The sequence below is a fragment of the Somniosus microcephalus genome, chromosome 16 (assembly GCF_052327205.1).
Source record: "Somniosus microcephalus isolate GS21.2 chromosome 16, FLI_Smic_1.0, whole genome shotgun sequence".
NCBI lineage: Eukaryota > Metazoa > Chordata > Chondrichthyes > Squaliformes > Somniosidae > Somniosus > Somniosus microcephalus.
In genome coordinates, this window is record NC_141002.1 from 36,560,268 (window position 1) to 36,632,356 (window position 72,089).

A 72,089-nucleotide genomic window follows, 5' to 3' on the forward strand; every position below is an offset into this window, starting at 1 on the left:
CTCATCCTTCTGAATCTGTCTGCAGCCTTTGACATGGTTGACCACAAAATTCTGCTCCAACGCCTCTCCACCGTCGTCAAACTGAATGGGACTGCACCCGCCTGGTTTAAGCCCTATCTTTCCAACCGTAACCATAGAATCACCTGCAATGGCTTCTCTTCCCGATCCCGCACTGTCCCATCTGATTTCCCCCAAGGATCTATCCTTGGCCCCCTATTTCTCATCTATATGCCTGTGTTTTCACATGTACGTTGATGATATCCAGCTCTATCCTCCAACTCTCTTGAACCCTCCACCATCTCTATACTATCAGACTGCTTATCCAACATCCAGCACTGGATGAGTAGAAATTTCCTCCAGTTAAATATCGGGAAGACTGAAGCCATTGTCTTGGCAACTGTCTAAGGCTGACCAAGTCTGTTCGCATCCTTGGTGTCATATTTGATCACGAATTGAGCTTTCTACCTCTCATTTGTTCTATCCCTAAGACTGCCCATTTCCATCTTTGTAATATTGCCCGTCTCAACTGAAACCCTCATCCATGCCTTTATCACCTCTAGACTTAACTATTCCAATGTACTCCTGGCCGGCCTCCCTAGTTCTACCCTCCATAAACTTGAGATCATCCAAAACTCTGCTGCCCATGTGCTAACTCACACTAATTCCCACTCACCCATCTCCCCTGTGCTTGCTGACCTACATTGACCTCCAGTTAAGCAGCGCCTCGATTTTAAAAATCATCCTTGTTTTCAAATCCCTCCATGGCCTCGCCCCACCTTATCTCTGTAATCTCCTCCAGCCCTATAATCCCCCTAGACCTCTGCGCTCCACCTATTCTGGCCTTCTGAACATCCCCGATTTTAACAGCTCCACCATTGGCGGTCGTGCCTTCAGCTGCCTAGGTCCTAAGCTCTGGAATTCCCTCCCTAAATCTCTCCGCCTCTACTTCTCTTTCCTCTAAGACTCTCCTTAAAACCTACCTCTTCGACCAAGCTTTTGGTCATCTGCCCTAACATCATCTTATATGGCTCGGTGTCAAATTTTGGTTTTTTTTTGATAACACTTCTGTGAAGCGCCTTGGGATATTTTATTAGGTTAAAGACACTGTATAAATATAAGTTGTTGTTGAGCCGTGTAGATGATGTACATGCTTTGAGGGGCCACTTGTTGCAGAATACCCAGATTCTGCCCTGCTCTTGTAGCCATGATGTTGATATGGTTGGTCCAGTTCAGCTTCTGTTCAATGGTGATGACCAAGACGTTGGTGGGGCACTAATTGATAGTGGTGTCATTGAAGGTCAGGAGAGATGGCTGAACTTCCTGTTGTTCAAGATGGCCATTTACCTGCCACTAATGTGCTGGCAAATGTTGCGTGCCACTAGTCAGCCCAAAGCTTTATGCTATCCAGATCCTGTTATGGGCTGTTTTGTTATCTGAAGATTTGTGAATGGAGCTGAACACCGGGCAGCCCCACTCCTGCCCTTTTAACAGAGGGAAGGTTATTAATGAAGCAGCTAAAGATGTTTTGACTGACGACTCGTGCAATGATGTCCTGGAGCTGTGATGAATGCCCTCTGACCAACACAACCATCTTTTGTGTTGGTTATGACTCCAGCCATTGGAGGGTATTGCCTTTGACTCCCATTGACCTCAATTTTGTTCGGACTCTTCAGATCAATAAAGTTAGTAATTATTCACATGACATTGGCAGACTGCTGAGGGCTTTGTTTATGTTGGCAGTCGGAATACTCCACTGGAATACATGGGAAATGTCAAGTCCCTGATACTCACTGGAAGGCAGTAATCTTCTATTCCACAGAGACCCAGTGACTATCCTCTCGATACATTTATCCAGTTGCTTCCTGCCCTTTCTTGGAGCGTGCATGTTATTACTTCAGTTAAAGTGCTTTTTGGACATCTGTTTTGCCCTATGACACCTCAAATCACAAAAGGAGCTATTGCAGCTTTTTACCTGGCAGAGCTGTTGTCAACAAGGTTAATTGGGCTCTGAAAGGCATTTTAAGGGTTATGATGATGCCACAGACAGTTATTTTAACCTTTAAGTCATGGGTAAGTCAACAGTATTGACAATTTCTTACCTTCAAAAGTACATTAGTGTATTGGAAAAGACCCAAATAAAATCAATGAGAATAATTCTGTAAGTCAAAAAATTTATTACAGTTAGACTGAAAGTTGAAGTTAGAATTTTAATATTATCCTTAAGCTAGGTTACAAAAGAATTTCATGGAAATTATGATCTCCAAATGTGTGTGTATATTGGAGATTTTGTCACGCAAGTGGCCACTCCAATGACTCAAAGCACCAATTAGGCAGCTTGGAATTTGCATTAGACAATCTGTGGCTTTGTTTCATTGTTTGCTTCTCTAATTGTGCATTTAAAAGTTGTATTTCCAGAGCTGTTGCAAAAAATGATACTGTATTGTTTAAAAATTGGAAAAGCTCTATGTGGGGTGGGGGGGGGGGGGGGGGCAGGGGGAGAATCAAATATGATGTGAACTAGCACCATAAGTTCTGTTGTGTCATTAGGAAGTCCAAAGGGAAGAAAAAAAAATTAGGATTATCAAAATCTTTGCTATGGAACAAAATTGTCATGTAACATGATTTAGTAAATATAGAGGAAATGTGATGAAACCGCGACAATCTGTTTATAGAACTGGCTGTAAGGCCAGGCTTTTTACACAGTGAAAAGAAGAAGAATGTAAAGACTGAAAACATCACTACGGAGCAGCTCAATGGTAATGTTTTTGTCATTTTTAGTTAAATTTTTGTGCATATCAAAGTGAGGGAGGTCAATGCTGGAGAATGGAACAATTTTCTATGGTTTATGCACATACCGAATAGTAATTGCACACAGGGTAAAGCTCACTTAGCACTGCCCCTCCCTGGGATATGCCCACCCTCTACTATGATTGTGGTCTTTTTATTTACCACACTACCCATTAATCTGGCTAATTTGTGCTGCATCAGAAGCAGGTTTGTGTCATGCTCTTATGTCCAGCAGGAGCTGGGTTAAGACAGTCCAAATATATAGAATGATGACAATATAGCTTGTGTCTGGTGTGCTTAAAAACAAATTTAACTACAATACAAATGGACTACTTTTCATTCAGGGTTTTCAACAGCGTGCAGCCAAATATAATTTAGACCAGTTTATCACAGGAAAAGATTAGAATTATGATCATGATCTGTGTTATTGCAGGTATCACCACACCCAGTCAAACCACCTTCCCTGATCAATAAGTGTCCCAGAGCAAATACAGTGCATATCCGCACAGCTAATTTTTTGAAAGGAATAGATATATCCAAATTCTTATGTATTCATAAATAAACCCAAGATGGCTAAATTCATGATATTAGGAATAACAACAGAAAATGCTGGAAAAACTCAGCAGGCCAGGCAACATCTGTGGAGAGAAAATAGAGTCAACGCTTCGGGCCTAACCCTTTTTCAAAACCCAGTTTTGAAAAAAGGTTTGACCCGAAACGTTGACACTATTTTCTCTCCACGGATGTTGCCTGGCCTGCTGAGTTTTTCCAGCATTTTCTGTTGTTATTTTGGATTTCCAGCATCTGCAGTATTTTGCTATTATATTAGGAATTCAATTCATTAATCTGTTTGCATCCAAACACGTGCATTTGCATGAATCTGTTTTAAATCTTTCCCTCCACTGAGGCGTTTCATTCACTCAAATCATTGAGCTAGGACTATTACAAAGCCATTCAGTCAATGTAGTTTGCCCTGGCATTTAGGTCTATTTACAATACTGCTTTTTCGTTCCTCTGTCATTTTGTAGCTATCACCATTCTCTCTCTGTTACAACAGTTAATTGAGGAGGTGGCCCATACCATAACTACCAAGGCATCATTTCCGTTACTCAGTATTGCAGATCTCCATACGATTTCCAGTTAAAACCACAAAGGGCAAAGAGGAAGTCACGATGAAGTCAGAAAAATATCAGCTTTGCTAATGCGTTTAAATATTTTTTACTATGCAGGGCTTGAATCTACAATTATGACCACTGGCTTCTCAAAATTCTATGCAAGAAGCAAACAAAAGTAAAAGTTAATTATATCCTTGCCGCAAAGTCCAATTTTTCACACAAACAGGTCGCAGTTGCTGATGACCAAGTGTGTTTTTTAAATTTTCTGCTATGTCACTTGCATATATTAAGTGAAGGTGCTGCCTAATTATTTCTCATGGTGCTGAATTCCAGGAAGACAGTTCTCTCATTGAATGAAGGATTTCACAACTCCAAAAATTTACACCATCAAAGGTAAGTTTTAGAGATGCTATTTACTGTGTGCATGCATTTGGCAAAGTCTGTCATACACTATTTTATCATTGTTTTACAACTTTAAGATCCGTCTCAAGTTAGTGCCTGTGCTCATGTATTCATATCTATTTTCCTATGCATTTCCTTTGGTTTGCAAACATTATTTTAAAATGTCTTTATATTAAGTACCCTCTTGTTTGCAGAGTGTAGCTGAGTTTCCTTGTAGAATCTGTTGCAATCTGTACATTGCCAGCATGCTGAAATTAATTTCTCTCTCCAGGTCATTGAGACTGCTGCCATTAAGGTGCACTTTAAAAAAAAATTGTTTAATCATGAATGTTACGTTTTCTGGATGAAAATTGGGGAGGAGGAGCTACAGGATTCAGTATTAGAAAAAGGACTCAAATCCTTTTTAGTATATTTTACTATATTTCAAAGAGCTAACATTTTCCTAGTTTTTTTTTTAGATTTATGTAAATAGTTTTATATTTTCATGGGTAGTGGAAAGGAGAATGGGAGGAGGTGGTGTAACTTTACAAGTAATGTCGGGTGTGCTATATGTTTGTGTTCAGTGGGAAGAGGCACAAAGAGCCAAGCCTGCCATTCACAGAGAGATTTTAGAAACTGCACAGTCGTGAAGTCAGTAAAAACTGAAAATGAAGAATGCACACTTTCATTTGTGTACTTTTCAGCTGCCTTGGATGTGTAATGCTCCCACTTTTTACAGCTAATTATCTTTCTTGGTATTACTGCTCCAGGCTATCCACAGTCATCTCGCAAATATAACCTGTAAAATGCATCAAGTGAAAGTTTATTTTCAAACACTGAATTCTCTCTCCCCACTCCTGATTTTCACCTGTCATGTGCCAACATGACTTTAAGATTGGCCACTATAAGATGCACAAAAGCAGCTTGGAGAATAACTTGGTTTGATTTTCTCCTATCTGTAGGGAAGTCTCCAACTTCCCCTTGCTTCTTCTTTATGGTGGCACAGCTGAGGCTTGTAACACAGCATATGGTGGCTTGCATGTACAATCCAACATGCCACCAGTTTCTGGTGCAGCATGTTGACATTCCGAAACACCACACTTGCAATAACGACAACTTGCACTTACATAGTACTGTACCTTTTAATTTGGAAAAGTGTCCCGAGGCACTTCACAGAGGCATATTTAAACCAAAATGGACGTTGAGCAAAAGATGATGTTAGGAGAGGTGACCAAAAGCTTGGCCGAAAAGATGGTTTTAAAGAGGGCCTTAAAGGAGGAGAAGGAGGTGCAGAGGCAATGAGGTTTAGGGAGTAAATTCCAGTGTTGGGCTGAGACTGCTGAAGGCACAGCCAGCAATGGTGGGGCGAAGGAAGGGATGCATGCACAAGAGGCTAAAGTCAGCGGAGCGGATTTTTTATGGGGGCGGGGCTGGAGGAGGTTGTTGAATTGGAGGACCGGGAGACAAAATAGCTCAGTAAGGACAGGAGTGATGGGTGAGTAGGACTTGCTGCGGGACTGGATACGGGCAACAGAGTTTTGGATGGACTGAATGTGTGTGGAGAATGGGAGGGTGGCTAGGATATCATTGGAATAGTTGAGTCTGGAAGTGACAAAGGCATGGATGAATGTTTCACCAGCAGATGGAAATAGATGGTCATTATTGTATCATTTGCCATCTCTACAAACAAACTATCAATAGGCATGCAGAAATTTGCATTGCAACATTAATTCTTTAATGTGAACATCATCAATCAGTGACATTGAGTGCATGAATTCTGTCATACTGCAATATTTCCTTGTTTAAGTTAACATAACTGACCCTATATACTTGTCTAATACAAAAGCAAAATACTGCAGATACTGGAAATCTGAAATAAAAACAGACCTGAGTATTTCCAACATTTTCTGCGTTTATATACTTGTCCCATCAACTGAGAGATCCTGTGGGGGTGGGGTAAAAATAAATCGGAAAAAAATTTGCAAAATTCTTCCATCATGTTTAACCTTGAAAAAGTTATCACGTTTTGCATGCAATGCTATTATGGAAAATCCCACAAATGTCAACTGAATGCAATAGGTTGCAGGATTTATATTATGATGCCTGATGTCATTATCTACTTTGAACTTGGGCTACACATTTGTATTATCTAGTGACTATCTGAACAAAGTAGAGACTTGATGATGTCTGATGAATTGAACCCTATTCTCCCTTTCAATGCATGCATCTTGGAGAGATATTTTCCAGAGATAAGTACATTTTTGTATCTGCAGGAGAAGGCAGGTGAAATGGATTCCTCTTTTCCTAATCTTGTCGCTGCATATGAAGAGTTTAAACCAGCAACAGAAATTGACATTGCTCCAGGTTTGTACTCTTTTTTTACAATTATTTACAATATTTTTTTATCCAATTTTCCTCTTGGTATCTCTGCACAACACGTCTTTCTGTTGGGTGAGTGGAACATGCCAAGTTACAAAATTCACCAATGCTATTTCATGATTAGCTACCAGGAGAAACAATTCCAGGAGGACAAGTTGATGCCAATCTGTTGTTTCTCCTGAGATGGAATGCCTCATCTCCATGCAGTATTCCACAAGAAATGACTGAACAAATTCAACCAAAGAATGGGCAGGCTTCAGACTGGACCTTGTGTGTTTCGAGTCGGGAATTAACTGTTTCTAATGCTGGAGTTCCAAGCTGCAGCTAACAAACTTGTAAAGAATGTAGAAGTTGCAGTAACTTTCTGTTTCTTTGAGAAACCTAAATGAAGGACCAAGGTCCATTGTGGAAATCACCAACAAAGTTAAAAAGAGTAGGAGAGAAGATGAGGTAGTTCAAGAGTTGGTGTTAGCCAATTTGTTTTTTTTTAAACCTGTGGATTGTAAGAGGAAGGGAAGACTTGGGGGGAGATCCTCCATTTTGAGATTCTGATAGAGATTGACTTGGGTAAGAGGGACAATGTGTGGGATGGCATATTTACAACTTGGGAGGAGCAAGAGAAACACCGATTTATAGTGGTATCGATAAACAGCAATACATAAGCAAGCTTGTGACAAAGAGAAAGGTTGGAGAGTCTATGAACATACAAAGATGATGGGCAGGAAAAGACCAGTAGAAGCGAAAGAGCGATTTAACTATCGGACAGGATCACCTACGTCCTGTCAAGGAGTATGAGAAAGGTATGGAAGAGGCTCCTCAGTTATGGAAGCAGTATTCAAATCTCAGATAGACTTGGAAAGATTTAAGAGTTGTTGAGGGAAGAACTGCTTGGCATAAATAAGGACAAAAGTCAGAAAGCATCATGGTCCAGCGATCTGTCAGCAGAGGTTTGGACAAGAACAATTAAAATTTCAGCAAATGTCCTGAGTGAGTACACCAAGGTTTTACAGTAGTGTGGCAGCTAGTCACTGCAGTACTCTTGTTTCAAGAAAGAGATCTGAAAAAGATATATGCATGCCATGTAATTTTTCACCTATGTGAGATTATAATGACAATTGTGGCAGTGAAATGAGTACCACAAAGATTAGTGGAGATGAGGGCGGCCATCTCGGGCCATCTATCTCCTCTTTCCGTTGAAATGTATGATCACAGCATCTAATTGCCTCTTGAATATTTTCACTGTTTGTCTCCACTAGCCTCCCAGGAAGACTATTCCAGGAACTAGTCACTCTGTGAAGAAGTGCTGTCTGACATCAGTCCTGATTTTGCTTTTTATTCATTTGTATCTATTCGACTTATAGACTTCTATAATGTTCCCTGAACAAAGCATCTGGCTACTCTTGTGTTTTATTAGTAACTGCATACTCAATAACTTATCTACTGATGTTAGAAAATATAACTCAAGGGGCCAATTTTGCAGAAACTTAAAATTGCAGTGTCTCAAATAAAAATTAAAATTATGTCCAATTTTTAAAGTATTTGTTTTAGCTTCCGCACCAATTTCTGCACACACTGGCAGAGAGCCAGTTTGTTCCAAAGCCACTATCTCTATCTCTAAGTGGGCTCCTCGAGTGTCTGCTAGAATGCACCTGGGCATTTCACCCAGTAATTTTTCCATTATCCTGTTGGAAAGCAATTTGCTACTGCCTGGTACTGCTTGTTGACAGCCCAGTCAAGACCGGAAACCATTGTTTGTAAAACTGCAGGCCTAATCCTACACCTGATCATATCATACAAACTGCTGGGAAAGTCAAAACCTTTATAATTGATGTTGCAACTGGTCATTTACACATATTGGTTTATCATTTGCAAGCAATTCCTGATTGCATTGGCTCAGTAGAATATGTTTAGAAAAAAAATTATTTATTGATTTGCTGTTAGTTTGGAAATTTTCCTTTTTGTTTTCACAGGTGAAAGGAGAAAGATTATACAGCCCAATTCACTGAAGAATCCTAAACTCGAAGAATTAATGACAGTAAAAACTTAACCCTTTACCTGTGTCTCTATCTCTCTCCCTTCATCTCCCCCCCCTCTCTCATATATATATCTCTAGATAGATATAAATTTAGATTGCTAGATTTAGATTCATCTAGATCTATATATCGATATATATATATTAAAAGTCACATGTTTCTGTTGTTTTTCTATTGATTTTACTTACCTCTAAGTCCTGAACACTTTGTCACTTAGTAAAGGGTTGCTGTTGCCTACTTATCTTTTGAAACCTCAAAGGTCCATCTTGTCTTGGTGATTGCCTAAATATCGCAGCGATGACCAGCTTCAGGTTGATGCAGCTTTCTGATTAGTTTTACTTAAAACTTTTTTTATAGATTTTATATTTTTTTTAAATGTTAAATTGTTAATTTCCTTCTTGTTCCTGAGGCCCCTTCTCTTCCCCCCCCCCCCCCCCCAACCCCAGCCCTACACACAATTTCAACCCACCCCATGCCTCTGCTCCGATCCCCACAAGTTTCTGTGGCACTGTCAATTTGTGGTCATTCTTGGACTTCCCTTCACTTTTCCTGTTCATTCCTGTGATCTCAACCCTCCCTGCCCCTCCATTTCCCATCCATTCTCAAACCTCAGGTGCAACCTTCTCCCCTCTCTGACCAGCAATCAGGTCTTCGCCTAATGTGTCTCCACCTCTCCCGTTGGTCTGACACTTTGGGGGAGAAATTCGGTTGATAGCGCCACCGATTAACACCTAAAGAGGCCGAGAAGTGGGGCGCTAGCCAATTTCCGGGCGGGCGCAAGGCGCCTAGCGCCTCGCCCCATATTGAGCATGCATTTAGCGCCGGCGCTAAATCTTAACGCCTGCTCATGGGCGCAGGCTGATTATGACATCATTTGAGTGTGCAACGCCTTTTGGGTGCCCCGGACCGGAAATTCAGTGGCGCCCCCCCCTCCGTAGCACCGGGTGCTAATAGTGACAGCTTACCTGGGGCTTACCAAGTCGCTCTCGGGCTGGAGGAGCGTTATTTAAAGGGGACTGGTGTGGTTTAAAAGTGGCAGCCATTTTTGGATCACAACCTCCTCGAGAGCTACAAAGAGTTGCTGAGCTGCACACTGAGAGCCATTTGACCATTGAGCCAGCGCAGGCAGACGATCTTCAGCCTTCTGACCATCACCATGCTGTTGGTGAGCCTTGACAACGGGGAACATTCCTGTGGGCACTTATTATGGGGGCTGCATTGGAGGGGAACATCCTGCTGCTGAATCATCTGGAAAGGGCACTGAGACGCAGGGAAAGGGGGGCGGGCATGGCCAGACGGAGGAGGGCCAACAGACGTCGCCACAGCAGACCTTACGCTGGCAGGGTTATCCGACAGCAGTTTTCCTACATGAACATGCCGGAGGAGCAGTGTGTCAGAAGGCTGTGATTTAGAAAGGAGGTGGTGACTGAGCTGTGCCAGCTGCTTCAGCCAGACCTGCAGCCTCGGATAAGGTGCTGGACATCTCTGTCAGTGGCTGAGAAGATGGCTGCTGGCCTGAACTTCTACGCGAGCGGCTCTTCTCAGGCTGCGCGTCAGAGGCTGATCAGAAGTAGCTTCTAGGCCCCTCTCCCGGAATGCTTGCTGCCATTCCAAGAACAGGAATGGAACCGGTCTGATACCCCCAAGCCTGTGAAGGGCAAGATGCATGTAAATAGCAGACATGGCCATTGTAAATGAAGAAAGTGTTCCATTGCACAAAATGTGGTTCCTTCAAACATGAGAAAGCTATGGCAACAGAAAGCAAAACGAATACACTGACACATAACTGCCTCTCACACCCGGGAGACTGTCCAAAACATAAATCACATTCCGACCATCTTCCTTGGCCTTGATTCCTCTGCGCCAACCAAAGCATCCAATGCCCCATCAGTGAGGCATTCCGCCCTCTGCCTCACCCTTTCCATGTCTTGCTAGGCTGGTGCGCCACAGGTAGGCTCCCACCGCATTGAAGGCCTACAAGGCAGTGAGTGTGTCTGGTGATGCCAATTGACCTGCCCCTTTAAGAGCTGGCCGGCGCCACTGTGTCTCAGGGAAAGTGATTATTGACAGCACCCTCGCTGCGTCCCGCCGCCGCGAAATTGGGTTGCGCCGCCGGGTTAGCGCCTTAAGAGTAGCGTGCAGCGCCTGATTTAGTGCCGCAATCACCTTTAGGGGCGCTGCAACCCAATATCGCGCTAGGTGGCGCTAAATTGCGCCTGGCGCTAGCCTCTGCGCATCGCCAGGACTAGCGCCCCCAAACGTGGCTATACTGAATTTCTAGGCCTTTGTCTTTACCTATTTCCCAGTTCAAAGTATTTTTGTACTTAAAAGCTCTTGTGCTCACACCATCTGGTTGAGATGTAATGGTAAATTGGAGTACCGTGTAGCAGTTTTAGGCTCTCCCCTTTGGAAGGTATTGAGGTGGTAAGAGAGGATACAGTGCAGAATCACTAGGATGCTGTCTGGTATGAGAAAATAGAAATATGAAAATATTTTGAGCATTTTGTAGGGAAATATAGCATGGTGCCACCTAGTGGCCAGAGTCTGTAGTTACACATTCACTGGAGCTAGTTTACATGGGGCTTTATGATTACTGTATAAATGTTGACTTGGCATTTTGTAATGGAAAATGTTGACAACAGGAAGTAGGGTTTGCAGATGGGAACTGCATACAAATGTAAGATTTTTAAATAAGCTATGGATAGATATTGTGCCATTTAATTTAAAAAGCCATTTGGAATTTATTTGTTTATGAACTGTTGGACCAGCTTTTGCTCCTTTTCTCAGTTTCTTATTGACTGGATCAATGCCATATTGAAGCAGGATCATATTGTTGTCCAGTCACTGGAGGAAGACCTGTATGATGGATTAGTGCTGCATCACCTGCTAGGTAAACATGTCAATAGCTGTTGTACTCTGTTTATGAACCTGGTACTGTGTATAGTGTTTTATGTTTATCTTTCTATTGCAAACATTGTCTGGGGCACAGTGGATAACTATTGCAAGATGGACTGGGATAGAGGGAATATATGTCGTCAAAGTGGAGAATGCTTTTTAGAATATATTTTGGACTGTCTTGGGATGTTTACGTTAAAGGTGCTATATAAATGCAAGTTGTTGTTGCTGCTTCCTGGATCAATGTGTTTTTAGTCAAACAAGGAAAGATGCATTTCTTGACTTATTGCTTGGAAATGGTGTAGCAAACAATTGATATGAAAGGAGGGTAACAATTGGGAAATAGTGATCATAACATAGGTGCAACGTGAGGATAATGAAGGGTCAAAGATAAGGGTGCTGGACTCTGTCTAATGACCTCTGCTTAAAAGTGTGGGTAAGTGAAGGGAAACCGAGGACAGAATTGGACAAAATAATCTTGAAAAAAGTCATGGGTTTAATACTGCCTGCTACTGAACTCCACCTGAAACTGATGAATACTTTCCAATCTTCAAACTTATCTGACCTAACAGCAATTAAACTCAGATTCACTTCAACCTCTGTTTACCTAGCATTTAGGTTTGTAGCTGTAAACATTTAAAAAGAGAAAGTCACTCTGATGTATCTGACAACAAGTATTGATTTTAAGAATGCAGAGCAATTACCTCTTGTAGCCTTAGAGTGACACACACTTTAGCAGCAGAATCATACACTGTGTGTTAGATGATTCACTATATCTGTTCTTATAAAATAACATATCCTCTAACTTACAAAACCAAAAGTCATTATTTCAGACACTGAATTTACAGATGTGCAACACCAGCACAAGCTGAAAGCCACTGTGCTAACTCCTCTCCTGGGTCAGAATCGAACACAGGCTGAAATGTCTACGACAGGTGTAATGCTGACCAAGGCGCTCTGACTATATGTATATGCTCAGTGTATGATTTCAGACTCTGGCTACTCTTGACTGTTAATCAAAGCTTTTTTTTTTTCTCTCATTAGTGCATTTAGGAAAAATCAAGCTGGATGTGGAGGAAATTGCATTGTCTGCCAATGCACAGAAACAGAAAGTAAATGCTGTATTGGATACTGTGAACCAGCTTCTACAAATTAGCAAGGATGACAATCTGAACTGGAATACTGAATGTAAGTACCCTGTAGAATGCTGACGAGCATCAATTATAGATTGTAAGTTCTCTACATAATAAAATTGACTTCTATAGGATGCTTAATGTCAGTTGGCAAATACAAGAAAAGCACACTAGGTACCTTAATCCATTAACCGGTTTTTGGCTCAGTACAGGGAAAACATTACAAGGATGACTGGGAGGTTGGGTCAAGTGAGGGGACTGTTGAAGACAGGAGGCCTGATGATGGCTGGCGGGTGGAGGGTCAATGAGGAAGCATGGCCAGTTGGGAGAGTGGGTGATGGGCTGGATATGTAGGAGGTTGCATGATAGTTGGTGCAGGGAGTGGACCAAAGGATCACGGGCAAAGTTGACAGAGGGAGTAGAGGGAAAAATTGAAAATAGATGGCTGATATGGTAGTGGCAATTGGAAATAAGTGTGTGTGTGATGTATCTGTGCATGTCTATCTCTGCATGTCTCTCTCCCTGTGTGACAAAAACATTTTCACTTTTATTTCTTATTACTGGAAACAGCATATGGAGATGTTAGAACAGGTCACACAGGGTTAAGATCAATCGTGGCTAGCTATTTCGTGCAAGAGGGTAGCAATTCACACCATAATCGAGCATGCAATTCGGGTCACTTCAGATGCACTGTTGTTAAGAAGCACTTCATGACATCTTGTTGCTTATGTGGTGGTCGATTCAATTTTCTCAGTTGCACAATTTAAGTGCAGATGGTCAGGCTGCGAGATGTCATCATTCTTTACTGGAAGTGCCAACTGTATTTGGGTGATTAAGCATTGTAACTAATTGATAACCCTTGCATGGCTGTTAATCTAATATAACTGAGCGATACAGTTATTTATTGTTTCTTTTTTCAGTATATCTTCAAAGGGGTTGAGATTATATTTCTGTGGGAAGCTTGTTTACCCAGAGTGTCCGCCTTGAGTTAATTAAACAGTCTTGTGTCAGCCAGAGAAGAGTTCTGTGTTTTACAACTGTACTGACCAGCAGTGAGGCTGTCTGAGGAAAAAAGACTTGCATTTCTACAGCGCCTTTCATGACCACCAGATGTCCCAAAGCACTTTACAGCCAATGAAGTACTTTTTGACATGTAGTCACTGTTGTAATGTAGGAAACGTGACACCCAATTTGTGCACAGCAAACTCCCACAAACAGCAATGTGATAATGACCAGAGGATCTGTATTTGCATAAGAACATAAGAAGTAGGAGCAGGAGTAGGCCATACAGCCCCTCGGGCCTGCTCCGCCATTCAATAGGATCATGGCTGATCCGAACCTAGACTCACGTCCACTTCCCTGCCCGTAACCCCTAATTCCCTTATCTGCTAGGAAACTGCCTATCTCCGTTTTAAATTTATTTAATGTCGCAGCTTCCACAGCTCTCTGAGGTAGCAAATTCCATAGATTTGCTACCCTCTGAGTGAAGAAGTTTCTCCTCATCTCAGTTTTGAAAGGGCAGCCCCTTATTCTAAGATTATGCCCCCTAGTTCTAGTCTCACCCATCAGTGGAAACATCCTCCCCGCATCCACCCGATCAAGCCCCCTCACAATCTTATATGTTTCGATAAGATCGCCTCTCATTCTTCTGAATTCCAATGAGTAGAGGCCCAACCTACTCAACCTTTCCTCATACGTCAACCCCCTCATCTCTGGAATCAACCGAGTGAACCTTCTCTGAACCGCCTCGAGAACAAGTATATCTTTTCTTAAATATGGAAACCAAAACTGTACGCAGTACTCCAGGTGTGGCCTCACCAGTACCTTGTATAACTGAAGCAAGACTTCCCTGCTTTTATACTCCATCCCCCTTGCAATAAAAGCCAAGATTCCATTGGCCTTCCTGATCACCTGCTGTACCTGCATACTAACCTTCTGTGTTTCATGCACCAGGACCCCCAGATCCCTTTGTACTGTAGCACTTTGCAGTTTCTCTCCATTTAGATAATAACTTGCTCTTTGATTTTTTCTGCCAAAGTGCATAACCTCACACTTTCCAACATTATATTCCATCTGCCAAATTTCTGCCCACTCACTTAGCCTGTCTATGTCCTTTTGCAGGTTTTTTATGTCCTCCTCACTCACTGCTTTCCCTCCCATCTTTGTATCGTCGGCAAACTTGGATACGTTGCACTTGGTCCCCTCCTCCAAATCGTTAATATAGATTGTAAAGAGTTGGGGTCCCAGCACTGACCCCTGCGGAACACCACTAGTTACTGATTGCCAACCCGAGAATGAACCATTTATCCCAACTCTCTTTTCTGTTAGATAGCCAATCTTCCACCCATGCCAGTATATTACCCCCAATCCTGTGATTTTTTATCTTGTGCAGTAATCTTTTGTGTGGCACCTTGTCAAATGCCTTTTGGAAGTCCAAATACACCACATCCACTGGTTCCCCTTTATCCACCCTGTTTGTTATATCCTCAAAAAATTTGAGCAAATTTGTCAAACATGACTTCCCCTTCATAAAACCATGCTGACTCTGTCCGATTAAATTATGCTTATCCAAATGTCCTGTCACTGCTTCCTTAATAATGGACTCCAACATTTTACCAACCACAGATGTTAGGCTAACTGGTCTATAGTTTCCAGCCTTTTGTCTACCTCCCTTTTTAAATAAGGGCATTACATTAGCAGTTTTCCAATCTGCTGGGACCTTTCCTGAATCCAGGGAGCTTTGGAAAATTACCACCAATGCATCCGCAATCCCTACCGCCACTTCTCTCAAGACCCTAGGATGTAAGCCACCAGGTCCAGGGGATTTATTCGCCTTAAGTCCCATTATCTTACCGAGTACCATCTCCTTAGTGATTTTAATCGTGTTTAGCTCCTCCCCCCGCCCCCCCCCCCCATAGCCCCCTGTTTGTCCAGTGTTGGGATATTTTTAGTGTCCTCTACTGTAAAGACTGATACAAAATATTTGTTCAGCGTTTCTGCCATCTCCATGTTCCCCACTACTAATTTCCCGGTCTCGTCCTCTAAGGGACCAACATTCACTTTAGCCACCCTTTTTCTTTTTATATAACTGTAGAAACTCTTGCTATCTGTTTTTATATTTTTTGCTAGTTTACTTTCATAATCTATCTTCCCTTTCTTAATTAATCTTTTAGTTATTCTTTGCTGGCTTTTAAATGCTTCCCAATCTTCTATCCTCCCACTAGATTTGGCTACTTTATATGCCCTTGTTTTCAGTCGGATACTGTCCTTTATTACTTTACTTAGCCACGGATGGCTGTCTTTTACGCCCCTTTTTCCTCTGTGGACTATATTTTTCTTGAAAGTTGTGAAATATCTCCTTGAATGTACACCACTGCTCATGTATTGTCTTTCACCTTCATCTATTTTCCCAGTCCACTTTAGTCAACTCTGCTCTCATACCTTCATAGTCTCCTTTATTTAAGCTTAGTACGCTGGTTTGAGATCCAAATCTCTCACCCTCCAACTGAATTTGGAATTCAACCATGTTATGGTCACTCATTCCAAGGGGATCCTTTACTAGGACATTTTTTATTAATCCTATCTCATTACACAGGACCAGATCTAAGATTGCCTGCCCCCTGGTTGGTTCAGTAACATACTGCTCAAGGAACCCGTCCCTAATGCACTCTATGAACTCTTCCTCAAGGCTGTCCTGCCCAATTTGATTTGTCCAGTCAATATGAAAGTTAAAATCTCCCATGATTATAGCTGTTCCCTTATTACAAGCCCCAACTATTTCCTGATTTATACTCCGACCAATAGAGTTGCAACTATTAGGAGGCCTATAGATTACACCCACTAGTGACTTTTTCCCCTTATTATTCCTTATCTCCACCCAAACTGTTTCACTATCCTGATCCTTTGACCCAATATCATTTCTCACTATTGCAGTGATTCCATCCTTTATTAACATAGCCACCCCACCTCCCTTTCCTTCATGTCTGTCCTTCCTAATAGTCAAATACCCCTGGATGTTTAGTTCCCAGTCATGGTCACCTTGCAGCCATGTTTCTGTAATGGCCACCAGATCATACCCATGTGTAGTTATTTGTACCGTCAACTCATCTATTTTGTTATGAATGCTGCGTGCATTCAGATAAAGAACTTTTAAATATGTTTTGTGACAATTTAGTCCTGCTTTTACCCCCTTTACTACTTTACCTTTATCTTTATATATTCTGGTTTTTAATTCCCCCACTGCTACCTTGCTCTATTGCCTTCTCCGCTGACATTTTTATTTTTCGCTCTCTTGAAACCTCCCCCCCACTAATTAGTTTAAAGCCCTCTCTACAGCCCTAGTTATTCGATTCGCCAGGATTCTAGTCCCAGCACTGGCCAAGTGAAGTCCGTCCAAACGGAACAGCGCTCTCCCATCCCAGTACTGGTGCCAGTGTCCCAAGAAGCAAAACCCATTTCTCCCACACCAGTCTTTGAGCCACACATTTAACTCTCTGATTTTATTTACCCTAGCCAAATTCGCTCGTAGCTCAGGTAGTAATCCAGAGATTATTACCCTTGTGGTTCTGCTTTCAAATTTGGCCCCTAGCTGCTCATACTCCCTCAGCAGAACCTCTTCCTTGTCCTATCTATGTCGTTGGTACCAACATGGACCACGACAACTGGATCCTCCCCCTCCCGCTCCAAGTTTCTCTCCAGCCCAGAGGAGATGTCCTTAACCCTGGCACCGGGCAGGCAACACAGCCTTCAGGACTCTCGCTCTCGGCTGCAAAGAACCCTATCTATCCCCCTAATGATACTATCCCCTACCACTACAACATTTCTTTTTACTCCCCCCACTTGAATGGCCCCTCGTTCCATGGTGCTGTGGCCAGGTTGCTCATCCTCCCTGCAGTCCCCGTTCCCGTCCCCACAGGGAGTAAGAGCCTCGAACCTGTTGGACAGAGCAAGGTCTGCGGCTCCTCCAACACTACCTCCTGGATTCCTGTACCTGCCTCGCTCATAGTCACACCCTGCTGTCCCTGACCACGGACTACATCTGAATTAGTTAATCTAATTGGTGTGACTACTTCCTGGAACACAGAGTCCAGGTAACTCTCCCCCTCCCTGATGTGTCGCAGTGTTTGAAGCTCGGACTCCAGCTCATCAACACGGAGCCGGAGTTCCTCGAGCAGCCAGCACTTAACTGCAAATGTGATCACTGTGAACATCAATGGTGTCCACCAGCTCCCACATATTGCAGCAGTTACACATCACCTGCTCTCCCATTCTATGTAATTAATTAAATTTATTATTATTATTTTTAAATACCCTCTGCCCGGATTCTAGATGATGAATATCACACCTCTATTTAATTGAACTTAACAACTTATAAAGGTTTAAAAGGGAAGGAAAAGTACTCACCAACCAGCCAATCACCTACCAGCTTGGCTGTGATATCACTTTTGAATTCTGACCTCCACTTGGAATGTTGCCTGTGGAGCCTGTTTAGGCTGCCTCGCCTCGCTGCTCCGACTCGGCTCAACACCCGCTGCTGCTCCCGGCTGCCTCGACTGGGCCTCGCCTCTCTGCTCCGCCTCTGCGATGTCTGCTAATCCTTAGGCTGGCAGGAAAAACAAGGCCAGAAACAAAACAGAAACAGCACCTAAAATCACACTTACCCTAACTCTCTCAGCACTCTCTGCTACTCGCACTCAGTTTAGTGATGTTGATTGAGGGATAAATATTGGCCAGGACATCAGGGATAACTCCCCTGCTCTTTTTCGAAATAGTACCATGGGATCTTTTACATCCACCTGAGAGGGCAGGCAGGACCTTGGTTTTACATCTCATCTGAGATGTATATATGTGTGTGTATATATAATGTGTCTATTTATGTATATATACAAAATATGTATGCGTCAAAACAAAGGGTAATCCGATGACATTTGACAATCACATTGTGAAAAGGAGCTACTCTTTCTGCCATGCTGTACCCCTCTGTTACTGACTGATGTTTTGTTCAGGACCAAAATCCCAACCAATGTTTTAGTTGATGGCCGCTCTCAAGAAAGTTGCAACGCATCTGGCTCACAGAGTGGTGGGATGGAGCTCTGCAAATGGTGAGCTTCTGATCTTAACCATGCTGTTGTGTGTAGTTGTGAAGTGGAGGACAAGTGCTTCTCTACCGGAAGAGAGGCTAAAAAAAGCTATTGGACCAATAATTACATTTTAATAGTGCCCTTTGACCTGCCAATAGTCTTCCCTTACCTAGATAGCAAAATAAGTGGGAATGACACTAATTCCCAACTCAGTCAACATCCCACAGATGGGCAAGTCATGAGTGGAGGCTGAGGGACACATATTAAGTAGCATGAAAATACCAGCAGGTTGTAATATTTGTACACACTTCGCACAGCCCCAGCTCCTCAGAGATGCAGAATAGTGATTTGGAAATCGTGTCCGCTCATGTGTATGTATAGTATCTCAAGTCAAAACTATTGTTTTCTCCATTGTCAGCCACTGTTTCCTTTGACTTTCAGTAATCCATAAAAAGGACTTGGTCTCCACTTTACATCTCTTGGTTGCCATTGCGAAGCACTTCAAACCTGACATTCCCCTTCCACAAAATGTTTGCGTGGAAACATTGATCATTGAGGTAACTATGGAAACCAAAGAAAGAGAGGTTAACTTGTTCTGATTTGATTTTAAGTTTATTTCAACAGTAGTTCTTTTACATAAGAACATAAGAAATAGGAGCAGGAGTAGGCCAATCGGCCCCTCGAGCCTGCTCCGCCATTCAATAAGATCATGGCTGATCTGATCCTAACCGCCAATCTACTATCACAGAACCATCTCCTGAATCTAACAGAATTAGACACACGAAATAGGAGCAGGATCAGGCTACACGGCCCCTGGGCCCGCTCCGCTACCCACAGGGCCATGTCTGATCCGAACCTAGACTCATGTCCAAATTCCTGCCCGCTCCCCGTAACCCTTAATTCCCTTTACTTCTAGGAAACTGTCTATTTCTGTTTTCAATTTATGTAATGATGTAGCTTCTACAGCTTTTTGGGGCAGCATATTCCATGGACCTACCACCCTCTGAGTGAAGTAGTTCCTCCTCATCTCAGTTTTGAAAGAGCAGCCCCTTATTCTAAGACTATACCCCCTAGTTCTCGTTTCACCCATCATCGGGAACATCCTCCCCGCATCCACCCGATCCAACCCCTTCACAATCATATATGTTTCAATAAGATCGCCTCTCATTCTTCTGAACTCCAATGAGTAGAGTCCCAATCTACTCAACCTCTCCTCATATGTCCATCCCCTCATCCCCGGGATTAACCGAGTGAACCTTCTTTGTACTGACTCGAGAGCAAGTATGTCTTTTCTTAAGTATGGACACCAAAACTGTATGCAGTATTCCAGGTGCGGTCTCACCAATACCTTGTACAACTGAAGCAATGCCTCCCTATTTTTATATTCTATCCCCCTAGCAATGAAAGCCAACATTCCATTGGCCTTCTTAATCACTTGCTGCACCTGCATACTAACCTTTTGAGTTTCATGCACCAGGACCCCCAGATCCCTTTGTACTTCAGTACTTTCCAGTTTCTTGCCATTAAGATAATAACTTGCTCTACGATTTTTCCTGCCAAAGTGCATAACCTCACACTTTCCAGTATTGTATTCCATCTGCCAAATCTCTGCCCACTTACTTAGCCTGTCTATGTCCCTTTGCAGGTTTTTTATGTCCTCCTCACTCACTACTTTCCCTCCCATCTTAGTATCATCTGCAAACTTTGATATGTTACACTCGGTCCCCTCCTCCAAATCGTTAATATAGATTGTAAAGAGTTGGGGACCCAGCACTGACCCCTGCGGAACACCACTAGTTACTGATTGCCAGTCTGAGAATGAACCATTTATCCCAACTCTCTGCCTTCTGTTAGATAGCCAATCCTCTATCCATGCCAGAATATTACCCCCAATCCCGTGATTTTTTATCTTAAGCAATAATCTTTTGTGTGGCACCTTGTCAAATGCCTTTTGGAAGTCTAAATACACTACGTTCACTGGTTCCCCTTTATCCACCCTATATGTTACTTCCTCAAAGAACTCCAGCAAATTTGTCAAACATGACTTCCCCTTCATAAAACCATGCTGACTTTGTCCTATTAAATTATGATTATCCAAATGTCCTGTTACTGTCCTTAATAATGGACTCCAAAATTTTACCTACCACAGATGTTAGGCTAACCGGTCTATAGTTTCCAGCCTTCTGTCTACTGCCCTTTTTAAATAAGGGTGTTACATTAGCAGTTTTCCAGTCTGCCGGGACCTTTGCCGAGTCCAGGGAGTTTTGGAAAATTATTACCAATGCATCCACAATCCCTACCGCCACTTCCCTCAACACCCTAGGATGTAAGCCATCAGATCCAGGTGATTTATCTGCCTTGAGACCCATTATTTTACCGAGTACCACTTCCTTAGTGATTTCGATCGTGTTTAGCTCTTCCCCCCCCCCCCCCCCCCAATAGCCCCCTGTTTGTCCAGTGTTGGGATATTCTTAGTGTCTTCTACTGTAAAGACTGATACAAAATATTCATTCAGTGTTTTTGCCATCTCCATATTTCCCACCATTAATTTCCCGGTCTCATCCTCTAAGGGACCAACATTTACTTTAGCCACCCTTTTTCTTTTTATATAACTATAAAAACTCTTACTATCTGTTTTTATATTTTTTGCTAATTTACTTTCATAATCTATCTTCCCTTAATCAATCTTTTTGTTATTTTTTGCTGTCTTTTAAAGTTTTCCCAATCCTCTATCCTCCCACTAGATTTGGCTACCTTATATGCCCTTGTTTTTAGTCGAATACTATCCTTAATTTTTTTACTTAGCCACGGATGGCTGTCTTTTCCTTTACACCCTTTTCTTCTCGGTGGAATATATTTTTTTTGGAAGTTGTAAAATAATTCCTTAAATGTACACCACTGATCATGTATCGTCTTACCCTTTAATCTATTTTCCCTATCCACTCTACTCAATTCCGCTCTCATACCTTCATAGTCTCCTTTATTCAAGCTTAGCACGCTTGTTTGAGATCCAACCTTCTCACCCTCTAATTGAATATGGAATTCAACCATGCTATGGTCACTCATTCCAAGGGGATCCTTTACTAGGACATTTTTAATTAATCCTGTCTCGTTACACAGGACCAGATCTAAGGTTGCTTGCCCCCTGGTCGGTTCAGTTACATACTGCTCAAGAAACCCATCCCTAATACACTCAATGAACTCATCCTCAAGGCAGCCCTGCCCAATTTGATTTGTCCAATTAATATGATAGTTAAAATCCCCCATAATTATAGATGTTCCCTTATTACAAGCCTCAACTATTTCCTGATTGATACTCCGTCCAACAGAGTTGCAACTGTTCGGAGGCCTATAGACTATGCCCACTAGTGTTTTTTTCCCCTTATTTTCCTTATCTCCACCCAAACTGTTTCATTATCCTGATCTTTTGACCCAATATCATTTCTCTGTATTAGTGATTCCTTCCTTTATTAACATAGCCACCCCACCTCCCCTTCCTTCCTGCCTGTCCTTCCTGATCGTTAAATAACCTGGTATGTTTAATTCCCAGGCATTGTCACCCTGCAGCCATGTTCCTGTAATGGCCACAAGATCATACCCATATGTAGTTATTTGTGCCATTAACTCGTCTATTTTGTTACAAATGCTACGTGCATTCAGATAGAGAACTTTCAAATATGTTTTGTGACACTTAGTTCCTGCTTTTGCCCTTTTTATTACTTTACCTTTTACTCCATACCTTCTGCAGTGTTATTGGTGTGGCCAGGAATCCACTCAGGGTGATTGCAGGTATTGAGAGTAACATCAATGCATGATCACATACAATGAATGATGCGTACTTAACCAACGTCAGTCCTGTCCTGTCTAGTTTCTTGTGTATATTTTTTACATTGTGTGTGAAGGTATCAAATCCTTTCCTTTCTCCTCAGTCCACTGGTTTCTTCATTAAGAAGCTGGCTAGGTAATATACTCCTAATCCTTTTCTAGTGGCACTGTGACCTAGTCATCCGAGAGCGAGAGCATCCATATGTGAAACCTGCGGGAGGAACATTTCTCTCTCATTTTCCTCTAGTCCTTTGTTTTCTTCTCTCTCATGAGGAAGGGAGAGCACAGCGTGCCATTGCTACAGCCCATCCTTTGTTGTTTTGTTTTGAAAATAATCAGTTTAAGGGTTCCTGTGGATTCCTGTGCTGTAACCAGGTAAGTCTGTGGCAATGGAATTCTTTTTCACCTGGTCTGCTCCACACGTTAAAAATGTATTGCATGTTTTCTTGATAAAAGAACATGAGAAACATGGAACAAGAAATGACTGGGCCCTCAAGCGCACTCCTTCCACTAGACCATACACAACTCTCCTCATCGTGTACTCTAGATGAAAGGTTTGCAAACTCCCTCCTTGTCTTCCAAAGGCAAGAAACGAAGCTGCAGAATTCCTTGACCTTCCTTGGCATGATATTTCCCAGCGGTTCAGCAACCATCGAGTTCCACAAAGCATTTAGTCATCAGAGGAAAAGGAGCTTGATAATCGAGCATTCATCAAGAGAAATATAAGATACTTAGAAATAGGGAAAGAAAACCTGGAACAATATTTTCAGATACAGCAAGGCAAGAAAGTATAGGTTCAGGATTAAAAAGGACAAATTTAGGTCAGATGTTAAAAAGCACTTGTTTACAGAGAGTGATTAATAGCTGGAACAGGTTGCCACGAAGGGTGGTTGTAGATTTACTTAATAAACAGCTAGATGCTGTAGTAGGAAGACAGAGAGTTGGCTGAAGGGCCCTCTTCATCAGAACTCATCATGTGAGCTCCATCTGTTCTGTTAACCAAGGCCACTTTAGTGATTTGTGTTTTTCACAGGAAAATGGACAGCATTGCAGAATATGATTCACAACACAGGTGAAATTCCTGTAAATCTGTGTAATAAAAACAAAATTTGATTTATTTAGTCAGCATAAACCACAGGCCTTAATTATAAACATACGGAATCACTGGTAAAATCCGCAAATCCCATGTACTAAATTAGAATTTAATTTACTGAAGCACTATAAACCAGTGGTCCTGCTTATAACTCTCAATCTTTTTTTAAAAATTGCTAACAGACACATTAAATGCTTTAGTTAGGAGTCTCCAGTTTGAAGATCATTTCTAGGCCAAGAACCACCCTCCTTATTGAGTATTTGGTAAAACATGGTTGGGATCTGTCAAAAAAATATTTGACTTGAAAGCAGCCATAGATCCACCTCTGGGGGTTTGAAGCCATCTTGTTACTTCCTACTGCCAGTTATTTCTTGTGAAACAATAGTGTCAATCAAAGTTTGATTACAATGCAAAATAGGCACATAGGAAATTGCAGAACTGAAAAAGACCAGCAATACATCTAGCTGGTTTTAACATTTTCTCTTTAAAAAAAAAAAAAAACAAGCTAGCAACCATAATTATTATGACCATTGCTTACGGATGAAATTTAGCAACGAACTCGCCACAACCTGAGCCCGGAGCCAAGGCGATCTCTTCCCTTTTATCCATTTAAACTTGCCAGTCTGGCGAATTGAACTGATGCTAAAGACTTGCTGCAGGGACATCCCTTTAAGGGACAGATGCTCTCAGGAAACGGTGTTTTGCTTTATCTTGCCCAACAGCAACTTCTGCTTTTTCTGCGGAAGCACATAGTGCACTAAATAAAACACTGCTCTATAGTGTGATCACAAGATTTGGTTCCTTTATAAAAAAAATACTGCACTCCTTAGAGTACTTTGATTTCTGAATAAGAAGAATTGCAGTACATTTTTTTAAAAAAGGTCCCAATAACAAATACTCTAGAATTCAACAGTCCATGAATCCATCTATGTGCATTATTGGAAAAAAAACTTGAATTAAAGCATGTAATTTGTGCTGTTTTAAGTGACGTTTCCTTTAGCAGTGTTTTGTTGTTACAGTTCTGGCTCTGTAGGTAGAATTCAAATAGGATTTTAAAACCTTAAGTTAAAAGACTTGATTTGGAGGGGGAGATATAGTGGGGGTGGCCAAGAATTTCTATGCTGCAAACCAGAAATTCCTGCATGTTAAATTATTAGGGCCCAGTTTAAAAGATAGTTTACACAATAAAAATGAACAATAAACATAAGAAATAGGAGCAGGAGTAGGCCATTCGGTCCCTCGAGCCTGTTCCGCCATTCAATAAGATCTGATCTTTTACCTCCACTCCACCTTCCCGCACTATCCCCATATCTTGATTCCCTTAATATCCAAAAATCTATCGATTTCTATCTTGAATATACTCAACGACTGAGCATCCACAGCCCTCCGGGGTAGAGAATTCCAAAGATTCACAACTCTGAGTGAAGAAATTTCTCCTCAGCTCAGTCCTAAATGGCCAGCCCCTTATTCTGAGACTGTGATCCCTGGTTCTAGACCCCCCAGCTAGGGGAAACATCCTCCCAGCACCTACCCTATGAAAATTTTATTTACCACTTTTTAATCTGGTGTCAGCATCAAGCACTCCGGAATAGATTTAGAAGTTAGGCGCAGCATAAAGCTCCCCCCCCGCCCCAACAATATGCCTTTTCCTCAAAAGAGGGTCCCTTTCTGCACCAACCTGACTTTTCCATTTCCCACTCCAACTTCGTGTCTGACCAAATCAGCCAAGAGAGAAGGAGGAGACTTTCACACTGGGCTGGATTTCAACCCAGGTTCCAGCAGCGAAAGAGTAGTATGCTAATGTTTGTCGGAGACTCTAAGGAGAAACAATAACACTAAAAATTAATTTCCATAAGACTGTTAAATACTGAGCCAAATGCTGTAGTATAGATGTGCTGAAAAGGATCTTCCAGCCCTACATCACGGCAATTCGTCGGCTCCATTCAGTGGAGTCCTACAAACAAAGATCATTGAAAAATGAGTTTTTCAAAGAACTCCATAGCAAACTATTTACCCATAGCTTATCATTCTTTTTTCTGTGGAGGAAAATCTTTTGGGATATTTATAAATATAAACAAGATTTAAAATGGATGAATAATTTTCTTTTGCTAGGTTGACAAAACAGGAATAAAGACAGCAAAACACTTGGAATTCATCACAGAGAAAAGGTAAGGTGTATAATCTTATCACTTAAAATATTATTCACACTCCAATAATATTCAATATGTGGAAATTTCAAATATCAAGTTTGTATAAGAATATGAGTGAGAGTGATCAAAGAGAGGCATGTTAGTGATGAAAGGTCATCGACCAGAAACATTAACACTATTTCTGTCTCCATAGATGCTGCCTGACCTGCTGAGTGTTTCCAGCATTTTCTGTTTTTATGTTGGTGCTTAGGCTTATTTTCCCACTTTTTTCAGTTCAAGATAGATCATTTCTTCCATGAGTGTAAATAAATCATAGTTCATAAGCATCACAGGTGAATGTGAATCTCTGATGGTTTTCACGTATGAGTTTGTTCATTTGTTATATGTTTAAAGTAGACTAGGTGGTTCAGTGGATCATCCCACTATCCTTTCATCAGGGACCTAGTTTTGAATCTGGCTCATGCTGATGGACTGTAATGATACTTAAGACCAACAGACATGAAATGAAACAACAACAGAAAATGCTGGAAATACTCAGCAGGTCAGGCAGCATCCGTGGAGAGAGAAACAGAGTTAACGTTTCAGGTCTGGGACCCTTCGACAGAACTGGAAAAAGTTGGAGATGTAACAGGTTTTAAGCAGGTGCAGAGGCAGGGAAAGGGCGGAGGGGAGGAAGGAACGAAAGGGACAGTCTGTGCTAGGATTGAACGCAGGAGAGATCAAATGTTGCAAATGGGGATGGCAGAATCATGAAATGAGTTTGGCCAGTCTCGGCCCAACTCCTTGTGCAAATGTATACACAGCAAAAAACTGTGCTTAATTTGGTTCTACAAAAATGGCAATCTCACTCAGAGAACTGGTAGGATATCTGGTGTGAGAAATGGGAAAGTGTCACACTGGTTCAGTAGATGATGGACTTCTGAACTTGGGGTTGAGGCTGAGACTAAGCAAGACAGGCTTTGCTCTGCTTTGAACCTCATTGTACCTAAGCTTGATAAATAACAGCTTTTCAAGATGCTGCACCCTCTTTAACAACATAAGTGGTACTTTTAAACGGATCATTTTCAAACACGACCTTCTGTTAGAAGGTTCAGGACTAACCTGTTTTGTTTACTACACCTGGTTCAGGAATGGGGCATTGCTGTACCTCCTCATTGTGCATTCTGAGCATGGTGACTCCACTTGGCCGGCTTGGACTCTGATTGTAAATAAATATCTGTTTTACTCATGAACCAAGTGAATTGGTTTTGCTTTTTTTTTAAAGTTATTTAAATGAATTAATTTTTTTTTGAATAGTGATGATACAGAACAAAACCAAACACCAGGTAAGATATTTCCTGGGATTATAATCCATATCAACACTTCACTGACTGTTGGGTCCAGCCGTATTGTTAACATTTTTACAACTTAACATGGCACATGGACAGGGAGGCTGTAATCTAATTGAGGGCTTTAAACTAGAGAAAAAAGTTCAAATGGTTTTTAAATACCCTGTGAACTCGAGAACAGACAACAGCTCATAATTTAATTCCATAAACCCTATAATAGCTGCTTTTCCTCGGCCTTGGTGTCTGTGGCATTGAGGAGCTGTGACCTTAGGTTCACTGTATCACTGATCTTTACTTTTAACGGAAATCTCTGTGCTGATTTGACAGTTATGTGAAGGAGTCTGTAAAGTCCCTGTTTCAAAGCTAGGTGTTATTTTATAATGTACATACAGAGACCCTTAAAATCAGGCTTTAACAATTTCCACTGACAAATTCTCTGATGTTTCCAAGTTGCTGGGTGTGTTTAAAAAGAAATAATTTCTACTAAATTTTGACCTGCAAAAAAAACAAATTCTCCCAGGCCTCAGTGACATAGACATAGAAACATAGAAAAATAGGAGTAGGCCATTTGGCCCTTCGAGCCTGCTCCACCATTCAATATGATCATGGCTGATCCTCTATCTCAATGCCATATTCCCGCTCTCTCCCCATACACCTTGATGCCTATACCGCATTAGTGATGATGTGTACAATGATGTCACTAATGCAATGCATGTGCTTCCTGGGACTCGACTTTCAGATACTTGAAAGGAGGTAAATTGAGGCAAGTTCTTTACGCTATGCTTATAACAAAAAAGATTCACTTCATACAAAGATACTGATCAAAGCACAAGCTGCAAAATTAAATTTTAGTATCAACTATTTCATATTTGTCAGACTTTAAAAATAACTGCTTTTTAAGATACTATGGTGGTGATGTGCTACTTTAAACATTTTACAGTGTACAGGCCATTGACAAATGCGAGAAATGTATTTTACTGCTGAAATAGTTTAACAGTATTTCATAATCATGGTAAAGTACATTACATTGAGCACATTTATACCCCTTTTATACTGTCTTAAGCTCTCATTTTTCCCCTCTGATTTTCTCCTTTTTGATAAACTGAAAAACACCCAAAGAACCCTGGGCTTTTAAATTAACAATAGAGACTGATTTTAAAGGTCCTTATGTACCCATGGACTGACCATGTCTGTAGTGATCAACAGCATCAAATTTGTCTCCCCTCAGTTAGCACACTCAATGACACATTTAAATGAAATGTTGGTTACTTTCTGAACTATTTTGACCTTTTTACGTGCTGAATTACACAACCATAGGCAGACACAGTATTACATTGGAGCACATTTGAACAGCTAGTTTTGTGCGAATCCTCACTGTTTTATTTATTTTTCAATGTCATTTTATGGTAATGATATTTCAGATTGATTTAAATGACTCTTCTTTCAAGGCTGGGAGTTCTTAGTTTAAAAAATAAGATTGGTGGCTTACTACTGGGTCTACAGCATGTTCAAATGAGTTGTATTAGAAAAGAGTCTCGGTGCTTTCAAATTAAAATCTCAAGTATTTGTTTTATCTCACAGTAAGAACTCCAAGCTGTGCAGTGAAATTATTCTGATATGTATTCGTTCTGTTTTTAGAAGCTGATGGCATTAATGATCTGTTTAAGCTCGGTCCTGACAAAGTGAAAATAGTGCAACAGGTATTGCACTTCCAGTTGAGTTCTATTTCTTCTCATGCTGTTCTCCATTATTTTTATATTTTCCAATTCCCCCTGCAAGGATTTTGATGACTCATTAGGATTTTTAACAATGTTAAAGATACTATATAAATGCAAGCTGCTGTTGTTGGGATACAGTTCCATAGATCCCAGTAGCTCTCCAGTAACTCACTCAAGTTCTCTCCTTTATGGGTGGGCCTAGGTGGTGAATATTGACGGGCTATTTAACCATCACCCTCAGGATCGATCCTGTCCTTATGCGAGTCCACACATGCGCGCACACACTGGACCTCAACAACAGGACCTCAGCTGACTTTTCCCTATCTTGCCTGTCTCGGCTGACGGAGTAGCACTGTCTGTTAGTGTGTGTGGGGAGGTGTAGGCAGGCAGACCCATGTTCTTTCTTCTGCTCCTGGCTATTAAATGAATAATAGGCAAAACAATAACACGTTTTTGAAAATAAAATCTCCATGCATAAATCCCCTTTCTATCTTTTCCATTGACAGCTGTCCCTGTTAAATGATTAACATAAATGAATAAATTGGTTGCATGAATTGAATAGTCTGGATTTATTCATTTAAGTGTTGTACTGCCTCGCTAAAGCCAATGCCCTAAGGCCTTTTTGCCAATCCATGTGTTTTGCTCTTTTTACAAATGTTTTGTCTAGGTGTGAAAATTGCCTAGTAACCAATTCAGTGATGAATCAGAGACTTCTGCACCTCATCTGGTGTTGCCAATCAGTGTGACGAGCGCAATTGTTTAGGTGTGAAAACTTGCTCATCAGGTGCTAATGCTCAAGCTTTGTGAGGCAAGTTTTAGTGATGCACAAATGCTTTGGGCTGAGCAAATGTTTCTTAACTTCATGTTTGTGCAGAGTTAAACTGCATTTCCTTCTTCTTTTAGGCAATGCTTCATTTCGCTAACAAACATCTGGGAGCTTTAGGTGTGGTTGTGAAGGACCTCAACACACAGGTCTGTATATTTTTGAAATACCCTGGGCTAGATTTTTCACCCATTCATAGTCAAATGTGTGGAAAATCTAAGGCATTTGCTATAGATTATAATACATTATGCTGCCATTTTGAAGGGAAAGCACAAACAGCAGCGTATACATTGAATTTCCGCTTTATGGGATGAAAACCCTGTTGATGTATTGAGCGTGTCCAGTAAAGACCTGGGCTGTCTATAGAACTGCCTATTTAGAAACATAGAAACATAGAGATAGGAACAGGAGTAGGCCATTCGGCCCTTCGAGCCTGCTCCGCCATTCAATGAGATCATGGCTGATCTTCGTCTGAGATCATAGCTGATCTTACCAGTTCAGTACCCCGTCCCCGCCTTTTCTCCGTAACCCTTAATCCCCTTAGCCGTCAGAAATATATCCAATTCTCTCTTGAAAATATTTATTGAATTAGCCTTCACAGCCCTCTGTGGCAGGGAATTCCACAGGCTCACCACTCTTTGAGTGAAGAAATTCTTCCTCATCTCTGTTTTAAATGATTTGCCCGCTATTTTTAGACTGTGGCCCCTGGTTCTGTGCTCCCCGGCCATTGGAAACATTCTCTCTGAATTCAGCCTGTCCAGGCCTGCCATAATTTTATATGTTTCGATGAGATCCCCTCTCAATCTTCTAAACTCCAGTGAGTACAAGCCCAAACTATTCAATCTCTCCTCGTAGGTCATTCCCGCCATTCCAGGTATCAGCCTGGTGAATCGCCGCTGCACTCTTTCCATGGCAAGAACATCCTTCCGCAGATGGGGCGACCAAAACTGTACACAATACTCCAGATGCGGTCTCACCAGCACCTTGTACAGCTGTAGTAAGGTATCCCTATTCCTATACTCGAACCCCCTTGATATGAAGGCCAACATACCATTTGCCTTCTTAATCGCCTGTTGCACCTGCATGCTCTCCTTCAGTGACTGGTGCACAAGAACACCCAGGTCCCTCTGCACTTCCCCATCTCCCAATCTATTGCCATTTAGATAATAATCCACCCTCCTGTTTTTACCGCCAAAGTGGATAACCTCGCATTTATCCACATTATAGTGCATCTGCCACGTATCCGCCCATTCCCCCAACCTGTCCAAATCGCACTGTGGCCTCCTGACATCCTCATCAGAGCCCACCCCTCCTCCTAGTTTAGTGTCGTCAGCGAATTTGGAAATATTGCATCCAATTCCCTGATCCAGATCATTTATATATATTGTGAACAGCTGGGGTCCCAGGACAGATCCTTGCGGCACCCCGCTGGTCACTGCCTGCCACTCCGAAAACGAGCCGTTTATTCCAACTCTCTGTTTTCTATCCGCCAGCCAGTTCTCCATCCACGTTAATACTTTGCCCCCAATCCCATGAGCCTTAATTTTGCATGATAATCTTTTGTGTGGAACCTTGTCGAAGGCTTTCTGGAAGTCAAGGTACACCACATCCACTGGCTCTCCCCCATCTATTTTACCAGTTACTTCCTCAAAAAATTCCAGCAGATTAGTGACAGAGAGCAGTGGGCAGGTCAAGTTCAAAACTCATTGAAACAGACTCATAGGCCTCGATTTTGTCAATGGGGAGCTTTTGAAGGCAGGACTCCCACTTTTTGGGTTGTAGTCCCGCCTCCATCGACTTGTGGCCAACCCACGCTATCTTCCCTTGATTGACCTTGTTAAGCCCGCCCAGCGGGCTCAGAAGGCCAATTAAGGGACACCTGGTTACTGGTGACGTCAGCGATTGACATTTCATCTGTCAAGAGCTTTTGACAGATGAAAAATCGGCGTTTGACATACATAGAAACATAGAAACATAGAAGATAGGAGCAGGAGTAGGCCATTCGGCCCCTCGAGCCTGCTCCGCCATTCAATGAGATCATGGCTGATCATCCAAATTCAGTACCCTGTTCCTGCCTTCTCTCCATATCCCTTGATCCCCCTAGCCTTATGAAATATATCCAACTCCTTCTTGAATATATTTAATGAATTGGCCTCTACTGCCTTCTGTGGCAGAGAATTCCACAGGTTCACCACTTTCTGGGTGAAGAAATTCTTCCTCATCTCTGTCCTAAATGGCTTACCCCTTATCCTTAGACTGTGACCCCTGGTTCTGGATTCCCCGACCATCGGGAACATCCTTCCAGCATCTAGTCTGTCCAGTCCTGTTAGAATTTTATAAGTTTCGATGAGATCCCCTCTCATTCTTCTCAACTCCAGCAAGTACAAGCCCAATCGACCCAATCTTTCCTCATACGTCATTCCTGCCATCCCAGGTATCAGCCTGGTGAATCTTCGCTGCACTCCCTCCATGGCAAGAACATCCTTCCTCAGATATGGCGACCAAAACTGCACACAATACTCCAGATGTGGTCTCACCAAGGCCCTGTACAACTGCAGCAAGACATCCTTGTTCCTGTACTCAAACCCTCTCGCTACGAAGGCCAACATACCATTTGCCTTCTTAACCGTCTGCTGCACCTGCATGCTTACTTTCAGCGACTGGTACACCCAGGTCTCGTTGCACTTCCCCTTCTCCCAATCTATTGCCATTCAGATAATAATCTGCCTTCCTGTTTTTGACACCAAAGTGGATAACCTCGCATTTATCTACATTATATTGCATCTGCCATGCTTCTGCCCAATCACCCAACCTGTCCAAATCATACTGGAGTTTCTCGGTATCCTCCTCACTGCACACACGCCCACCCAGCTTTGTGTCGTCTGCAAACTTGGAGATATTACATCTAGTTCCCTCATCCAGATCATTAATATATATTGTGAATAGCTGGGGTCCTAGGACCGATCCCTGTGGTACCCCACTAGTCACTGCCTGCCACTCGGAAAAAGAGCTTTTTATTCCAACTCTTTGCTTTCTGTCTGCCAACCAGTTCTCTATCCAAGTCAATACCTTGCCCCCAATCCCATGTGCCTTAATTTTACACGTTAATCCCTTATGCGGGACCTTATCGAAAGCCTTTGGGAAATCCAAATACACCACATCCACTGGTTCTCCCTTATCTATTTTACCAGTTACATCCTCAAAAAATTCCAGTAGATTATTCAAGCACGATTTACCTTTTGTAAATCTATGTTGACTTTGTCCGATCCGGTCACTGCTTTCCAAATGTTCTGCTGTTACATCCTTTATAATGGACTCTAGCATTTTCCCCACTACTGATGTCAGGCTTACCGGTCTGTAATTCCCCGTTTTCTCTCTACCACCCTTTTTGAACAGTGGGGTAACATTAGCTACCCGCCAATCCATGGGTACTGTTCCAGAGTCTATCGAATTTTGGAAGATGACCCGCAATGCATCTACTATTTCTAGGGCCACTTCCTTAAGTACCCTAGGATGTAGATTATCAGGCCCTGGGGATTTATCAGCCCTCAATCCCATCAATTTCCTAACACCATTTCCCTACAAATACTGATTTCTATCAGGGTCTAATGAAAGGGAGGAACTATGTTCCCCGACATCTTTGGGAGGTTATTTGTGTCCTCCTTTGTGAAGACAACCAAAGTATGTATTTAATTGGTCTGCCATTTCTTTGTTCCCCATTATAAATTCCCCTGATTCTGACTGTAAGGGACCTACGCTTGACTTCACCAATCTTTTTCTCTTCACATATCTATAAAAGCTTTTACAGTCAGTTTTTATGTTCCCTGCAAGCTTACTCATACTCTATTTCCCCCCCTTTTAATTAATCCCTTTGTCCTCCTTTGTTGAATCCTAAACTGCTCCCAATCCTCAGCTCTGTGAAGCTGTCAAACACGGACAATCTGTCTTCTAACTTGAGTCCTTCTACTCAGACTCAGTTAGAGATCTCTCCAGACCAGAAAGCAGAGGCTGCAGCTTTTGACAGTTCAGTGGCCATTCTGCTTTCTGTGCCGGTGAGCTGAGGGACTCCCGAGAACTGAAGGAAGGAAGCCTGCAGGAGAAAGTAAAGGTAACTAAAACTTATTAAAACACTTTACACTTACCTCACACACTTACCTCTGCACACATGCACCCATTACTCACCTGTACACCGGACATCTCGACCCCTCCAACCCCTGCAGACTGATGGCCTTGCTAACTTGGCGTGGTTTGGAGCCAATGGACAGCCCACACTTCAGGGCTAAAAATAGGGATTAGGCAAAAAACTGCCTGTTAACTACCTGTTAACAGGCAGTTAATTGGCACTAATCCCCTTCCCGCCTCGCGGAGGCAGCTCCCAGCACAGGTCGGGTACCTGCCTCCTGGGACATTGGCACGGATGGGTTCCTGCCCCCCGATTCTGCAATTTTCCCGCCTCCAAACCCGCCTCCTCGGGGCTTGGAAAATCGAGCCCATAGTGTAATCTTTGTGAATAAAATAAGAATTGCACTTCTGAAGATGTAACTTTGCATTCTCAAAATAGTTCCATAAAGATGCTTCAACTGATTTTCAAAAGGAACTTGCTGAAATTCATTTTTCAAGTTGAAAAACCATTTCCGATGTTCTCCATTGCAGCTCACCCACATCTCAGTCTATTTAAGGTGTTTCTCTATTCGACAGGCTGAGCACGACCCAGATATGGTTTTGTCACTTGTTAGTTTTGTGGGCAGCCTTAGTCCTGGGGACATTGAGCATAGGTCAGGACTAGTTGGAATGCAATTGAGACCATTAAAAAATATTTTTAACAATTCTTTTTATACTGTCCTGCCAGATCTGTAAGCCACTAGTAAATGTTTTATAGCTTTTGCAAGCAAAAGTTAGGTCTCTTATGTTGCAGCTGAGGTTTCTGGACTGCCCATTGGGCTATAATTAGCTGCAGCCGAGAACAGAAGAGGTTTGCAGACAGTCATTGTGGACAGTATTATTCTGAAGTGGCATCAGAAATGAATTCCAACTGAATGTTTAGGACTATAAAAATGAAAATCACTTTTGTTTTACTTGTAAACAAAGTAAAAAGAAAGACTTTCATTTATAAAGCGCCTTTCATGACCTCAGGACTTCCCAAAGTGTTTTACAGTTATTGAAGCACTTTTGAAGTGCAGTCAGTGTTTTAATGTAGGAAAAGCGGCAGCCAATTTGCACACAGCAAGCTCCCACAAACCGCAAGGAGATAATGACCAAATCATCACCTTTTAAAGATGTCGGTGGCGGCATAAATATTGGCCAGGACACCGGGGAGAACTCCCCTGCTCTTCTTTGAAATAGTGCCGTGGGATCTTTTACGTCCACCTGAGAGAGCAGACAGGGCCTCAGTTTAACATCTCATTCGAAAGGCGGCACCTCTGAGAATGTAGCACTCCCTCAGTACTGCACTGAATTATGTGCTCCAGTCTCAGGAGTGGGACTGGAACCCACAAACTTCTGACTCAAAGACGAGCGTGCTACCGGCTGAGCCATGGCTGACACCGTACAGTAAAAATATATAAGGTACGGACTATGGCTTCCATTGAGACTTTTGAAAAGTATCACTGAGTTATGTGGTAGGCCTCGATTGTGAAAATCATCATACTGCACCACTATCTTCTATTTATGTAAATAGAAGCAGCCTAAACACTGATCCCCTGGTGACTCCGTGGGCAAAAGCTCTACCCAGTGTGGAATTGAGCCATACAGTCCAGGCAGGTGCTGAGTGAACTGATTTTAACTGGTGCTGTGGTAGGAATGCTGCAAAAGGCCTCGATGCCCTGAGTTAGGGTGGAAAAAAGCAAATAGGATTCTACAGTTCAGTGACTTGTGTGTGTATGTTGGGCGAGGACAGGAGCAGGCTTGGCTCTGATGCTCCCTTAGTTTAATAGCCTGCCAAAAATCGCTGTCTAAGCTCTCACACAACAAGCAGCCAAGTGGTTGAATGCCCAAGGGTTGTGACGTTATGAGTACCTTTAGAATCATAACCCAGCTTGAATTAGCACCATCAGGTTTGGGAAAAATACACTGAAGAAGATAGAAATTGTGCCTCTGGAGCGAGGTGCGGACAGTACTGTGTGATCACCCCCATGATCTGTAACCATTAACTGTGTGGTTACTGCATCCTCCCAGTGTGCAGCTAACCTGCCAGGTGTTTCCATAGAATCATAGAAAGTTACAGCACGGAAGGAGGCCATTTCGGCCCATCGTGTCCGCGCCGGCTAACAAAGAGCTATCCAGCCTAATCCCACTTCCCAGGTCTTGGTCCGTAGCCCTGCAGGTTAGAGCATCCCTGTTAGATCCGTGGTTCAGTGGATAAATAATCACACGGATGCTGTACATTACCAAATAACAGGTCTTTACTGGAGGAGGGTAATCTCTAGACTGGGGTACAGAGGCATGTGCAAAGCTTATATACCGGTGTGGTCACTGCCGGTACTACAGTATACAGGAGCTGTAAAAAGTAGTTCTGACTTAAAGGCACATACACTACAATTCCTCCCTTTTTAGATTAATAATACCCCCTTCATATTCAAATAACAATTACATTTTTACATGTACATTCAGTAACAAAAGTCCATTTATAGATTCAGTCTTTGGGGCGGCTTCCTGACCCTTTCGGGATAGCGCCTTTCCAGAGGTTCTTGTTCTTGGTGCAGAGGCGATTCTGACCCCTTTTCATCGGGTAGTTCATCGGGTTCCACTGCTACTGGGTCTGAAGCAGATGCTACCGGTCTTTCGGATTCATCCCCAGGTACTCGAGACATGGGGTTGACGCATTCCTGTGACGCTAAGATCTGATCGACGTGGCGTCTCACAATGTTCTCCCCGACATCCACTGTGTACATTAATGGCCCCTGCCTTGTACATATCGTTCCGGGTTGCCACTTCTCTGTTCGATAGTCACGGGCCAAGACTGGTTGCCCTACATTGAAGCTCCTTGTCGGCTTCTCATTGATGTGCTGGAATTGTTTGTCCTCAACATTTCTTCGCACATTTGGTCTGAGCAAGTCCAGACGAGATCTCAACCTTCGGTTAAAGAACATCATGGCCGGGGTCTGGTTGGTAACTGCATGTGTCGCGTTTCGGTAGGCTAATAAGAAATTGTCCATCTTATGCTGTAGTGGAATTTCCTCGTCGCACATGGCCTTTATCGCTTTCTTAAAGGTTTGTACGAACCTCTCAGCCAATCCATTGGTGGCTGGATGATACGGGGCGGATGTGTAATGCCTTACCCCATTCCTTTTCATGAATTTTTGGAACTCGTCGGACACAAACTGTGGTCCATTATCAGAGCAGATCTGCTCTGGCAAACCGTTTCTGGCAAATATGGTCCGTAGGACTGCAATCGTTTTCTCTGTAGTGGTTGAAGACATCTTTATCACCTCAGGCCACTTTGAATGAGCATCCACTGCTATTAAGAACATTGAGTCCATGAATGGACCAGCGAAATCAATGTGCACCCGTTGCCATGGAGAGGAGGGCCACTCCCATGGGTGTAGAGGGGCATGTGGTGGTGTATTTTGGACCTTCTGGCATCTTAAGCAGCTCTTAGTTAGGTATTCGATTTGTTGATCGATTCCCGGTCACCACACATAAGCCCTAGCAAGGCTTTTCATTTTCACTCCCCCCAGATGACCTTCATGTTGCTCATTTAGCACTCTCTCCCTTAACTTGGGTGGAATCACCACTCTGGATCCACACATCACTGTCCCCTGGCATACTGACAGCTGTTCTCTTCTGGATGAGAATGCTGGCAACAGTGAGTCGCCATGTGTTGGCCATCCCATCACCGTCAATTCATATACCCGTGACAGCGTCGGATCATTGCGGGTCTCCTCTATATCCGAGTTTGTTACTGGCAATCGTTCAATTATCGACGAATAAAATATCTCGATAGGGTCCACTGCTGGTGCTTCCTCCACAGTAGGCACTGGCAGGCGCGATAGCCCATCAGCGTTCCCATATTGTTTCGTGCCTTTATATTCGATTTCATATTGATTCGCCCCTAGAAACAGGGACCACCTTTGTAACCGCTGTGCAGTCATTACTGGCACGCCCTTCTTAGGATTAAAGATGGAGACAAGTGGTTGGTGGTCAGTCAGCAAGGTGAACTTCTGCCCATGCAGATAGTGGTTGAATTTTTTTACTCCCCATACTAGGCTGAGGGCCTCCCTGTCAATCTGGGCGTAGTTGCGCTCGGCTGAGGTTAGTGACCGAGACGTAAAGGCTACTGGCCCCTCCAACCCGTCTGGGAATTTGTGCGACAGCACCGCTCCAATGCCGTAGGGTGATGCATCACATGCCAAACGAATTGGCAGTGCTGGGTTGAAATGGGCCAACACCTCTTTTGATGTGATCAATTCTTTACACTTCTGGAAAGCTCGTCTACGTTCGTCATCCCACTTCCATGGTACCCCTGTTTGCAGAAGGGTGTTCAGCGGGTGTAATACCGTAGACAAATTTGGTAACAACTTGTGGTAATAGTTTACCAGCCCGAGGAACGACCTCAGTTGTGACACATTTTCCGGTGCTGGAGCCTTGACTACTGCCTCAATCTTGTCAGGGGACTTATGTAACCCCTCTTCATCGATGACATGGCCACAATATGAGATCTGTTTCTGGAAAAACTCGCACTTGTGGCGATTAGCTCGTAGCCCATACTCCTTTAATCTGGCGAGCACCTTCTCCAAGTTAGCGAGGTGATCACCGTCATTTTCGCCCGTGATCAAGATGTCGTCCAAATAACACTGGGACCCTGGAATCCCTTGCAGGACCTGATCCATCGCCCTTTGCCAGATAGCCGGAGCCGAGGCTACTCCAAACACCAGCCGGTTGTATTGATAGAGACCTTTATGGGTGTTGATCGTAAGGTAATGTTTCGAAGCTTCTTCTACCTCCATTTGCAAGTACGCCTGCGCTAGATCAATTTTGGTGAAGCGTTTACCACCAGATAGCGAGACGAAAATATCCTCAATTCGTGGAAGCGGATATTGCATCATGTGAAGGACTGGGTTCACTGTCACCTTAAAATCCCCACAGATGCGGACCACCTTTGGTTCCCCAGGCGTATTACTCAACGACCTCTTCATTACAGGAACAATGGGTGTAGCCCACTTGCTCCAGTCCACTTTGGACAGTACTCCTGAACGTTCCAACCCTTCCAGCTCTGCTTCAACCGCTGGTCTGATCGCATAAGGCACTGGTCTGGCCTTCAGAAACTTAGGGCTTGCATTTTCCTCTATTTTAATTGTTGCTGTTATTCCTTTTAGTGTTCCTAGTCCCTCCTGGAACACTTCTTTTGCGTCAGTTAGCATTTTTGACAGTCGTCCAGGTGTGACGTCATCATCCTTTTTGGCTTCAACCTTCAGTGCCTGTATGGAATGCCAATCTAATTGTATCTTCCGGATCCATTCACGTCCTATCAGTGGTGGTCCTCCATTTGGCAATACATATATATCCATTTTAGGTATTTCCTGGCCTTTATATGTCACTTTCACCCTTATTTTTCCTTTGGGGTAGACTTTTTGCCCCGTATACATCTTCAAGACAATCTCTGTAGCTTTCAAGGGTATGTGTGAAAATAGCCGCATGTAGTCTCTTTGATTTATGACTGTTAGAGCTGACCCTGTGTCCAATTCCATTTCCACTTGGACTCCGTCTATCTTGAGTGTAACCCAGATAGTCTGGTGATCCTCCATTTCGGTTACATTATGTAGTTTCGGACAACCCAGCTCCTTGCTTCCGGAGTCTGTCACTTTTCTGTTCGCCTGAACCACTATCCATCACCTGGTGTACCTTTTTGTACTTCTCCTGTGGAGGTTTCTTACTGTTGGTTTTCTTCCCAGACCTGCAGACTCTTGCTATGTGTTCTGCTTTCCCACACTGTCTGTACACTTGGTCCTTGAACCAACAATCTTTCTGGTCATGTGTTGTTCTCCCGCAGCAAGAGCACTTCCCTGTTCCATAGGTCATTTCGTTGGTGCCATATTCTTGCGGTCTCCGTTGTATCTCTGCAGCGCCCCTTGCAGCTGCTTCGTGTGATACTGCCATACTGAAAGCTTTGTCCAGCGTAAGGTCCTTTTGTGATAGAAGCCGTTTCTGGGTTCCTTCACTTTGTAGCCCACACACAAACTTGTCCCTTAACGTGTCTGCTAGTCCCGCTCCAAACTGGCAGTATTTCGATAGCTTGCGCAGTTCCGTTAGGTACTCCGCATTGCTTTCGTCTTTGTGTTGGTTCCTTTTATGGAACTTAAATCGTTCTGCTATCAGCAGCGGTGTGGGGTTTAAGTGGTCCTGTAGGATTTCTACTATGCTTTCAAAATTCTTGTTTACCGGCTTCTCTGGGGTTATTAGATTTCGCAGTAACCCATAAATTTTTGCACCCATGGAATTTAACAGAGCCAGTGCTTTATTAGCATCTGGCACTTCATTCGCCTTGCAGTACACCTCAATACGTTCCACATATGTCGCCCAATCTTCGACTTCATTGTCGAACGTAGAGATACTGCCACTCTTCGGCATCCTTGGTTGTGCGTTAACCATCACCAATGGCGCTTCCCCTTCTTCTCCGCTGGCACAAAATGGCATCTCCCGCGCCTTCCTTCCTTCCTGCGCTCGCCCTTCTTCTCTGCTGCGGCTTCGCAAAATGGCGTCTCCCGTGCTCTTCCTGCTTCTCCGCGGCTCAATGGCGTCTCCCGCGCTCTCCCTGCTTCTCCGCGGCTCAATGGCGTCTCCCGCACTCTCCCTGCTTCTCCGTGGCTCAATGGCGTCTCCCCTTGCTTCGCCCCGCGGACCCTGATCAGCCCGTGATCCCTGGCTGTGCTCTGCGTGTTCTTCTCTCGATATTTGTCGACGCCGCTCAGTCTAGAACCCGGCCGTTTCTTACCCTCTCTCCGGTTTGCAGTATTTTTCCTCGACGCCGCTCGGTGTTCAACCCCCAGCTGCGCCCTGCGCTCTTCACCCTCTTCTTACCCCGTCGACACTGCTCGGCTCTCTCTCTGCCGTTGGTCGGCTCCAGCCGCCGCTGCTCGGGAAGAGTCTGCTCTGGACTTGTCATCGGTCTCTTACTGCTCGTTGTGGCTGGGGAACCAAGCCCGGCTCTCCACAGCCTCCCCAGCGAAGTTTGATCTCTGCCTGACTGCTGGGCGGTTGCTCGTGGTCGACGCCCGTGTTCCTGGACTCGACTTTTTTTTTATATTGCAGGTAGATTCGAATCGACACTCGTCACCACTGTTAGATCTGTGGTTCAGTGGATAAATAATCACACGGATGCTGTACATTACCAAATAACAGGTCTTTACTGGAGGAGGGTAATCTCTAGACTGGGGTACAGAGGCATGCGCAAAGCTTATATACCGGTGTGGTCACTGCCGGTACTACAGTATACAGGAGCTGTAAAAAGTAGTTCTGACTTAAAGCACTTACACTACAATCCCAAGTGCACATCCAAGTACTTTTTAAATGTGGTTAGGGTTCCTGCCTCTACCACCCTTTCAGGCAGAGAGTTCCAGACCCCCACAACCCTCTGGGTGAAGAAATTTCCCCTCAAATCCCCTCTAAACCTTCCACCAATTACTTTAAATCTGTGCCCCCTGGTTTTTGACCCCTCTGCTAAGGGAAATAGGTCATTTCTATCCACTTTATCTATGTCCCTCATAATTTTATACACTTCAATAAGGTCTCCCCTCAGTCTCCTCTGTTCCAAGGAAAACAGACTCAGTCTTTTCTCATAGCTAAGATTCTCTACTCCCAGCAACATCCTTGTAAATCTCCTCTGTACCCTCTCTAGTGCAATTACAGCTATCCTGTAATGTGGTGACCAGAACTGCACGCAGTACTCTAGCTGAGGCCTAACTAGTGTTTTACACAGTTGAAGCATAACCCCCCTGCTCTTGTATTCTATGCCTCGGCTAATAAAGGCAAGCATTCCGTATGCCTTGTTAACCACCTTATCTACCTGGCCTGCTACCTTCAGGGATCTGTGGACATGCACTCCAAGGTCCCTTTGTTCCTCTACACTACTCGGTGTCCTACCATTTAATGTGTATTACCTTTCCTTGTTAGCCCTCCCCAAATGCATTACCTCACACTTCTCTGGATTGAATTCCATTTGCCAATGTTCTGCCCACCTGACCAATTTATTGATACCTTCCTGCAGTCTACAGCTTCCTTCTTCAGTATCAACCACATGATTTTAGTATCATCTGCAAACAAGCTGCTGATGCTTGGAAGTAAAAAAAAAAGTTTTAAAATTACAGAATAATAATGTCTAAGATCATCCAGTTTACGGAGTGACTGGTTTCAGCAGCTAAATATTTTGAATATGGTTTAATTTCTTATTTCACTCTCTTATACATTGTGACCCATATAGTGCTTTAGTCAGCCTAGTGCAGAATTTTGTTGCATCGAAACAATAGTTATATGTTCATTATCTGAAAATAGACCAATTGATCTTCTGTCCTAACTGGATGCTGTCCATTATTATTTTTCACCAGTTTTCCAACGGTGTGATCCTGATTCTATTAATTGGGCAGCTGGAAGGCTATTTCATTAATCTAAGTGAATATTTTTTAAGTCCCTCAGATCAGAAGGAAAGGGTGAGTTTTCTAAAATCCCACTCTCCTACATGTCTCCCTTTTAGTCTTTTTGCTCTCTTGAACCCTCCACCACAATACCATGCGTAGCTCCCCAATTGACAGGGAAGCAAACAACCTCTTGCAGGTTTCTGAACCAGGGTCCTGATGGGAACGCAAGCAGTGTGGGGTCAACTCAATCGGTAAATTGCCCTCCCAATTGGACAGAAGCTCTGCCCTTCTGCTCAGCGCCTCCCATAGACAACCATCTTGTGGTGAATCATGGGTGCAAACCTGCTTCCCATCACACTGCAGCACAGCTTGCTGGTGTGTTGTGATAGGTACTACATGTGTAAACCATGTAAATTAGGCTTTATATAGAACTGTATATTTCCATATCGTAGATCTTTGTTTAACTCAATATGTGACTTACCCAGCTCATCTGTGCAGTTTGAGGTTTAAGTGATGGGAAGGGTCTAAAATGCCTGTTTGAAGTATACCTCTTTCTTGGTGGCCAGATTCACAGCTGATAGCTTCATCTTATTGGCCCAGAAATTAGGTTCGGGGGCTTGCCGCGCGTGCAAGCCCCCGATGTGCACTCACCCTGCGCACCGACATCTGAAGCCTGGGCCTGCTTGGAATTCCTGTCACTGACCCGGTTCAGATGTCGGCGCGATGTGCTTACCTGATCCAGCGGCGTAGTTCGTTCAATGTGCCGGCTGGGATCAGGTGAGCACTGTGCAGCCAATCAGGGGAGGGGAAACTTCATTCATAAGTTTGATAGTAAGAACTGTCAAACTCATGAAAAGTACGGGCGCCCAAAAGACTAGTTTAACTTTAAATAAAATTTTAAAAAACATCCCAATAATTAAATAAACTATAAATAACTTTAAAAACTATTTTAAACAATTAATCACATTTTTGAAAAAAATAATTTTTTTAAAAATCGGGTTTAAAACTACACTTACCTTACTGTAAAGTCCTTAAAAACAATAAAGCTGTGGAAAAAATGTTATAATTTTAAGTAATAGACCATTTACCTCAAAGAATGAAGTCCTTACGTCTCCTTTTTACATTCGTAAAAAGGAAGAGGCCCTTACACACGCGCAAACCTGTGGAAAAAAAGGAATTTCAGCGCGCACGCGCAGACTCCTGTGCGCACACGTTCGTCCTCTGAACCCCTTGGTTCAGAGGACAGGAAATGCCGGTTTTCCGCGCATGCGCTGTGCATGCTGAAAACTGGCACTTCCATCGGGCCCACGCGTGAGTACCCCGTCCGTACTCGCGCGTTGGGCCCGGAATTACTGGGCCAATGAGTTTCTGAATCCCTGATCTTCCGCTTAGTTGGGCTTAATTGAATTCAGGGGGGAAAAAAACTGGCTAATTTCTACAAAAGTCCTGGAACCAAATTTAGGATATAATCTAAATTTTCATCCTCACTTGATTATTTCTCATGGTCTTGAATGAAATCCTGACATCTTCCCCTCCCCTGCACATACAGACACATTATAACATCTGCTCTACTTGATTGCAGCTTCACAATGTCACTTTTGCACTGGAACTTCTTGAAGAGAGAGGACTGTTGAAGTATCCAGTCAATCCTGAAGGTCAGTGAACATTTAAAAAAAAAATAAGGAGGCCCTTTTCTCACTTTGTAAAGCCTGATAGTTCAGTATTATTAATATGGTGCAGTAGAATAGCTGTTGCGATGCTTTCTTTATTGTGTATTTGAGATCCTGGACTGTCGGTGTTGCTGTAACGATGAATTTTAGCCTTGCCAGAAACTGGAATCCATTTGAATTGGGCTTACTTGGTTCGTAACAGAGCAGAATATAGTTTTGCCCACTTGAGGCTTAGTTAACATAGATTGGAAACATTGTTATTGATTGGGGAACTGGAGACGTTTATGTCTGATTCTTCTTGAATTTACCTGAATGAAAATGAATCAACTGAAGGAAAGGCTTTATATAGAAAGTATTTGTCCTCAGTAATCCCATTTCAACCATCTATTTTTTTTAGCACTTATGGACTGCAATGGCAACATCAGGTCTAAATCGCCGATTACAAAGGTTTATTGTAAACTGAAACGTAGAGTGAGGTATCGATCTTGCAAACTCCCAATCCAGAGGGCTGCCGGGTTAGGCAGTTCCAGTGCTTGTTTAATGTTTTAGTAATTTCCCTCTCTTCAGTCTAAAGTCCTGTACTTGGTTGATGCCACAGATCACTGCCGTTCTGAAGAGAAGCATTAACTCATTTAACGGTGATATAATATTAACTAAATGATTCCAGGTGAAGCTCGCAATTAATCCCTTGATTTAAACAATGTATATTTAAAACTGAGCACTGTCCCCAGGAATTAGAAATGACAAGTATATTATTAGAGGAGGAACAGTTGGAACAGATTAGCATTGACACTGGTCATTAACCTGCTACTTACATCTGTGTTCTGTACATAGACTGCAGACCAACTGGAATCGGCTTTATTGTATACAGGATTCCACAGTCTGCAGTGTGCAGATACAAGGCAGTAACTCACCTAGGAGATCAGACACTATTAGATACCTTTGTTTTTAAAAACACTTTATTTAACGATGTTCATAACAGCCAAAATCAAGTTCTGACTTTGCAAACCAGAATAAAGGACAAAACCAGATATATCAACAGTTGAGTAATATACGGAACTATTACTTACTTTTCACTCTGCATCTGTATGCTGCTTTGGTAAGTTACAGCTAAGAGCAGATTTTTGTATTTATTGTACAAATTATTGCATGCTTGTAGAAGACACTAAGGAAGGTACAACTATGGCCTCAGTCCCTTTACCTCAAATGGACTTGCCCTATCTCTTAAATGGGTTGCTCTGGGCTACAGGAATACATGTTCAGCACAGGTGCTGATGTATACTGTCGGGTATGCCGAGCAGTCACAAGACAAGGTTTAAGACAAGAGTTGAACACTATAAAACAGATTAATTGGGGGAAACAATGGAAATGGTATGACACTGAAAATATAAGGTAAATTTAAAGGCAATTTCACAGAAGAAACTGAATTGAAATTATATTGGAAAGTTATTGAGTGAAAAGGGAAGATTACATGAAGGAGAGCAGGATGGAGTACGGTGTCCCAGTTTCCGCCACTGAGACATGGGAAATATTCAGGTCAGGGGGTGGTACAGACAAGAGTCGTAAGTTTGGTTCCTTACTTCTGAGGATATAGTTATGAGGTACGTTGGAAAAAGTGAGGCTCTTTCTCTGTGAATGAAGGCAACTGTATGGAGATCTTATAAAAGCATTGTGGCAAAGCCACCAAAGAGACTCTCACAGTAACTTGTACAATTGTCTTTAATCATTATTGTTACCTTTTAATGTTTGCCCTGTTTAAACAGCACGGGATCGATATAATAGTGATCTGACGCGATGACGTCATCACGTGGGTCACGTGACGTTCCCAACGGCGGGAAACGTGATGACGTCATGACGTCAGGGTTGGAGGGCGTTTCCAGTTAGTCCTCGTGGAGTGAGCTAGTGTATAGACCTGTTTGGAGTTTCTCCTGCATTTTTGTTTTGTAATACTTTCAGTGCATTAAACTAAGTTTGTTAACTACCAGTTTAGTTCACAGTGTTTTTGTTAGGAGTGCACAGACTCCTACATTGGTGACCCCGAATCCTCGCGATCGTTTTTCGTGGTGGACACGAAACGCAGGCCAGTGATGGATGCCAATGCTGTGGCCTTGAAGCTCCCCCAATTCTGGGCACAACAGGCGGCCTCCTGGTTTGTGCAGGCCGAGGCGCAATTTGAACTCCGCAACATCGTGCAGGACCAGACCCGATATTTGTACGTGGTCTCCGCCCTCGATAGCTCGACGGCGTCGAGGATCATCAGCCTTCTGGAGAACCCCCCGAATGCTGACAAGTATGTAGCCATCAAGACTCGGCTGCTGCAGGTATTTGGCCTTACCAAGGCGGAGCGCGCTCGCCGCTTACTCACACTACCAGGGTTAGGTGACTCCAAACCCTCGGAACTAATGAGCCACATGCTAACGCTCCTGGGGTCCGAACCCCCATGTTTCCTGTTCTGCGAGCTGTTCCTTACGCAGCTGCCCGAACACGTCCAGGCAGCCCTCGCCAGATCGGACACCGGTTACTGTTACTACCACACTCGTTTCGGCCCGAAGGCCCGCTGCTGCCGACCACCGTGTGGTTTCGTGCCCAGACCGTCGAACAGACCGCCGCGAGTCAAGTACACCGGGTCCGGTGCGTCCCCCGCGGCCACGATGGCGATCGGCGACTCCGGGAATCTCATGTATTTAACCGACTCCATCTCGGGCCGTCATTTTTTGTGTGACACGGGGGCACAGTGCAGCATACTTCCCGCCTCGGTCCTCGACCTTCGGTCCGGCGGACGAGGTCCCCCCTTCCAAGCTGCCAACGGGGGTACGATCCGCACTTGCGGGAAACGACGGGTGCAAGTCTGTTTTGGTGGTCAGTGCTTTACCTGGGATTTCGTCACCGCTCAAATTTCGCAGGCCCTTTTGGGCGCCGACTTTTTAGGCGCCAACGGCCTGTTGGTGGATGTGAAAAATCAACGCCTCGTTCACGCCGCCACGCTCGACGGTATTTCAGGTGCGCGCAGCACGGCTGCACTGCACTCGGTCTCCTGCACGCAGCCACCTCCCGACGACTTCTCCCGCCTTCTCGGGGACTTCCCCGAGCTGACAAAGCCCACCTTTTCAGCTTCGACCGCCAAGCATCGGGTGGAGCATCATACTTCGACAACCGGCTCTCCCGTCTATGCCAGGGTGCGGCGTTTGGAGCCCAGCAAGCTCGCGAAGGCAGAGTTCGCCGTGATGGAGAAGCTGGGGATTATTCGCCGGTCCAGTAGTCCCTGGTCTTCACCGCTCCACATTGTCCCAAAGCCCGGCGGGGGATGGCGGCCCTGTGGCGACTATTGTCGCCTCAATGAGATAACGACGCCCGACCGTTACCCCTTCCCCCACATACAAGATTTCTCTGCGCATTTGGCGGGGAAGTCAATATTCTCAAAGGTCGACCTCGTCCGTGGGTACCATCAGGTCCCAGTGCACCCTCAGGATGTCCAAAAGACGGCTGTCATCACCCCTTTTGGACTTTTTGAATTCCTCCGCATGCCCTTTGGGCTTAAAAATGTGGCGCAGGCGTTCCAGCGCCTTATGGACTCGGTTCTGCGGGACCTCGATTTTTTGTTCGTCTACTTGGATGACATTCTGATTGCTAGCACCACAAAGGATGAACACCTCAAGCATCTCCGTGTCCTTTTTCGACGGCTTCAGCAGCACGGCCTCATTGTGAACCTGGACAAATGCTGTTTCGGCCTGGCGCAGCTCGATTTTCTCGGCCACCGCATAACTTCCGCAGGGGCAATGCCGCTTCGAGCTAAGGTGGAGGCGATCACGGCGTTCCCGAAGCCGCAATCCGTGAAAGCCTTACAGGAGTTCCTGGGGATGGTTACTTTTTACCACCGGTTCATCCCCAGGGCCGCACAGCTCATGCGGCCGCTCTACGAGGCCCTCCGGGGCAAGACAGGAAAGGAGTCCGTGGTTTGGTCGCAAGAAATGGGTCGCGCCTTCAAGGATACGAAGACCATGCTCGCGAACGTGACGATCTTGGCACATCCCCTGCCAGGAGCTATCATCGCCCTCACGCCGGACGCGTCGGATTACGCTGTGGGGGCCGTCCAGGAGCAATGGGTCGACGGCGCATGGCAGCCTCTGGCATTTTTTAGCCGCCAGCTGCAATGGCACGAACGTCGATACAGTACTTTCGACAGGGAGCTGTTAGCTTTGTTTTTGGCCATCCGCCACTTCCGATTCCTCCTCGAAGGGCGCCGCTTCACTGCGTTTGTTGACCACAAACCATTGACATTTGCGATGGCCAAGACAGCTGAACCGTGGTCGGCTCGGCAACAACGGCAGCTGACTTACATCTCCGAGTTCACCACTGACGTCAGGCACGTGGCCGGCAAGGACAACGTCGTCGCTGATTGCCTCTCCCGCGCCGCCGCCCAGGCCATTCAATTAGGCATTGACTTCGCAAGAATGGCAGCCGACCAGGCTGCCGACCCGGAGACTCGGGCCTTTCGTTCTGTCCCCGCCAGCCTCCAGCTGAGAGATGTACCGTTCCATGCGGCAGGTACCACTCTACTCTGCGACGTTTCGTTGGGTGCACCCAGTCCGATTGTGCCGTCCACCTGGTGCCGAGGTGTTTTCGACGCCATACACGGGCTGTCGCATCCTGGAGTGCGGGCGTCGCAGAAGCTGCTACTCTCCAAATTCGTATGGAGAGGAATACGCAAGGACGTCTGCAACTGGGCGAACACTTGTGTGGTTTGTCAACGGTCCAAGGTGCAACGGCACGTCAGGGCCCCTCTGGCCACCTTCGAGGTACCGGAGCGGCGTTCCGACCACATTCATGTTGACCCAGTGGGCCCACTTCCACCGTCCCATGGTTTTACGCACCTTCTGACAATGGTGGATCGCACCACGAGGTGGCCGGAGGCAGTTCCCCTGACGTCCACCACCTCTGCGGATGTCGCACGAGCCTTCATTTCATCATGGGTAGCCCGGTTTGGTGTTCCTGCGGATATTTCGTCGGATCGCGGGCTGCAATTTTCGTCGGAACTATGGAATGAGGTGGCCTCTGTATTGGGCACTAAACTACACCGCACTACGGCTTATCACCCGCAAGTGAACGCCTTGTGCGAGCGGTTCCACCGTTCATTGAAGGCGTCGCTCAGGGCCAGCCTTCTGGATGCAGCATGGGTCGATAAACTGCCGTGGGCGATGCTGGGGCTGCGCACGGTGCCGAAGGAGGATCTACAGTCGTCGGCCGCGGAAATGGTTTACGGTCAGCCACTTCGAGTTCCGGGCGAGTTCCTGCCGTCCCCTATGCGGCCGTGGCCTGCAGCCAGTCAGCGAGAGGCCCATCGGGATGTGGCTCAGTGTTTCCGCCCAGTTCCGACCTCGCAGCATGGTTTGCCGCCTTCCAACATCCCTGGGGAGCTGTCAAAGGCCAAGTTCGTCTTTGTGCGCCAAGACGGCCATCGTACCCCGCTCGCACCTCCTTATGCAGGTCCGTTCCAGGTTCTACAGACCGGGGACAAGAGTTTTGTGATCGACGTCGGGGGCAAGCCTGATCACATCTCTGTTGATCGCCTCAAACCTGCGCACCTGGACCTCGAACTAGCGCAGCCTCCACGCTGGGGCCAGCCGCCGCTACGCCTAACCGCACCGTGCTACCTGCCAGCTCGCCACCTGCTCAGCGTTTTCCTCTCGGGAATTTAGGAGTCGGTCAAACAGGCTTGTCCGACCTCCTCGGCGATTGACTTTCCACATTAAAGACAATTCTGGGGGGGCGTATGTAGCAATGCCACCAAAGAGACTCTCACAGTAACTTGTACAATTGTCTTTAATCGTTATTGTTACCTTTTAATGTTTGCCCTGCTTAAACAGCGCGGGATCGATAAAATCGCGATCTGACACGATGACGTCATCACGTGACGTTCCCAATGGTGGGAAACGTCATGACGTCAGGGTTGGAGGGCGTTTCCAGTTAGTCCTCTTGGAGTGAGCTAGTGTACAGACCTGTTTGGAGTTTCTCCTGCGTTTTTGTTTTGTAATACTTTCAGTGCATTAAACTAAGTTTGTTAACTACCAGTTTAGTTCAGTGTTTTTGTTAGGAGTGCACAGACTCCTCCAGCATGGTATTTAGCAGGTAACTCTGGAGCATTGGTTCAAGCCACAACATGATAAGGGGGTATAGGTACAAATGGGTGAAAAATAAATTTAGGTCAGATATCAGGAAAAGTTTATTCATGCAATAAATAATCAATACATGGAGTAGACCTTCAGGTAGGGTTGGGAAGTGAAAACCATAAAGACGGCTGGATGGTTTGATTGGGGAACTGCGATGGTGGGAGTTTCTTTTTGATCAGCGAAGCTAAGATGGGCTCAGTGACCACCTTTGTCTGTTTTTATCTTGTGATTAAACATGAAAAAAACTCTCTCTTTCCCCTTCTCCCCACAGATATTGTAAATCTGGATGGCAAAGCCACAATCCGAATCTTGCATTGCTTGTTTGCAAAGTACAAGGACAAGTGAAGGAGAGCAGAGCATTTCCCTGCAGCATGAAGGCAGCCTTCAAACGAGTTGATTGCAGAGAAGCAAACAAGAAAGGGAATAGTTTTATGTTGTAACACACTGTAACCATCATAGTGGTTTAGAGATTCATGCAATGTCTGTTGTATGAAGTGCCTAAATCATTGCCTATTTTATCTTTGCATAATTAGCCAAAATTATCAAGCAGCACATATTTTTAAGAATACTGAGACTTTATAATTTATATGTGGTTTGTAAATATAAAATAACAAATATCGAGTAAACTCACTTTGTAATAAAAAAAATGTCCAATGACAAGGAACCTGGTTAAGGTAAAAAAAAAATTAAGCTGGGGTCATTAAGAATTGAATAACGTTTCACAATAAACTGTAACTAATTCAGTCCTTCTTTAACACTTGCACTCTGTGTTCTAAGCCTGTCAGTAAAATTTAACAAGCCTCTGTTAATTCTCAATGCTCCTGCTGAAATAAACTTAACAGTAATGTGAGTCATTAAAGTATTGTTCTTAAAGGGACAATGTTGTCCAGGTGAGCAATTATACTAACATTGTGTAAAACTGTTTGGCTTCTATAAACCTATACACTGAAATGGGTCATCAATCATTAAAAATAATCGCTCCCACTGAACTGCTCTGTTGCCTCAGCAAGTGAATGTATCACCTGAAGTGAAATTGGGGCACATAGAACAGGAACGTCCCAAAATTGATTTGTGGTCTGTGCTGAATTAGTTCAGCTAGCGCACTAATGGGAGTTATAGAATTAGCTAGGGAGGGAAATATCAGCTGGCGCTTCAGTACCTAATTAATATCTAATGATCAGTACTGAACAGTGTGCTTGTGGAAATCAGGTAAGGACATGATGAGGCTCAGCTATGATGCTCCCATTCTCCACACTCAGAATCGTCTGCCAGCACTAATTGTCTAGGCTCACAGACGAAGAAAGACCACAGGCACCAGCTCTCATGGCGTTGTATCCCAGCATGAGCCACAGAAGAGGAGGGGGAGAAAACCACTGTTGCCAATAGTGATGAACAATCAATGTAGTTATTTACTGTAATCTTCCCTTTTTGTTGTAAGTGATTTTCATTAAGAAACTTCAGTCTGAATATTGGACTATTCAGATTCTTGTTTTTATAAAACTGTTTTTGGCGAAATCTTGTGCTCATTAGAATGAGAATGGTGGAGAATTGTGTAATTTTCTATTTTTCTTTTTCCCCCCCCCATTGTCAAAGCCATGTACTCTCTTGCATCAAGAACAGCATATAATAACCCTCATAAAAGTGCCATACTTTCAATGGAGCGGTTGGGGATTATTCGCCGGTTGAATAGTCCCTGGTCCTCACCACAGGTAAACAAAAGTTTACACTGAGACTATGGCAAAAGCAGTTTTCATCCTGTGATCAATAGGGTAATTTCCATCTTTAATTCATACAGTATTTTCAATATTTTAAAATAGCTAGAGGTAAAATGGAAGCTATGGAGACTAGAGCCTGGTGATCTGTTTAGTCAGATTGTTTGTTCTATGGATCAGTCAGGATGCAGAAGCTTTACTTTAGGTGCTAATAAATTATACCTGGCCAAAGAATTAACAGGTATGTGAGTGAAACCTGGGCAAGATGTGAACACTGGCTCATCAGAATGGAATGCAATATTATTGTGGCATTAATGAAGGAAGATTGACAGGTATGGCTTCAGAGGTTTTTGCACTGTTTATGTCTGAAAAATGCTCATAGGCTTTCCTGTAAAATTCTAGATAAATATGTCAAATAGACTTGAACCAGTGGTGTTTCTATGGTCAGTGTGCTGTTTTATGCTTATTGAAGAGGTCAGGAAAGCTAGGTGAGCAACCTGTGCAATCTCTGGTGTGAGCATAACTTGGTATAATCCTGGGAAACACTGCTCCCATTCACAGCAAGGTGTACCTTGCTGAGCACAGGAGGCATGGGTTGGGTCTTTCTGCTGAAACCACAGTTTCCTGTGAACATGAAAAAAGAGGTTGGGATGGAGGCGGAACTGTTAAGTGAGCATAAAACTGAAGTATTGGGAAAAGTCCAAGCTGGAACAGAGAGCTTTTGATAATAGCTGAAGCCTGACACAATTTCTAATTTGGAGGCTAGGGAACAGTAAAATGCTAGAAATCTGAAACAAAGACTGAAAACGCTCAACTGGCCGAGCAGCATTGTCGAGAGAACACAAGTCAACGTTTTGGGTTATGAAAATCTTCCTCAGAACTGCTGTTCCTCACAATTTGTAATGACCTTGTTTAATATCAAATGTGGTTGCTAATTTTGACCATCTGATGGCAGTCTCATCAACATAATGCCCAAATGTAATCTGAACTGTGTGAGGCTCTGACTTAATTGCTATAAAGTTGGAAAAGATCGAGACTTGAGAGAGCTATGCTGTGGAAACATAATCAGGTTGGGTTCAGATTTAATTAGGCAGCTCTGGGAGCTAACCTCCATTCCTGCAGGAGTATCTCATGGTCCGATAATGTGATCTAGCAAGCTCATTGTACACTGCAGTGGTGAAGGCTTGGCCTCCACCCTCCCATGTGACCTGTAGGTGGGTTGGAGGATGTAGGCCAACGTTCTAAATCTTGCTCCTCTGTGGTTTTAACATTAGCTTTAGTTCTCTCGTGACTAGGTTTTTTCACCGGCAGCTTGCAGGCTTTATATTTTATTCTACAATCACAAGTGTCTGGCTCTAAGCAAGGAATAGCAATCAGGGGCATTTGTATGCAAAATGCCTGCTGATGAATTTGAGGTCTGTTACAAAATTCAACAAATAACTTAAGAAATGCTTTTGGAATAGTATATCTGGTTTAAAAAAAAGTGGCTGTGGGTGTACTCCCTGTCTGAAACTAAGATCTGGCTGAGCCAAAACTTCCTCTAGCTAATTGTTGGCAAAATTGAAATGATCCCCTCCAGCTCCTACCACCATCTACGCACCACTTGACATGGCTCCATCAATCTGCTTCGTCAGGCTAAGAACAGAGCTATGGAACCTCGGTGTACTGCTCTACACCAACAATGACTTGCATTTATATAACAGTAAAACATCCCAAGGCGCTTTCAACTGTGGCCTAACTTCCACCGAGGATGAGAAGTCACTCGGTGCAGAGGCTGAGGGAGGAGAGCAGTGAGGATATTTCAGTGAGAATCTTGATGTGTGGCTTGGGTGGGTGGTAGAGAACATTTTTTTCCAAGGAGAGGAGAGGGGTGGAACACAGTGAGATGCATGACTCCTTGGCCTTTCCCCTCCCTATTTCTAACCTCCAGCCCTAGAATCCTCCACGAGCTCTACATTTACCCAACTCTGGTCTCCTGAGCATCCCACACTTTTTTCACCCTACCATTGGTGGCTGCAACCCTAAGTTCTGGAATCCCTACCCTAAGTTCTGGAATCCCTTCCCTAAACCTCACTGCCTCTCCTCCTTCAAGACACTCCTTAAAAGCTACCTTTTTGACAAAGCTTTTAGTCACTCGTGCTAATATCTCCTTTAGCTCAGTGTCAATTTTTGCCTGATTAAGCTTCTTATGAAGCATCTTGGGACGTTTTACTATGCTAAAGGTGCTATATAAATGCAAGCTGTTGTATTGAATAAACTATACTTTAAGCCACCCAGAACACATGAAGTAATTTAACTCCTTGTCCAATCACTCGCATGAATTACAGCCAGAACCATTGGAGCCACTTAACTTTTAGATTGTCAAATTAAAAGGAATCTTGAAGTGTGGGAATTTCATATAAATGTATATCTGTTCACAAAGTTCCCCATTCAAGTGTTGGGAAGGAAAATGCCTCCACCGTTGTGTCTGTTAAACCAGATACTGAGACATACCTGAGCACACTTATATAAGTTCCCACACTTCACAATTCCTTCGGAATAAAAATGAAATAGTTCCTATGGTGCTACTGCTGTTAAATATTTTGGGCAGTCCACTGTAATGACACTGACACTGACTAACTGATCTGATAACTGGAGATAGGGATAAATGACTTGATGTTGTGCTCGGGGTGGTTCAGTATGTTGTTTAGGGGGCCTTGTGGGACTGCTGAAGTTACACCGGGAAAGAATCCACGTTGCTGGGGGAAACCAATACCAACAAGATCGTAACACATGATGGATAATGAATTGCTCTGCAAGCTATTCTCCAAAATGACCTAGTTACACAGCTCAGAAATCCTATTCTGAGGTCTTATGCGGTGGGATGTACAATTGCAAGAGAACACAATGCTTTCTGCAATGTTATCCAGGCTTTAAAAATGTGTATATATAGATGTATGTATGTAATAAGCTCATTGTCTGTTATCGATAATTAACATTGGACTCTGTTTAAAACTTGAATCCCATCTCAACATTCAGCTGATAAACCTAAATCATTGGAGCTTCACTTTGATGCTTTGTGATAAAGTCTGATCACCTCTGGCAGCTCATTTCCTCTGTCTGAAGTCCTAAAGGAATGCTCCAGGCTGGAGGGTTAAATTTAACTGAACGGGACTGATCTCAATGACTCGGATGTGCTTTTTGTTTAGTTTCCACTTTGTTGCTAAAAGGAGGACACTTCCATTTACAGTGTATCTGCCTCACTCCAACTACAACTCTCTCAATGGCCACACTGCTATGGTGTGGAATTGCTTTTCATGGTGGAGAATTGCAAAGTTGATCATTGTAGTGATTATCAGAGCAACTTTGAGGGTTCCATTTGACTCCATTGGAAGCTAAGTCCAATAATTGCATAATTTATAATTTTATAAATCTGTTAAACTGGTGCCCTACCGTACTGTGTTTCTAATGTATTTGGTGTACTGCACCAGGTTCTGTATAAAGAAGTCACTCGCTGGATGCCTTACAGTACCAGTACCAGTACACAGGAGGTGAACCTTATGAAAAAATTGTGAGAAAGACATCCCAGTGTAATCCATAATAGTAAGTCATAGGAATCTTCCAGTGATTGCCATAAATGTAAGTTTTCAGTTGTTTTCCTGCTCCACTGAACATGCTGGTTCACATCCAATATCCACGTTTGTAGACTTTCCATCTGGAATCGCTGGCTTGTAGGGGTGCCAAGTCTGGTTGAACGTATTCCTGGAGATTTCATCATATGATCTCCCGCCTCCAACTGCCCTGTCCTTCCCCCGCCACTCCCCCCCCAACCGCCGTTCATTGCCCCACACATCCGTTCTCATAGGGCACCGACCATATTCCTGCACCAATTGAAAAGTGAACAGACTTCATCACTCAAACTGCCTTTCTTACCCATCCAAATATTTATCACTAATAAACAAAAGTGTTCAAAGAAAATGAAAAGAACCCCTATGATTTTTGTCCAGGATTTCTGGCAACAATGTCCTGGAGAATAATCTTTAATTCCTGGAGACTCCAGAATAATCCTGGAGGGTTGGTAACTCTACTGGATAGTGGTCAAGAATTGGAATCCTTAGCTGATTTCATATAATCATAGACTAATACAGCACAGGAGGTAGTCATTCGGCCCATTGTAGCTGTACTGGCTGTTTGCTGGAGCTAGCCAACTAATTCCACTATCCTGTTCTTTCCCCATAGTCCTTTAAATTATTTCCCTTCAAACATTTACTCAATTCTCTTTTGAATGTTACTATTGAATCTGGTTCCACCACCCTTCCAGGCAGTGCATTCCAAATCACAACAACTCGCTGCGTAAAAAAATGTTTCCTCATGTCACCTTTAGTTCTTTTGCCAATCACCATAAATCTGTGTCCTCTGGTTACCGACCTTTCTGCCACTGGAAACAGTTTCTCCTTATTTATCGTATCAAAACCATTCATGATTTTGAACACCTCTATCAAATCTCCTCTTAACCTTCTTTGCTCTAGAGAACAATGCTAGCTTCTCGAGTCTATCCACATAACTGGAGTCCCTCATCCCTGGTACCATTCTAGTAAATCTCTTCTGCACCCTCTCCAAGGCCTTCCAAAAGTGTGGTGCCCAGAATTAAACACAGTACTCCAGCTGAGGACTAACCAGTGTTTTATAAAGGTTTAGCATAACTTCTTTGCTTTTCTACTCTATTCCTCTATTAATAAAGCCAAGGATTCTATATGCTTTTTTGTCCTGCCACCTTCAAGAGTTGTGTGCATACACCCCCAGCTCACTATATTCCTGCACTTGCTTTAAAATTGTACCATTTAGTTCATATTGCCTCTCCTCAATCTTCCCACCAAAATATATCACTTCACACTTCTCTGCACTAAATTTCCATGTGTCTGCCCATTTTACCAGTCTGTCTATGTCCTCCTGAAGCCTGTTACTATCCTCCAAAAACAACTTGTATTTATATAGCACCTTTAATAACAGCAACAACAACTTGTATTTATATAGCGTCTTTAATGTAGTAAAACATCCCAAGGCACTGCACAGGAGTATTTTAAGACAAAAAGCCATTTGACACCGAGCCACATAAGGATAACTTAGGGCAGGTGACCAAAAGCTTGGTCAAAGAGGTAGGTTTTAAGGAGCGTCTTAAAGAAGGAATTCTTCATTAAGATGGAGAGTGAAGTAGTTGACTCGGACTAGGGTCCTAAATTTAAATAAAGGAAACTACGATGGTATGAGGCGCGAGTTGGCTAGGATGGATTGGGGAATGTTACTTAAAGGTTTGATGGTGGATAGGCAATGGCAAACATTTAAAGATCGCAAGGATGAACTACAGAATTTGTTCATCCCTGTCTGGCATAAAAATAAAACAAAAAAGGTGGCGCAACCATGGCTAATGAGGGAAATTAGGGCTAGCATAAGATCCAAGAAGAGGACATATAAATTGGCCAGAAAAAGCAGCAAACCTGAGGATTGGGAGCAGTTTGGGATTCAGCAAAGGAGGACAAAAGGATTCTTCTGTCCTCTCAAAGGAGGACACAAATAACCTCCCAGAGATGTCGGGGAACATAGGGTCTGATGAAAGGGAGGAACTGAAATAAATCAGTATTTGTAGGGAAATGATGTTAGGGAAATTGATGGGATTGAAGGTCGATGCATCCCCAGGGCCTGATAATCTACATCCTGGGGTACTTAAGGAAGTGGCCCCAGAAATAGTAGATGCATTGCTGGTCATCTTCCAACATTCGATAGAATCTGGAACAGTACCCATGGATTGGAAGGTAGCTAATGTTAGCCCACTGTTCAAAAAGGTGATAGAGAGAAAACAGGGAATTACAGACCAGTAAGCCTGACATCGGTAGTGGGGAAAATGCTAGAGTCCATTATATAAGATGTAATAGCAGAGCACTTGGAAAACAGTGACAGGATTGGACAAAGTCAACATGAATTTACAAAAGGTAAATCATGCTTGACTAATCTACTGGAATTTTTTTGAGGATGTAACTGGTAAAATAGATAAGGGAGAACCAGTGGATGTGGTGTATTTGGACTTTCAAAAGGCTTTCAATAAGGTCCTGCATAAGAGATTAGCGTGTAAAGTTAAGGCACATGGGATTGGGGGCAAGGTATTGGCTTGGATAGAGAACTGGTTGGCAGACAGAAAGCAAAGAGTTGGAATAAACGGGTCATTTTCCGAGTGGCAAGTAGTGACTAGTGGGGTACCGCAGGGATCGGTCCTTGGACCCCAGCTATTCACAATATATATTAATGATCTAGATGAGGGAACTAGATGTAATATCTCCAAGTTTGCAGACGACACAAAGCTGGGTGGGCATGTGTGCTGTGAGGAGGATGCCAAGAAACTCCAGTATGATTTGGACAGGTTGGGTGATATGGCAGATGCAGTATAATGTGAATAAATGTGAGGTTATCCACTTTGGTGGCAAAAACAGGAAGGCAGATTATTATCTGAATGGCAATAGATTGGGAGAAGGGGAAGTGCAACAAGACCTGGGTATCCTTGTGCACCAGTCGCTGAAGGTAAGCATGCAGGTGCAGCAGGCGGTTAAGGCAGCAAATGGTATGTTGGCCTTCATAGCGAGAGGATTCGAGTACAGGAACAAGGATGTCTTGCTACAGTTGCACAGGGCCTTGGTGAGGCCACATCTTGAGTATTGTGTGCAGTTTTGGTCACCTTATCTGAGGAAGGATGTTCTTGCCATGGAGGGAGTGCAGCAAAAATTCACCAAACTGATACCTGGGGTGGCAGGAATAACGTACGAGGAGAGATTGGGTCGACTAGGCTTATATTCGCTAGAGTTTAGAAGAGTAAGAGGGGATCTCATTGAAACTTATAAAATTCTAACAGGACTAGACAGACTAGATCCTCATGATGGCGGGGGAGTCCAGAACCAGGGGTCACAGTCTAAGGATAAGGGGTAAGCCATTTAGGACAGAGAGGAGGAGGAATTTCTTCACCCAGAGAGTGGTGAACCTGTGGAATTCTCTACCACAGAAGGCAGTTGAGGCCAATTCATTAAATATATTCAAGAAGGAGTTAGATATATTTCTTAAGGCTAAAGGGATCAAGGGATATGGGGAGAAAGCAGGGGCAGAGTACTGAATTTGGATGATCAGCCATGATCTCATTAAATGGCGGAGCACGCTCGAGGGGCTGAATGGCCTACTCTTGCTCCTATCTTCTATGTTTCTATGAAAGAGAGGTAGCGAGGTGGATAGGTTTAGGCAGGGAATTCCAGAGCTTAGGGCCTGGGCAACAGAAAGGGGGGGGGGGTTGCGGTTATAGAGTCATAGAGTTACACAGAACAGAAAGAGGCCCATCGGCCCATCATGTCCGCGCTGGCCATCAAGCCCTGTCTATTCTAATCCCATTTTCCAGCGCTTGTTCCGTAGCCTTGTATGCTATGGCATTTCACGTGCTCATCTAAATGCTTCTTGAATTTTGTGAGGGTTCCTGCCTCTACCACCCTTTCAGGCAGTGAGTTCCAGATTCCAACCACCCTCTGGGTGAAAAAGTTTTCCCTCAAATCCCCTCTAAACCTCCTGCCCCTTACCTTGAAACTGTGCACCCTGGTTAATGACCCCTCTACTAAGGGGGAAAGGTTCCTTTCTATCTACCCTATGCCCCATATAATTTTGTACACCTCAATCAGGTCCCCCCTCAGCCTTCTCTGCTCTGAGGAAAACAACCCCAGCCTGTCCAGTCTCTCTTCATAGCTGAAGCGCTCCAGCCCAGGTAACATCCTGTTGAATCTCCTCTGCACCCTCTCCAATGCAATCACATCCTTCCTATAGTGCAGCGACCAGAACTGTACACAGTATTCCAGCTGTAGCCTAACTAGCGTTTTGTACAGCTCCACCATAACCTCCCTGCTCTTGCCTTCATTAGCTGAGGCATAGAATATAAGTATCCTATATGCCTTTTTAACCACCTTATCTACCTGTCCTGCTGCCTTCAGGGATCTGTGTACCTGCACACCAAGGTCCCTCTGATCCTCTGTCCTTCCTAGGGTCCTACCATTCATTGTGTATTCCCTTGCCTTGCCTAGTCCTCCCAAAATGCATCACCTCACACTTTTCACGGTTAAATTCCATTTGCCACTGTTCTGCCCGTCTAACCAACCCGTCTATATCATCCTGTTGCCTGAGTATTCCCTCCTCACTATTTACCACTCCACCAATTTTTGTGTCATCTGCGAACTTACTGATCATACCTCCTACATTCATATCTAAATCATTAATGTACACTACAAATAACAAAGGACCCAGGACCGATCCCTGCGCTACACCACTGGACACAGGCTTCCAGTCACAAAAACAACCTTCAACCATCACCCACTGCCTCTTTCCACTAAGCCAATTTTGGATCCAATGTGCCAAATTGCCCTGGATCCCATGGGCTCTTACCTTCTTGACCAGTCTCCCATGCAGGACTTTGTCAAAAGCCTTACTGAAGTCCATGTAGACTACATCAACTGCACTACCCTCATCCACACCCTCACCCCCTCGAAAAATTCAATCAAATTAGTTAGACATGATCTCCCCCTGACAAAGCCATGTTGACTATCCTTGATTAATCCTTGCCTCTCCAAATGGAGACTAATTCTTTCCCTCAGAATTTTTTCCAATAATTTCCCTACAACTGATGTTAGGTTCACTGGCCTGTAATTCCCTAGTTTATCCCTTCTTGAATAATGGTACTATATTAGCTGTCCTCCAGTCCTCTGGCACCTCCCCTGTGGCCAGGGAGGTTCTGAAAATTTGTGTCAGAGCCCCTGCAGTCTCCTCCCTTGCCTCAGACAGCAGCCTGGGATACATCTCGTCTGGGCCTGGGGATTTATCCACTTTTAATCCCGCTAAAACCGCTAGTACCTTCTCCCTCTCAGTAATAATTTGTTCACGTATATCACAATCCCCCTGCCTGACTTCTATGCCTACATTGTCCTTCTCCATAGTGAACACAGATGCAAAATATTCATTTAAAACCTCACCTACATCTTCTGGCTCTACACACAGATTGCCATATTGGTCCCTAATGGGCCATAGAGTCATAGAGTAATACAGCACGGATAGAGGCCCTTCGGCCCATCGTGTCCGCGCCGGCCATCAAGCCCTGTCTAATCTAATCCCATATTCCAGCATTTGGCCCGTAGCCTTGTATGCTATGGCATTTCAAGTGCACATCCAAATGCTTCTTAAATGTTGTGAGGGTTTCTGCCTCCACAACCCTTTCAGGCAGTGAGTTCCAGACTCCAACCACCCTCTGGGTGAAAAAGTTCTTTCTCAAATCCCCTCTAAACCTCCCGCCCTTTACCTTGAATCTATGCCCCCTAGTTATCGACCCCTCTACTAAGGGAAAAAGCTCCTCAGCATCCATCCTATCTATGCCCCTCATAATTTTGTACACCTCAATCATGTCCCCCCTCAGCCTCCTCAGCTCCAAGGAAAACAAACCCAACCTGCCCAGTCTCTCTTCATAGCTGAAGCGCTCCAGCCCTGGTAACATCCTGGTGAACCTCCTCTGCACCCTCTCTAACGCGATCACATCCTTCCTGTAGTGTGGCGACCAGAACTGCACACAATATTCCAGCTGTGGCCTAACCAGTGTTTTATACAGCTCCATCATAACCTCCTTGCTCTTATATTCAATGCCTCGGCTAATGAAGGCAAGTATCCCATATGCCTTTTTTACCACCTTATCCACCTGTTCCGCCGCCTTCAGGGATCTGTGTACTTGCACACCCAGATCCCTCTGACCCTCCGTCTTGCCTAGGGTCTTTCCATTCATTGTGTATTCCTTTGCCTTGTTAGTCCCCCCAAAGTGCATCACCTCGCACTTTTCCGGGTTAAATTCCATTTGCCACTGTTCCGCCCATCTGACCAACCCATCTATATCGTCCTGCAGACTGAGGCTACCCTCCTCGCTATTTACCACCCTACCAATTTTTGTATCATCCGCGAACTTACTGATCATACCCTTTACATTCATATCCAAGTCATTAATGTAGACCACAAACAGCAAGGGACCCAGCACCGATCCCTGTGGTACCCCACTGGCCACAGGCTTCCAGTCACAAAAACAACCTTCGACCATCACCCTCTGCCTTCTGCCACTAAGCCAGTTTTGTATCCAATGTGCCAAGGCACCCTGGATTCCATGGGCTCTTACCTTCTTGACCAGTCTCCTGTGCGGGACTTTATCGAAGGCCTTACTGAAATCCATGTATACCACATCCACTGCGTTACCCTCATCCACACACCTAGTCACCCCCTCAAAAAATTCAATCAAATTAGTCAGACATGATCTTCCCTTGACAAAGCCATGTTGACTATCCCTGATTAATCCTTGCCTCTCCAAGTGGAGACACATTTTGTCCCTCAGGATTTTTTCCAATAATTTTCCTACCACTGATGTTAGGCTCACTGGCCTGTAGTTCCCCGGTTTTTCCCTACTACCCTTCTTGAATAATGGTACTACATTAGCGGTTCTCCAGTCCTCTGGCACATCCCCTGTGGCCAGAGAGGTCCTGAATATATGTGTTAGAGCCCCCGCAATCTCCTCCTTTGCCTCACACAGCAGCCTGGGATACATTTCATCCGGGCCTGGGGATTTATCCATTTTTAGGCCAGCTAAAACCGCCAATACCTCCCCCCGCTCGATGTTAATATGTTCGAGCATATCACAGTCCCCCCGCCCTATTTCTATGTCTACATCGTCCTTCTCCATAGTGAAAACAGACGCAAAAAATTCATTCAGAACCCCTCCTACATCTTCCGGCTCCACACACAGATTGCCACTTTTGTCCCTAATGGGCCCTATTTTTTCCCTAGTTATCCTCTTACCCTTAATATACTTATAAAACATCTTCGGATTTTCCTTTATTTTGCTTGCCAGTGTTATTTCATGGCCCCTCCTTGATCTCCTAATTTCTTTTTTAAGTATCCCCCTGCACTTTTTGTACTCCTCTAGGGCTTCCTCCGTCTTTAGCCTTTTGTATCTACCAAAAGCCCTCCTTTTTTTCCTAATCCATTCCCGTATATCCCCTGACATCCAAGGTTCCCTGTGGTTTTTGGAACCACCCTTGACCTTTACGGGAACATGTTGCCATTGTATGTTCTCAATCTCCCTTCTGAAAGCCTCCCATTGCTCCGATGCGGATTTTCCTACAAGTAGCTGATCCCAGTCCATTTTGGCCAGATCCTGCCTTATCCTATTAAAATCGGCCTTCCCCCAATTTAGAACCTTTATTTCCGGCCCATCCCTGTCCTTTTCCATGGCCACCTTAAATCTTACCATATTATGGTCACTATCACCAAAGTGCTCACCTACTAGCACTTTTTCCACTTGGCCGGCCACATTCCCGAGAATTAGGTCCAGTACCGCCCCCTCTCTTGTAGGACTTTCTACATGCTGGCTCAAAAAGCTCTCCTGGATGCACTTTAAGAATTCTACACCCTCTGAGCCTTTCACACTCTGACTATCCCAGTTAATATTGGGGAAGTTGAAATCCCCCATTATTATTACCCTATTATTTGCACATTTCTCTGAGATTTGCCTACATATCTGTTCCTCTATCTCCCCCTGACTGTTTGGAGGCCTATAGTACACTCCCAGCAAAGTGCTTGCCCCCTTTTTGTTTTTAAGCTCCACCCATATGGCCTCATTAGAGGACCCTGCTAATATATCATCCCTCCTTACTGCAGTAATTGACTCCTTAATTAATATTGCGACACCCCCTCCTCTTATACCTCCCCCTCTGTCTCGCCTGAAGATTCTGTACCCCGGAATATTGAGCTGCCAGTCTTGCCCTTCCCTCAACCATGTCTCCGTGATAGCAACAATATCATACTCTTTCCCTGGTTATCCTCTTGCCCTTAGTATATACTTATAAAACACCTTGGGATTTTCCTTTATTTTGCCTGCCGGTGTTTTTTCATGCCCCCCCTTCGCTCTCCTAATTTCTTTTTTAAGTACCCCCCCCCCCTGCACTTTTTATACTCCTCTCGGGTTTCCACTGTTTTTAGTACTTTGTATCTGCCAAAAGCCTCCCTTTTTTTCCTAATCCATTCTTGTATATCCCTTGACATCCAGGGTTCCCTGGGCTTGTTGGTCCCACCCTTGACCTTTATGGGAACATGTTGGCATTGTACTCTCTCCATTTCCTTTCTGAAAGACTCCCAACTGCTCTGATGTGGATTTTCCTACAAGTAGCTGATCCCAGTCCACTTTGGCCAGATCTTGCCTTATCGTATTAAAATCGGCATTCCCCCAATTTAGAACCTTTATTTCCAGTCCATCTTTGTCCTTTTCCATGACTACCTTAAATCTCACCAAATTATGGTCACTGTCACCAAAATGCTCTCTTACTGACACTTCTACCACTTACCTGGCTACATTCCCTAGAATTAGGTCCAGTACCGCCCCCTCTCTTGTAGGACTTTCTACATGCTGGCTCAAAAAGCGCTCCTGGATGCACTTTACGAATTCCGCACCCTCTAAGCCTTTCACACTCTGACTATCCCAGTTAATATTGGGGAAGTTGAAATCCCCTAATATTATTACCCTATTTTTTCTACACTTCTCTGAGATTTGCCTACATATCTGTTCCTCTATCTGCCCCTGCCTGTTTGGGGGCCTATAGTACAATCCCAGCAAAGTGTTTGCCCCCTTTTTGTTTTTAAGTTCTACCCATATGGCCTCATTAGAGGAACCTGCTAAGATATCATCCCTCCTTACAGCAGTAATTGACTCCTTGATTAATACTGTGACACCCCCTCCTCTTTTACAACCCCCTCTGTCTTGCCCTGGAATATTCTATACCCCGGAATATTGAGCTGCCAGTCCTGCCCCTCCCTCAACCACGTCTCTGATAGCAACAATATCATACTCCCATGTGTTCATCAACACTTTCAATTCATCTGCCTTACTCGCAAGACTCCTTGCATTAAAATAAATGCCATCCAGCCTTGCCATACTCCCTTGTGCCGTTACATATTTGCTCTGCCTTCCAGGCTGACTTGTTTTTTCCTCTATATTTGGCTGTGCATCACCCCCTACTATAGCTCCACTCCGTATCCCATCCCCCTGCCAAGTTAGTTTAAACCTCCCCCAACAGTACTAGCAAACCTCCCCGCAAGGATGTTGATCCCGTTCCGGTTCAGGGTTGTGGGACTGAAGGAGATAGGAAGGGGCAAGGCCATGGAGGGATTTGAAAACAAGGATGAGAATTTTGAAATCGAGGCGCTGCTTAACCGGGAGCCAGTGTAGGTCAGCGAGCACAGGAGAGATGGGCGAACTGGACTTAGTGCGAGTTAGGACACAGGCAGCCGAGTTTTGGATGGCCTCAAGTTTACGTAGGGTGGAATGTTGGAGGCCAGCCAGGAGTGCGTTGAAATAGTCAAGTCTAGAGGTAACAAAGGCATAAATGAGGGTTTCAGCAGCGGATGAGGTGAGGCAAGGGTGGAGACGGGCGATGTTACGGAGGTGGAAGGAGGCGGTCTTTGTTATGCTGCGGATATGTGGTCGGAAGCTCATTTCATGGTCAAATATGACGCCAAGGTTGCGAACAGTGTGGTTCAGCCTCAGACAGATGTTTGGGAGAGGGATGGAGTCAGTGGCTAGGGAACGGAGTTTGTGGCGGGGACCGAAAACAATGGTTTCGGTCTTCCCAATATTTAATTGGAGAAAGTTTTTGCTCATTCAGAACTGTATGTCGGACAAGCAGTCTGACAATTTAGACACCGTGGAGGGGTCGAGAGAAGAGGTAGTGAGGTAGAGCTGGGTGTCGTCAGCGTACATGTGGAAACTGACGCTGTGTTTTCGGATGATGTCGCCAAGGGGCAACACGTAGATGAGAAATAGGAGGGGGCCAAGGATAGATCCCTGGGGGACACCAGAAGTAACAACGCGGGAGCGCGAAGAGAAGCTGTTGCAGGTGATTCTCTGGCTATGATTAGATAGATGATTCTCTGGCTATGATTAGATAGATAAGAATGGAACCAGACGAGTGCAGTCCCGCCCAGCTGGACGATGGTGGAGAGGCGTTGGAGAAGGATGCAGTGGTCAACCGTGTCAAAGGCTGCAGACAAGTCAAGAAGGATGAGGAGGGATAGTTTACCTTTGTCACAGTCACAAAGGATGCCATTTATGACTTTGATGACAGCCGTTTCGGTACTGTGGCAAGGGCGGAAACCTGATTGGAGGGATTCAAACATGGAATTGCGGGAAAGATGAGCACGGATTTGGATGGCGACAACATGTTCAAGGACTTTGGAGAGGAAAAGGAGGTTGGAGATGGGGTGGTAGTTTGCAAGGACGGAGGGATCAAGGGTTGGTTTTTTGAGGAGAGGGGTGATGGCAGATTTGAGGGAATGGGGGGACAGTACCTGAGGAGAGAGAACCATTAACAATATCAGCTAACATAGGAGCAAGAAAAGGAAGTTGGGTGGTCAGCAGTTTGGTCAGAATAGGGTCGAAGGAGGCGGGTCTCATGGACAAGATGAGCGCAGAGAGGTCATGAGGGGAGATCGGAGAGAAAGTTGAGAAAGATGTGAGTTCAGGGCTGGGTCAGTGGGGAAACTTAGAGGAAGTTTGGCCCAGTGGGCTAGGGGAAGGAAGGGAAGTGGCAGAGGCAGCTGAATGGATGGTCTCAATCTTAGAGACAAAGAAGTCCATGAGCTCCTCGCACTTGGTGAGGGTGGAGGAGACAGGGGAGATGGGTTTAAGAAGATGGTTAGCAGTAGAGAATAGGAGCCGGGGTTTATCTTTGCATTTCAGAATTATTAATGTGGTAAAACGTCCCAAGGCACTTCACAGGAGTGTTATGACAAAAAAAAAGTGACATAAGGAGAAATTAGGGCAGATGACTAAAAGCTTGGTCAAAGAGACAGGTTTTAAGGAGCGTCTTAAAGGAGGAAAGGGGGATAGAGAGACTGAGAGGTTTAGGGAAGGATTTCCAGAGCTTAGGGCCTCGGCAACTGAAGGCATAGCCACAATGGTTGAGTGATTATAATCAGGGATGCACAAGAGGCCAGAATTAGAGGAGCGCAGATATCTTGGAGTGGTGGTGGGCGGTGGTTGTGGGGCTGGAGGAGATTACAGAGAATGGAAGGGGCAAGGCCTTCGAGAGATTTGAAAACAAGGATGAGAATTTTTAAATTGAGGCGTTGCTTAACCAGGAGTCAATGTAGGTCAGCGAGCACAGGGGTGATGAGTGAACAGGATTGGTGCGAGTTAAGACACAGGCAGCCAAGTTTTGGATGACCTCAAGTTTATGTAGGATAGAATGTGGGAGGCCGGCCAGGAGTGCGTTGGAATAGTCCAGTCTAGAAGTGACAAAGGCATGGATGAGGGTTTCAGCAGCAGATGAGCTGAGGCAGGGGCAGTGTTGAGTGATGTTGCGGAGGTGGAAATAGGCAGTCTTAGTTATAGCGTGGATATGTGGTCGGAAGCTCATTTCAGGGTCAAATATGACACCAAGTTTGTGAACAGTCTGGTTCAGCCTCAGACAGATGTTAGGGAGCGGAATGGAGCCGGTGGCTAGGGAACGGTGTGTGTGGCGGGAACTGAAGACAATGGCTTCGATCTTCCCAATATTTCATTGGATAAAATTTCTGCTCATCTAGTACTGTATGTCGGACAAGCAGTCTGACAGTTTAGAGACTGTGGAGGGGTCGAGAGAAGAGGTAGTGAGGTAGAGCTGGGTGTCGTCAGCGTACATGTGGAAACTGACGCTGTGTTTTCGGATGATGTCGCCGAGGGGCAGCATGTAGATAAGAAATAGGAGGGGGCCAAGGATTTTTCTTTGGGGGACAGCAGAGGTAACGATGTGGGAGCAGAAAGAGAAGCTGTTGCAGGTGATTCTCTGGCTACGATTAGATAGATAAGAATGGAACCAGGCGAGTGCAGTCGCATCCAGCTGGATGACGGTGGAGAGGCTTTGGAGAAGGATGGAGTGGTCAACCGTGTCAAAGACTGCAGACCAGTCGAGAAGGACCAGGGGGGATAGTTTACCTTTGTCACAATCACAAAGGATACCATTTGTGACTTTGATAAGAGCCGTTTTGGTACTGTGGCAAGGGCGGGAACCTGATTGGAGGGATCCAAACATGGAGTTCCAGGAAAGATGGACACGGATTTGGGAGGCGACAACATTTTCAAGGACTTTGGAGAGCAAAGGGATGTTGGAGATGGGGCAGTAGTTTGCAAGGATGGAGGGGTCAAGGGTTGTTTTTTTTAGGAGAGGGTTGATGATGGATTTTGTAGTGTATGTACCTTTAAGAGAGAACTACTTTTACAGCTCCTGTATACTGTAGTACCGGCAGTGACCACACCTGTATATAAGCCTTCAGCATGCCTCTGTACCCCAGTCTTGAGACTACCCTACTCCAGTAAATACCTGATGATTGTTAAGTTACAGCATCCGTGTGGTTATTGAAAAACATCATACTCTCAGAATCACGAGTGTCGATTTGAATCTACCTGCAACTCTGCATTTCCCTTCGAGGGTTCGCTCCGGAGGGCGGTGGAAGAAAGTCGAGGCCAGAAACACGGGCGTCGACCACGAGCAACCGCCCAGTCATCCGGCAGAGAGTGAACATCGCAGGGGAGGCTGTGGAGAGCCGGGCTTGGTTCCCCAGCCACGACAATCGGCAATAGACTGACGACAGGTACAGCGCAGACCCTTCCCGGACAGCGGCGGCTGGAGCCGACCGACGTCGGAGAGAAAGCCGAGCAGTGTCGACGGGGTAAGACAGAGGGTTAAGCGCACAGGGCGCAGCCGGGGGTTGAAAACCAAGCGGCGTCGAGGAAAAACAAAACGGGAAGAGAGAGAGGGTAAAGCAGCAGCCGGGTTCAGGACCGAGCGGCGGAAACGGGAAAGGCGCACAAAAAAAAAGAACGTGCAGAGCACAGCCAGGGCTCAAGGGCTGAACAGTGTCCATGGGGAGAAGAAGGGAGAGCGCGGGAGACGCCATTGAGCCGCGGAGAAGAAGGGAGAGCGCGGGAGACGCCATTGAGCCGCGGAGAAGAAGGAAGAGCGCGGGAGACGCCATTTTTGAAGCCGCAGCCGAGAAAAAGGGCGAGCGCGGGAAGGAAGGAAAGCGCGGGAGACGCCATTTTGTGCCAGCGGAGAAGAAGGGGAAGCGCGGGAGATGCCATTTTTGACAGTTAAATCACACCCATGGATGCAGAAGAGTGACAGTATCTCTACGTTCGACAATGAAGTCGAAGATTGGGCGACATATGTGGAACGTATTGAGGTGTACTGCAGGGTGAATGAAGTGCCAGATGCTAGGAAAGCACTGGTTTTGTTAAATTCCATGGGTGCAAAAACTTAGGTTTCGCAGTAACCCATAATAACCCCAGAGAAGCCTGTGAACAAGAATTTCAAAAGCATAGTAGAAATCCTACAGGACCACTTAAACCCCACTCTGCTGCTGATAGCAGAACGATTTAAGTTCCATAAAAGGAACCAACACAAAGACGAAAGCAATGCTGAGTACCTAACGGAACTGCACAAGCTATCGAAACACTGCCAGTTTGGAGCGGGACTAGCAGATACGTTAAGGGACAAGTTTGTGTGTGGGCTGCAAAGTGAAGGAACCCAGAAACGGCTTCTATCAAAAAAGGATCTTACGCTGGACAAGGCTTTCAGTATGGCAGTATCACACGAAGCAGCCGCAAGGGGCACTGCAGAGATACAACGGAGACCGCAAGAATACGGCACCAATGAAATGTCCTATGGAACAGGGAAGTGCTATCGCTGCGGCAGAACAACACATGACCAGAAGGATTGTTGGTTGAAGGACCAAGTGTGCAGACAGTGTGGGAAAGCAGGACACATAGCAAGAGTCTGCAGGTCTGGGAAGAAAACCAACAGTAAGAAATCTCCACAGGAGAAGTACAAAAAGGTACACCAGGTGATGGACAGTAGTTCAGACGAACAGAAAAGTGACACAGACTCCGGAAGCAAGGAGCTGGGTTGTCTGAAACTACATAAGGTAACCAAAATGGAGGATCACCAGACTATCTGGGTTACACTCAAGATAGACGGAGTCCAAGTGAAAATGGAATTGGACACAGGATCAGCCCTAACAGTCATAAACCAAAGGGACTACAAGCGGCTATTTTCACATATACCCTTGAAAGCTACAGAGATTGTCTTGAAGATGTATACGGGGCAAAAAGTCTACCCCAAAGGAAAAATAAGGGTGAAAGTGATATATAAAGGCCAGGAAATACCTAAAATGGATATATATGTATTGCCAGATGGAGGACCACCACTGCTAGGACGTGAATGGATCCGGAAGATACAATTAGATTGGCATTCCATACAGGCACTGAAGGTTGAGGCCAAAAAGGATGACGACGTCACACCTGGACGACTGTCAAAAATGCTAACTGACGCAAAAGAAGTGTTCCAGGAGGGACTCAGAATACTAAAAGGCATAACAGCAATGATTAAAATAGAGGAAAATGCAAGCCCAAAGTTTCTTAAGGCCAGAGCAGTGCCTTATGCAATCAGACCAGCTGTCGAAGCAGAGCTGGAAGGGTTGGAACGTTCAGGAGTACTGTCCAAAGTAGACTGGAGCGGGTGGGCTACACCCATCGTTCCTGTAATGAAGAGGTCATTGAGTAATACGCCTGGGGAACCAAAGAAGGTCCGCATCTGTGGGGATTTTAAGGTGACAGTGAACCCAGTCCTTCACACGGTACAATATCCGCTTCCACGAATTGAGGATATTTTCGCCTCGCTATCTGGAGGTCAACGCTTCACCAAAATTGATCTAGCCCAGGCGTACTTGCAAATGGAGGTAGAAGAAGCCTCGAAACAATACCTTACGATTAACACTCATAAAGGTCTTTATCAATACAACCGGCTGGTGATTGGGATAGCATCGGCTCCGGCTATTTGGCAAAGGGCGATGGATCAAGTCCTGCAAGGGATTCCAGGAACCCAGTGTTATTTGGACGACATCCTGGTCACGGGCAAAAATGACGGTGATCACCTCGCCAACTTGGAGAAGGTGCTCACCAGATTAAAGGAATATGGGCTACGAGCTAATCGCCACAAGTGCGAGTTTTTCCAGAAGCAGATCTCGTATTGTGGCCACGTCATCGATGAAGAGGGGTTACATAAGTCCCCTGAAAAGATTGAGGCAGTAGTCAAGGCTCCAACACCGGAAAATGTGTCACAGCTGAGGTCGTTCCTCGGGCTGGTAAACTACTACCATAAGTTCTTACCAAATTTGTCCACGGTATTACACCCACTGAACACCGTACTGCAAACAGGGGTACCATGGAAGTGGAATGACGAACGTAGACGAGCTTTCCAGAAGTGTAAAGAATTGATCACATCAAAAGAGGTGTTGGCCCATTTCAACCCAGCACTACCAATTCGTTTGGCATGTGATGCATCACCCTATGGTATTGGAGCAGTGCTGTCGCACAAATTCCCAGACGGGTTGGAGAGGCCAGTAGCCTTTGCGTCTCGGTCACTAACCTCAGCCGAGCGCAACTACACCCAGATTGACAGGGAGGCCCTCAGCCTAGTATGGGGAGTAAAAAAATTCAACCACTATCTGCATGGGCAGAAGTTCACCTTGCTGACTGACCACCAACCACTTGTCTCCATCTTTAATCCTAAGAAGGGCGTTCCAGTAATGACGGCACAATGGTTACAAAGATGGTCCCTGTTTCTAGGGGCGAATCAATATGAAATAGAATATAAAGGCACGAAACAGCATGGAAACACTGATGGGCTATCGCGCCTGCCACTGCCTACTGTGGAGGAAGCACCAGCAGTGAACCCTATCGAGATATTTTATTCATCAATAATTGAACGATTGCCAGTAACGAACGCGGATATAGAGAAGGAGACCCGCAATGATCCGACGCTCTCTCGGGTATATGATTTGACGGTGAGGGGATGGCCAACACATGGCGACTCACTGTTGCCAGCATTCTCATCCAGAAGAGAACAGCTGTCAGTATGCCAGGGGACAGTGCTGTGTGGATCCAGAGTGGTGATTCCACCCAAGTTAAGGGAGAGAGTGCTAAATGAGCTACACGAAGGTCATCTGGGGGGAGTGAAAATGAAAAGCCTTGCTAGGGCTTATGTGTGGTGGCCGGGAATCGATCAACAAATTGAAGACCTAACCAAGAGCTGCTCAGGATGCCAGAAGGTCCAAAATGCACCACC

The 72,089-nt window shown here is 44.5% G+C and overlaps 1 protein-coding gene across 2 annotated transcripts; it reads left to right on the plus strand.

Moving 5' to 3' along the window:
- Positions 1-3,617: 3,617 nt before the first annotated feature.
- On the plus strand, positions 3,618-51,661 carry parvg (parvin, gamma). 2 transcript variants are annotated; one of them, XM_086008812.1, is made up of 13 exons: positions 3,626-4,295; positions 6,557-6,647; positions 8,633-8,697; positions 11,483-11,585; positions 12,635-12,778; positions 19,245-19,360; positions 25,834-25,889; positions 27,168-27,196; positions 28,838-28,899; positions 29,821-29,889; positions 42,280-42,381; positions 43,892-43,964; positions 50,418-51,661. In XM_086008812.1, exons 2-13 carry the CDS (start codon positions 6,572-6,574, stop codon positions 50,489-50,491), a joined length of 969 nt encoding a protein of 322 aa, XP_085864938.1. In that variant the 5' UTR covers positions 3,626-4,295; positions 6,557-6,571; the 3' UTR covers positions 50,492-51,661. The 2 variants fall into 2 exon arrangements, with proteins under 2 accessions (XP_085864940.1, XP_085864938.1); XM_086008814.1 differs by lacking the exon at positions 42,280-42,381 and having other exon boundaries at positions 3,618-4,295.
- Positions 51,662-72,089: the final 20,428 nt, after the last annotated feature.

Bases quoted from the DNA above. Each gene is read 5' to 3' on its own strand.
- parvg (XM_086008812.1), top strand. From the start codon at position 6,572: ATGGATTCCTCTTTTCCTAATCTTGTCGCTGCATATGAAGAGTTTAAA. The intron at 6,648-8,632 runs GTTTGTACTCTT...TTGTTTTCACAG, and splicing joins AGAAATTGACATTGCTCCAG to GTGAAAGGAGAAAGATTATA. The intron at 11,586-12,634 runs GTAAACATGTCA...TTCTCTCATTAG, and splicing joins AGTGCTGCATCACCTGCTAG to TGCATTTAGGAAAAATCAAG.